Source organism: Melitaea cinxia, chromosome 22, assembly GCF_905220565.1.
Source record: "Melitaea cinxia chromosome 22, ilMelCinx1.1, whole genome shotgun sequence".
NCBI classification, from domain to species: Eukaryota; Metazoa; Arthropoda; class Insecta; order Lepidoptera; family Nymphalidae; genus Melitaea; species Melitaea cinxia.
Genome location: NC_059415.1, coordinates 12,556,846 through 12,621,476, shown reverse-complemented (window position 1 = coordinate 12,621,476; position 64,631 = coordinate 12,556,846). Strand labels below are relative to the sequence as shown.

Sequence of the window (64,631 nt, the reverse complement as noted above, 5' to 3'; positions counted from 1 at the left end):
ACTATGGGGAATTTAAAAACTAAAGCTATCTCATTACCTACATAAAATGATCCTACCTATTTATGTCATAGTATTCTCTTATGTCTAAATTAATTATATGTTCGCTGCCGTATAATAATGACAGCGTATGTATAATAGAGCGCAAGGTGGTTTGATCTAAAGCCGAATGATGTAAAGTGGGAGTTTTAACAAACGCTAGAATATTCTGTAATTTAATTATCTCCTGTGAAATATAATCTACATCGTCACTCAATATCAGAAGTGTTTGAGCAAGATAAGCATATTTCATTTTGAATTTAACCTTATATTACTTAACCTACTATTCCTAATTTTTCGCGGATGAAAAATTTTTGAATTTGAAAATTAACACATAGCTATATAAATTAGAATTATAAATATGTATAATAAGCCTAAAATTCACACATAAAAATTATGCGATATAATTTTTATGGATTACCTAAATATATTTGAATTTAATTTAACACACAGATATATAATTTTTGAAAATATTATGTATAATACGACTAAAATCCAGACATAAAAATTATGCGATATAATTTTTATGGATTATTTAACTATAATAAGTCAATTCAAATTAACACACAGACATATAATTATATAAAATATGTATAATACGACTAAAATCCAGACATAAAAATTATGCGATATAATTTTTATGGATTATTTAACTATAATAAGTCAATTCAAATTAACACACAGACATATAATTATATAAAATATGTATAATACGACTAAAATCCAGACATAAAAATTATGCGATATAATTTTTATGGATTATTTAACTATAATAAGTCAATTCAAATTAACACACAGACATATAATTATATAAAATATGTATAATACGACTAAAATTCAGACATAAAAATTATGCGATATAATTTTTATGGATTATTTAATTATAATAAAAGACTTATAGGATAGGTTTGGGTAAGGAACTTGAAAGATTCAAGGTACCTACCATTGCATTTTTCTTAGCCGAATCGATTTCTTGATTCTCTTTGGCTGCAACTTCTGTAGATTCTTCGTATAGTACTCGATCGTAGTTCGAAAACCACACGGGTGGCACGCGTCGTGATGATTTTTGATCCCGAATCTCGCGAACCGGCCCGCGAGTACTATCCTACCGACTGCGCCAGTTACGATTGTTGCAGCCGCAGATGCCAAAAAAAAGCAATTTACTTATAATAATTTATTAAATTAAATTACAATTAAACTTATAACTAAAGAGAGGTGATTCCCTACTGATGTTAAGTAAAAGAATGATTTAATAAAACGAAGTTGAAGAAAGGTTTCCACGGTGTGGCCGTCGCTGCGGTGGTCTCTGCGGTGGTCGCTTTCCGTTGCTTGCCATCTTCGTCCGAAATGATGTTGAAATCTTGCACGTGTGCCGTACAGAGAAAATAAGGCTGTGGGCACACCTGGGTTTCTTATATTCAAATATATTGTTTAATTATCTTCGTATGAAGTTAAGTCGGAGGCACACTGATACCGTGAGGTTAGGCTAGTGTAACAAAAAAATAAACGGAAATAAATATCATAATAATTATGTAAAGTAACATATTTATAACATCAATTCGCTTTTTTTTGTTAAACAATTTTTTCAAGAATATACATTCGTGGTTTTTAAAAGGACCGGACTGAACCGGCTGATCAGGATGAGATGAGATTTCCTGATCTGGATCAGGATATCTCATCTCATCCTGATCAGGTCCAGACAAATCATCTGCGTTACATGCCTTATCTAGTCCTGATCAGGTATGCCTGGTCCGGTTCTTCTAAGGAAGACGAAAAAATTTCTATGTAATTAATAAAATTTAATAATTAAATAATTTAGAAAATTAAAAGTAATAATAATTTCTTTAAATAATGATAGCGATAAAGCAAGTAATTATCCATAATATAATTGTGTTTGCAAGCAAACGAAGAAAAACCAACTTCAATTATATCGACAAGTAATAGGTACAACGTAGGTAGGCAAAAAAATAGTCAAGTAAATACGCATTATCAAAGATTACTCAGAAAGTTGTAATCAGATCTCGATGAAATTTAAATATGACCACGTGATAAACATCGGCTTTCGATTAAATTAAAAATCATCAAAATCGATACTGGGTGTGTAAAAAGTTATGCGATATAATACAGCGTAGGTCGACGAAAAAATAGTCAAGTAAAAACGCATTATTAGATATAGCTCGAAAAGTAGTTGTTAGATCTCAAATAAATTTTAATGGAACCAAATGACACGCACCACCTTTCGATTAAAATTTTTTTTTGATAAAATCGGTCCTTCCACTCAAAAGTTCTGAAGTAACATACAAAAAGAAATACTGTCGAATTGAGAACCTCGTCCTTTTTGGAAGTCGGTTAAAAATTCAATGAGTACGTAGTAGAAAACTTAAAACGCTATTTTATTTACCTTCACTATCTAAACTACTACAACAATATCTTGAGAACGTTTTAGGTAATCTATAATTTAAATTATAAATCTAAAAATTCTGTTATTAACCTTGAGTTAGGGGCAAATGAATCTTGTTGTACTGTGTGGCTACGGTACTAAAGAATACAGCCACCCCCTCTCTTGCCGTGGGTGTCGTAAGAGGCGACTAAGGGATAACACAGCTCCGCTACCACCTTGGAATTTAAAAAGCCGACCGATGGCGGGATAACCATCCAACTGCTGGCTTTGAAATACACAGGCCGAAGACGGGCAGTAGCGTCTTCGGTGCGACAAAGCCAGCCCTGCGGTCACCAACCCGCCTGCCCAGCGTAGTGACTATAGGCAAAGCACATGAGTTCACGTTATTTTTGGCGTAAACTTGTGGAGGCCTATGTCCAGCAGTGGACTGTATAGGCTGTAATGATGAATCTTGTTCCACCGTGAGTAATATCGGAATTTTCAAAATATCAATCGCGGTAGCCTCGTAGAATAAAGTGTGCAAATTTTTGAAGTTAAACTTCAATACGTACGCTTGACTTCGGAAGTAAGCTGGTGACGTGACGAGAGCGTTACGAAAAGTGATCGGGTGAGGCGAAAGGAAGTTGGAACGGAGATATAAGTTAATGAAGATAAAAAAGGAGAGAGTTATGTTTCGTAAGTTTTACTTCAGTCGTGTGGTCTAAGGCATACTCATATTTTTAAAGTACTTCTACTACAGACTTGTACAAATTAACCGGCCAGACAAAATGTTATAAGTATGTTTGTATTTCATAAAAAGGAAGCGTTTATTGAACTTAATTCGATCATCTCGAGACAGTGCATCTCTACTGTCCTAACAATGACATAGAAGCATTAGGATAAGGATTTCACATTACGGGGTTATTCTTGAACAAGTTTTGTATCATTATTTTCAGCAATAGTACTTTTGATAATTCTGATAAATAAATACGAGTATGTACTTTACATAAAAAGTGTCATCTATATAACGAGGAAAAAAATTAAATTCTATGAAATTTTTAATCCATAAAATAGTGGATTTGCAACATTCAACACCTCCCAGCCCCATAAGTAGGGTACTCTTATGTTGGAGATTCAAAATACACAATACGCAGTCACAAACACCCAGACTACGGCCAATAATACTTCTTTTACCAATATTCAATTATTTAAAATTATTACCAATACTCACTACTGTTTTCTTCAGTCTTCATTTTTTAAGTCTATCGTATCAGTTCATCAGTTCTATATGAAGCTGTTGATTGGTTCTAGTTTAAGATTTTGTTTAGCTATAGTTACAGCTAAGTAAGACGCAGTAGTCAATAAAATAAAATTCCTTTATCTTATTATGGTCGAATACAGATTGTCTCAAACATGAAGAAGTTGTGTGTATAAAAAGTGTAAAAGAAGATAATTTATAATACACATAATATGAAAACAAAAGAACTTGATAATATACATCAAGAAATAAAAAAAAGTTAATAATATTATTTTAATTGATACTTATAGGATGCATACATAGGCATTATCTATCAATTTTTATCACAAAAGTTACACCATACGCGTATGGTCCATACGTCTTGCTATTGAAATTATTATAAAACGTCTGACGCAGATTAACCCACAGCATCCGTTCAAGGTCGCTCCGGACCAGTCCGCCGAGCACTCCACTCGCAATTACCACTGATAACAATGATAACGCTATCACTCGACATCACATTACGCTCTTAGCTAATCATATCGGTCAATTTTGAAAAAGTAATGATAGCAATAATATAAACGATGTTATTATTAAATATATTGAAAAACAAAATAATTTAAAAATTCAATAATTAAATCTGTGAAGTGCGTGAAGTAAATAAAGAAATAATAAGTGTTAAAATGGAAGATGTAACTAAGAATGATACGGAATACGAAAAAATCAACCAATTGTACGATGAGTGTCTTAATTATTTAAAAACTGTCAAAAATCATGAAGATCCATTAACGAATGAAGAGAATCCTGAATACGCAACTATACAAGAAGTTAATAAAGAAACAGATAATCAAATATACAGTGTACCAAATAAAGTTAAAACATCCGTCGAGTTGAAGATCGAAAATGAATTGGTATCAAATGAAAGTCTGAGTTCTAGTTATAAGTCTGAGAGATTGAGGCGTCTATCACAACAGCTACCGAAAATTATAATTACTCAAAGTAATACAAGCTTGAATGTTCAGAATGATAAACCACTAGATGTAAATAAATCAATAAATCAGAATCATGTTGCTTACCCTCAGAAGAGTACTGTTAAGAGAGTTGATGTTAAAAGGTAAGTTAAACTAAGAATAGCGCTTAAAAGTCACTTTTCGATAAAAAAAGAAAAAATTACTTCACCAATAAAACTTGATGTGCAAAAACAAATTACATTATTTGTAGAAAAATAAAAAGTCAATTACAAACAAGTATGTGTGTGTGTCTTAAATTAATTTTTTAATGCAAAAACAAAAAAAAAAAGCGTGTAAAAATTTGCTAGAAATAATTTTTTCTTAGTCTGTTACAATAACTATATATTAACTTATTTTTTGTGTACAGTAAGACGTATAAGTATTTTGTGTGCATATCGGGTAGTCTGAGAATCGGCCAACATCTATTTTTCATAGCCCTAAGTAAATATAACAAATATAGCAAAACAACGTTTGCGGGCTCAGCTAGTTAAATTATAAAAGTAATAAAACTACAAATAATCATTTATACGTGTGAATATAATTAAAAAAAATGAACATATAGTATTAAAGAATAAATAGTTTGTATTTCAATTTTTTTAAGGTTATTTATGATGAAAAGTTTAAATCGTGGATCAACAATATTTATAGTCACGACTTATACTTTTCCACGGTTCAAGAACGCGCATAAATATAATATTAACATAAGCTATTCACAATCCATATTCATATTTTGTTTATATCTGCGACGCTAATTGAACCGCTAACTTATCGTTGAATAATTTTATTACCAGTTTTATTCAATTTTAACCGGATTATTTTTTAAAAATTAGCCTTTCATAATTTTGTATTTACTTACTTCATTTATAAGAATTAAATCTATCAGAGGCAATTATATTAAGAATTATTAATTTTTAATTTACTTCATGACTAGATCATAATCAAATACTTATTTGTTCATTTATTTATTACTAGCTGACCCGGCGAACTTCGTATCGCCTAACACAAACTTTATCATATGGTATTAAAGTTCAAATTGACTTTTAAGTATTATCACAAATCTTTTGTATGGGAGTATAGAAAAGTGTTGTTTTTAGACTTTTTCAGGAAATTTAAATTTTTTTTTTAGCATTTTTCTCTCTCCGTAAGAACCATCCTCGTACTTCAAGGAATATTTTAAAAAAAGAATTAGCGAAATCGGTCCAACCGTTTTCGAGTTTTGCGCTTAGCAACACATTCAGCGACTCATTTTTATATTATATAATATTCGTGTTATGGTATTCTTTTGCCTTTTAATTCGTTGTATCATAGTCAGTCTATTTTATATATGGTCGTATTTCTCATTTACCATAACTGTATGGCTATGTGGAAGCTTTACTGGTATGTGTAATATTTTATTGTTACTACTTATATACAAATCCTTCATACTATTGCTATCACTACATAGTATGGAAAATACAATTTTGATAGAAATAATTATCACTACATAATATAAAACAAAGTCGCTTCCCGCTGCCGCTCTCTGTATGCTTAGATTTTTAAAACTACGCAACGGATTTTGATGTGGTTTTCTTTAGTAGATAGAAAGATTCCAAAGGAAGGTTTATTTGTATAATACATGCATAATATAGTAGAGGAAGACTGATAGTTTTAGAGGTTTCTAATGTGATATCGTAAATAAACACATTTTTTGCTACTAAATTGCAAATATTTATTTTATATTTAGTATCAAAATTACACCTCTACGAAGCCGGGGTGGGTAGATTAATTAGAGAAAAGTCCGTTTTGTGACGAAACCGTCAATAAAACGATTTTTCGAGAGCTTACGTGGCGAACTCTGGTTATGCCGTATAAGATACATCAAAACAATGTACCTACTATAGAATTGTTTATCACAAAAAGGCTTACAAAAACGTCCGCGATGCGATATATCTATCTCCTAAGGTTGACTCACAGTAAACATTTTATTTGTAAATAATTCGTTTTAATATATTACTTAATTTACTAAGCTCTCCTGATCAGTATTAATCCTTATTTGAATAAGCATAAAGTTGCCTTCATTTAATATAGATTAAAATTGTTTTTTAACTTATTTAATTTAAATGAAAAGTTACTAAAGGCGTATCGCGGGCCTTGGTCTATTCTATAGCAAAGCAGAGTGCCCAGTGCGAGTTTTGTTTAATCCGCCTCGCAATAACGGGTGTAAATTTTAACTTCATTTTGTATGGGGAATTTAAAAATTGCAACCTAGTTCTCGGGTTTGCCGCTAGATGGCTCTGTATCGATTGTATCGTATTCTATTCTTTATCGTCTCGGCTGCATTGCTTAAATTCCCATACCAAATAATCTTCACGTACAAACGCGTTTCTGTAAATAAAACTCGCACTAGGCATTCTGTATTAGAAGTGTTAGAACGTACTTCAGAGAAGATAAAACTTTTGTTTGGAATGTAATTTTTATGCACATCTGGCATATCCTGCTCAAAATCTTAGTCGGGCTGCTAAAGTACCTCGATCTTACAGAAGATCATAGCTATATAACATTTCTATCATGCAGTGTTGTGTTCCCGTAAGGTGACCAGAGCTCCAATCGGCAAGGCGCTTGCGATGCTTCTGGTGTTGCAGGTGTCTATAAGCTACGGTAACCATCAGGTGAACCGTACGCTTGTTTGCCGACTTTGCATGAAAAAATGTATATATAATAAATTAAATTATGGGTTAAAGGACTTTTTGTAACGACGTTTTTGTACTGTCGAAGCACAAACAAATTGTTCAAAGGACCCGTGCGAAGCCGGGCTGGAAAGCTGGTATCTAATAAACAAAATAAGACATAGCACGCTGCTATAGTAACTTAACACAGTTTTTATTAAAGACTAACTATGGAGTTTCTAGTCGGTTCGTCTCTGCAGAATCTTCATTCCGAATCGGTGGTAGCTTTACCTTTCAACTATAACTTACATGATATGAAATTCAAAAATGTTTATAACTTACAATTAAAATAAATATAATTTTTAATTGCAAAAACACGGTTTAAAGGTGCTTTCGAAGTCTATTTGAACAAAGTTATCTTTGATTTTGAACTGAAAAACGCGAGCAAAACCGCATAAAATGCCTAGTAATAATACGTAATGCATTTTGCCACGTTGTTTTATATTGTATATGTATATTTATGTAAATAAAGAAGAGAACGCGGTAGTCGACCGTCGAGTCAATATTTGTTCTCTGATAAAACAATGCGTCACGGTATGATAATTTTAATTGGTATAAATGAAAAGGTAAATTATGTTAACGCAATGTACGGCTTAAAAGACTTTTTATTATTTGTATTTGGGAAACTTCTTAAAGCATACTTAATTTATTATTACCTAGCTAGCTGTGCCCAAAAAAATATTGTTTATTTCGCAGATACAAAATAAATTTCTAAAATAAAAGTAGCCTATGTTACTCCTTATTACATCGGCTAGACAGCTGGAACAAACAGACATACAGACAATAATTGGAAAAAAAAATTTTTGGTATATGTACCGTGTATACATCCATGTGCATTTAGTAAAAAGCGGTTATTTTAATATTACAAACAGACACTCCAATTTTATTTATTTGTATAGATTGAGAAAACACATGAAAAGCATTAAAAAATTGTGACATTTAAAAATATGGAAACCTCTAACCTTTTGTGACACATATAAAACAATAATAAGCCTCAAGAATTGAGACAAAAAGTTTTTGCGATATCCCTAATAATGTATATTTGACTGACTACTTTTTCGACTACCTACATTGTACATGTCGATCTAAATTGAAATTATGTTTTTGTTTACCCGCCAACAGTTATTTTGAAGTCAGTTAAACGTCACTGTATTCCAGAATGGAGCCCGCGCTGCGGTACCGAGCGCACAGCGACTTACCCAAGCGTCTGATAACGAAGGGTGGCGTCGAGAACGTTGCCCTGATATCGAATGTGCCTTTTGAGAATATTCGCTTGTTGAACGACACTTTCCATACTTTGGTAAGGGTAGACTTTTATAATATTTATATTTTTTTGACTTCAAAAAAGGTTACTCAATTCGACCGTATATTTTTTTATGGATGTTCGGGGGATAACTTCGTCGTTTATGAACTGATTTTGATAATTATTTTTTTGTTGGAAATTGTTGGTGTAGTACTATGATAAGGAAACCGAGATCTGATGTGGGATCCTAGAAAAATCGAGGGAAACTCCAAAATCCGCATAACTTTTTACTGGGTGTACTAATTTTGATAATTTTTAATTTAATCGAAATCCGATGTTTATCATGTGGTCACATTTAAATTTCATCGAGATCTGATTACAACTTTTGGAGTAATCTTTGATAATGCGTATTTACTTGACTAATTTTTCGTCTACATATTGAAGGCGGTTTTTTTTTTCGTTTGCGTGCAAACACAATTATTATTAATAAGTATGACTATTATGTACAACCCTGGACACTAATTTATGGGGTTGGGGGGAAAGAGGGGGGTTGGGTGGGGGGGGAGGAGGGTGGGTTTTCACCCCTCCGGCAGCCTATTTTCGTGTAAACCCCGTTGTTACAGAGATAAGGTTAAGGTTAAATTTTTGTTATTTTTGACTCCACCTTAATTCTGGTGCTGCGGTAAGTTTACTCATGCTCCGTTCTGCGACTATCACGCGTTATTTTCCAAGAAATTTACGTAAAAACGATTTTTACTGTAAGATGAAAATACGATACGAACTGACCTTTAACGACTGACGAATAGACACTTTTAAACAAAATAACGCCACTTTTAAACAAAATAACGCGTAGTTGTGCTGCGGGACGTCCACTCATGCTCCGTTTTGGGACTTTCACACGTTATTTTTCGAACTAATGGTGAAATAAAATGATAATTTAAAACACAATAACAATTATTAAAAATACGATACGAACTGACGTTTAACGACATAGACAACATAAACTGAGTTCTGGGACAGATTATTAAATGCATAATATAAATTATATAAAAATCATTTTTAAGATTTAATAATCTAAGCTATTTTTATTTATTATTAATATCTCAAATAATTGTAATTTTCTTTTCTTAAAGTACTTTTAAATTTGTATCCATAAATAAGTCAGAGATAGAAATAGATTAAAAATACTTTGAGATAGTTTAACATTGCGTGCTAGAATATAGGTTTAGAAATTCGAAAAATACCCAAAACCGAATCGGAGCACCCCACTGTCCACGTGGTCTTGGTCTGTCCTACCCCTAGAGTGTTTTTTTTGTGCCGCGGAGGCGCGGAGGGAGGGCAGCCCTCGCCCGCCGTGCGAAAGCGCGCGAACGAATGCGTAGAGGAGCGGCTGAGGCTGGTCGCCGCAGGCGACCAGCCTCCGCTGCGGAACGGAGCATGAGTGAGCGTGCTTTCGCACGCAAGGGCGGAAGGGCTGCACTTCCCGCAGCGCCGGAGCCAAGCGTTCCTCTAACTTTCGAAATTCTTCTTCTAGCCTGAAAACTTTAACCATGGATATCTCCATAACTATGGGGTTCTGAGGTGTGACAGTGGTACCAGGGGTAGCGTTCCCCATCCTCTCCCCCCTTCCCCCCACGTCGTTAAACGTTGTACTTCTTAAGTTAGATAGGTTAGGGTTATTTTTTTTTTTTTTTTGTTAAACGAAACTGTCGTTAAACGTACTTCTTAAGTTAGATAGGTTAGGGTTATTTTTTTTTTTTTTTTTTTAAACGAAACTGTCGTTAAACGTACTTTTTAAGTTAGATAGGTTAGGGTTATTTTTTTTTTTTTTTGTTAAACGAAACTGTCGTTAAACGTACTTCTTAAGTTAGATAGGTTAGGGTTATTTTTTTTTTTTTTTTTTGTTAAACGAAACTGTCGTTAAACGTACTTCTTAAGTTAGATAGGTTAGGGTTATTTTTTTTTTTTTTTTTGTTAAACGAAACTGTCGTTAAACGTACTTCTTAAGTTAGATAGGTTAGGGTTATTATTTTTTTTTTGTTAAACGAAACTGTCGTTAAACGTACTTCTTAAGTTAGATAGGTTAGGGTTATTTTTTTTTTTTTTGTTAAACGAAACTGTCGTTAAACGTACTTCTTAAGTTAGATAGGTTAGGGTTATTTTTTTTTTTTTTTTGTTAAACGAAACTGTCGTTAAACGTACTTCTTAAGTTAAATAGGTTAGGGTTATTTTTTTTTTTTTTTTTTGTTAAACGAAACTGTCGATAAATGTTTAATTAATTTTATATATAATATATAAAGTATAGCAATTAATTTTATATACAATATTAATTATATGTATATGATAATTTTAAATTAGATACGTTATGGTTGTTTTTTTTTGCAATGACAAAAATTAAAATAAAAATAAAAATATATTTCAGTAAAAAGTATGACATGAAATTAAAATAAAATACACTACAATCATTTTGTTTAATAGTCTGTTTTAGAACTGTTTATGTTGTCTATGTCGTTAAACGTCAGTTCGTATCGTATTTTTAATAATTGTTACTGTTTTTATTTTATGTACAGTTATTTAGATAAGAATAATGATTTTGTGTTTAAATTTTTTCTAAAAGTAATGCTAAGTGACGCGTTATTTTGTTTAAAAGTTTCTATTTGTCAGTCGTTAAAGATCAGTTCGTATCGTATTTTGATTTTGCAATAGAGATCGTTTTTACGTACATTTTTTTTGAAAATAACGTGTGAAAGTCGTGGAATGGAGCATGAGTGCATTTCCCGCAGCACTGGAATTAAGCTAGAGTCAGACACGGAGCTCTAAGGTATTGTAATAATCAAATCTAAGGTATTGTAACCTCAAAACTTTAACCACAATATTTTCGTAACTATGGGGTTTACACGATAATAGTTGCCAGGGAGGGTTAGGGGGGGTAGAAACCCACCCTTCCTACCCCTCCCAACCCCCCTTTTCTCCCTTAACCCCATAATTTAACCTTAAAACATTAACCACGATGTCTTTGTAACAACGGGGTTTACACGAAAATAGTCTGCCGGAGGGGTGAAAACCCACCCTCCTCCCCCCCAACCCACCCTCCCCCCCCACCCAACCCCCCTCTTTCCCCCCAACCCCATAAATTAGTGTCCAGGGTTGTACATAATTACCATAAGTATATTTTCTAATGAATAAAACCCTTCTCATACGTGTAGAAAGTGGCTTATGCCCAGCTGTGGGATCTTACGAGTTAGTCAACCAACCGATATATACATATTTTTTTTAATGAATATGGTAGTTTTTAAGATTAGCGTGTTCTAATATTGTGCATATGTTCAAAATACATTAGCCCTTCTTCGTAGATAGACGGTTAAAATGTATCATAAATAAATAAATAAACGACTCTAGATTAATTAAACACTAGGTATGTATTCATTATCTTTATATCTTAAGTACTGTAACAACTTAGTCGTAAATGTTCCGACTGTAAATGAAAGTGTTTTAAATTTTTTATGAACTTGGATTATGTAGAAGTTACTCTGTTACATCAAGATTAAAAAAAAATTGTTTACTCATGTCTTCATCAATTAATTTTCTAGAGACGCAACTCCACTTATGTTGCAAATTTGCGGCAATAATAAAAAAATTACATCATGTGAAGCTGTTTAGTTGTTTGACCTCATTTTAACATATAAACAGTTATAGCGATAGCTATATAATCAATCCATACAATTAAGCAGCCTTACCTGTTGTTCTGTATGAATGAGCATCATGGGCCCCTTGACTAACTGAAGGACACGTACAATACTTATAAACTGGACTAGCTCGTTGGCACAGTTTGTAGTGGGCCTGCTTTCTGTTCCGCGGGTTGCGGGTTCGATTCCCGTCTAAGTCTGAGTGTAATATTTGTATTTATATATCTTTATATGTATTATTTGGATGTATATTAAAAAAAATATTTCTAACAGTTGGTTGTTACCTGTAACACAAGCATTAAGTTGCTTTTCATAGGAACAGACGATCGACACGAACATACACATGTTATAAGATATTTATTTATAAATACAGGTCAGATGTAAAAAAAATAATAATAGCACAAAATTAAAAAAAAAAAACGTTTATTCGTAAACAAAAATAGGCACAAATTTCGCTATATCTATACCAATATTATAAAGCTGAAGAGTTTGTTTGTTTGTTTGAAAGCGCTAATCTCAGGAACTATTTAGTGTCCAATTTGAAAAATTCTTTCAGGGTTAGATGGCCATTTATCGAGGAAGGCTATAGGATATATTTTTTTTCAAATTAACACGTGTGAAACCGCAGGGTATAGCTAGTGTATTAAAAAATAAGAAATCGTCAACATCGGTCAATGTCATTTACATACTTACGTACTGCTAGGATCATACTCCACCAATACAAAATACTAAAAAAAAAATAAAAAAAAAAATAAAAAAAGCCTTTATTCGGACATTAAATTTACAATTATGTTAAAATTATTCACACATATGACGTTTTTTAATTTTCTGTAAGTCCGTTTGCCAATCGACAAAGGCCTCCTCCAACCTATTCCATTCTAATCTCTCTCTGACCACCCTACTCCATGTTGTACCTACAATCTGTCTGATATCATCATCCCACCTTTTTTGTTGTCTACCTCTTTTTCTTTTACCTTTCCTTGGGTACCATTGTGTAACTATTTTGCTCCACTTGTCCTTTCCTCTAATCGTGTGTCCCGACCACTTCCATTTTAGTCTTTTTATTTTTATGGCGACGTCCTGTATCCTGGTTTTTTTCCTAATCTCGATATTTCGCTTTCTTTCCCCCTTTTTTACTCCTATCATATTTCTCTCCATTGCTCGTTGGCAAATGGCAATTCTGTCCATTGTGTTTTTTGTTATGGGCCATGTTTGGCTCCCATACATTAAAATTGGTAAGATACAGGCATTAAAAAGTTTACTGTTTATTGTTATATCTACATTTTTGTCTTTCATGACTTCTTTTAGATCCCAATACCTTTTCCAACTGTTTGCTATCCTTCTTTCGATTTCTTTGTTTATATTATCATTAGGTGATATTAGCTGACCGAGGTATATATATTCGTCTACATAACTGATTTGTGACTCACCCACATTTATACCGCTTTTATATCCATTACTCATAACTTTTGTTTTCTCGGGATTCAATTTTAGTCCTACTTTATCACTCTCATATGCTAACTCGTTTAACATTATTTGTAGGTCGCCTGGCGTTTTTGCGAATAACACAATATCATCAGCAAATCTTAAGTGTGTTAACGTGCGGCCGTCGATGTTTAAGCCCAGATTTTCCCAGTCGAACTTTCTGAAAATCATTTCTAAAACAGCGGAGAAAAGTTTTGGAGAGAGAGGATCTCCTTGTCTTACTCCTTTTTTAATCTTAAATGAATCTCCTTTCTTTTCTAGCTGAATGCACGCTGAGCTATTTTGGTATACGTTTCTGATCAGTCTTATATATTTCTGTTCTATCCCTTGTTCTCTTAATGCCTCCCAGATGTTTGCATTATCAACGAGTCAAATGCTTTACTGTAGTCGACAAATGCCAAATAGTATATAAGTTGATGTTCCGTGTATTTCTCAATGATTTGTCTAGTAACATGGATATGATCAAGTACTGAGTAGTCTTTCCTAAAACCTGCCTGTTCTATTGGCTGTTGTTCGTCAAGTTTTCTTTCCATTCGTTTGAGTATGATCTTTGCAAATATTTTATATAGATTGGACATCAAACTTATGGGCCGATAATTTCCGATATCATACTCATCGCCTTTTTTGTACAGAAGGATTATATTAGATTTAGTCCATTGCTGTGGAATCATTTCCATGTTGATGATCTCATTGAAAAATTCTCTGAGAATAGGTGTTATTGTATGTTTTACTTGTTTTAATATTTCGTTGCTTATTCCGTCAGGTCCAGGAGCTTTATCATTTTTTTGGGTTTCCAAAGCAAATTCTATTTCTTCTTGCATGATGCTGGGTACAGGTGAGATGTCAAACAGTTCTATTTCTTTTTCCTCTGCAGTACTTTGATATAGTTCCTTGTAGTATGATGTAGCGATTCCTAATATTCCTTGCCTTCGCTTCTCCTTTAATCCATTGTTATGTTTCATCTGTACGATCCAGTCCTTTTTGTTTGTTAACTCTTTATATGCCTTTTTTATTCCTCTTGTCTGTAAAATATGCCTTTCAATTGTTTCCATTCTACTCTGTATTCTGTCTTTTCTTATACTTGTTTTTATTTCTTTGCTCAATTTTGCTATTTGCTTTCGACTATCGTTAGTATTCTTTCCCTTGATTAAGTCAGCTCTTTGATTCAGAAGGTTCATAGTGTTTGTAGTCATCCACTTGTTAGATAGGTCTTTGCTACAAGTCCCTTGCTGAATAGATGTTTTGATTGTTCTTTCTAACCAGTTATATTTTTCTTGCAACTTCATATTTGTTGTGTCTTGTTCATAATTTGTAGGTTTTGATATTATATAATTGCCTATTTGGGCTGTTTGGTATTTATTAGGTTTTCTATTTATTGTATTATTTCTAGGTCTTGGGTTCTTTGGCGGGATTGTCATTAGCTCTGCTCGAATCATCCGATGGTTGGTATTGAAGTTAAAATTACTTATTACTGTAATATTTAAAAAGTATCTGCTTTTATTTGTCATTATGAAATCTATTTCATTTTTTGTTTTTCCGTCTGGCGATATCCAGGTCCACATTTTCTTTTTTTTCTTTTTGAACATTGTGTTTAAAACTTTCAAACAATTTTCCTGAGCAAAATATATAAGCTTTTCTCCGTTTTTACTTCTGGTCTTTTTTCGATATACAAAAGGTCCTAGAACTGTGTTTTCTTCTGGTTGTTGAACTCCAATTTGGCCGTTGAAGTCTCCCATTACAATAAGGTTCTTGTAAGTATGGTCTTGGATTGTTTTATTTAGTTCTAGGTAGAATGAATCTATTGATCCTGAATCGTATTGTTCTGTAGGCGAGTATACTTGTATAATGGACCATGGATCTTCGTATCCCGGTAGCTTAAGATTAATCAAAGCTATGCGTTCTGATATTCCAATGAAGCTCTCCACATAATTTAGTAGGTGTCTTTTGATGATAAATCCAACACCATGGTGACCTGGAGTCGTTCCTATATAATATAAGAGGAAGTCTGGGTCTGATAATTCTTTCTCCCGTTCGCCTTACTTCACTCAGGCCGATGATGTCCCATTTGATCTCTTTTAAAGCATATATGAGTTCTGCAAGATTTTCCTCGTTTTTCAATGTGAGTACATTAAGGGCTGCTATATAAATTTTTGGAACTTTTAGTTTCCGACGCCTGTTTTTGCTATTTTTATCTTGTGTTGTTGGAGGGTTGTGGTTTTTTTCCCCCACGAGGACCAGTCGTCTTGGGGGAGAGATATTTGTTTCTTTATTGTCAATTACTTTGTTTATTATTGTTTATTATTTGTTTGCTGTTTCTGGTGACCAGTGTTTAGTTGTTATTGTTCTTCAGCGTCTAGGTTTCCAGTAAAGGATGACGATCGACCTTTCATTTTATCAAATGCGTTAATTCTTTTGTTGGATAAAGTGTTTAATGTCTTTTGTTTCCTCGGATGTGCATCAGTTTCAGGAGGGGTAGGTATCTGTCTTTTCCTCTTCTCCTTTATAGTGTTTCTTTTAACAATTAATTTATCATATTTAATGATGGCAAAATTTCCTTTTTCCTTTCCTCTATAAGCTGAGGTTGTAGCGCCTTTCTTTTTTCTAGTGTTTCCTTGGAGTAGTCTTCTGCAATATATATATATATTATTTAGTTTCTTTTTGTTTTCCATAATTTCCCTCTTTTTCCATCCGCTTACAAAAGAAAAGAGTACAGGCCTCTGTTTTCCACTTTTTTGTATGTTTCCAATACGGTGTATTTTGTTTATTTCCCATTCTTCTACATTTATTTCCAATTCTTGTAAAAAGCATTCCCTTACTTTTGTAAATAGTTCTAACGTAGACTCTTTTTCTTCTTTCATCCCATAAATTATGATATTGTTAAATTTTTTATCTCTTTCCATATATTCCACCTTTTTCTCTAATTTAACTAGTTCATTTCGCAGCTTTTTGTTTTCTTCAAGGACAGGTTTAATTTTTTCGTCTATTTTCTCCATAATAGTATTGGTTAATTCTAGTATTTGTTTTTGCATTTCTATTTTCAATTTGCTGTATAAAAGTTCGAATTGATTTTCCATATTTAATGGGGAGTTTTAATTTTCGTTGCTGGCAACACTACGGTGACTTTGACGTTGACAGTCTTCTACGATATTGAGAATTGTCTATAAATGAATATTCGTAACCTACCCACCACTTGCGTCTTCTTCAATTTTGGTCTTCGTAATTGTCGCAAAATTATACAATATGCACTGTTTGATATGCGTAACACGCAAATAGCACTTTGTTTTCTTCATATCGTTAAGTAACTTGGAAAACTACTGTGTGTTTCTATTTATTTGCAAATAATTTTTCGGAACGTTGACACTGTGTTGTTTACGATATGACAGCCGGAAACCTCACAAAATACTAACTTTCGAATAAAATTGAATCATTGAATTCGATTTACTGAGGTCACAGCAGGAAATTTCCTACTCAAAATACGGAGCAGCCTTACTGGTGTAGTACCCCGGACCTTACAGAAGATCACAGCTAAATAATACTGTTTTCAAGCAGTTTTGTGTTCCTGTGGTGAGTAAGGTGACCAGAGTTCCTGGGGGGGGGGGATTAGGGATTGGGTCGGCAACGCGCTTGCGATGCTTCTGGTGTTGCAGACGTCTTTAAGCTACGGTAATCGCTTACCACCAGGTGAGCCCTACGCTTGTTTGCCGACCAAGGTATATACATATATATAAACCAGTTAAATCTTGATATGTTCTGTGTTTGTAATGAGAACAACTCTTTTTTGAAGGCAGTCAAAAAGACAACCTTCCTTTCAGTTCCACAAACTTTCCTTGAGCTTGTCTTTTTAAGTCTCGAAGTACTAAAGTAAATAACCTTACATTTTCAACAATTTTAATTGCATTACTTATCAACTTTATAAAGAGCAACCCCATATATTGACTTATTCGTTAGCATTGGTTACATAATTACAAGTCTAAGCAATACAGATCTTTCGATTTCGATTTTGCTTATTATATACATTTTTGTAGAAAGCTTTAGGGGAGGCCTATGCTCAGCAGTTCGTGAGCTGATGATGATGATGATGATGATACATTTTTGACAATAATTCGTATGAAGCTAAATAACACTGCTTTCAAGTTGTGTTCCTGTGGTGGGTAAAGTAGAGAGCTCGTTGGGAGGGTGGGGGATAAGGTCGGCAACATGTTTTCAATGCTTCTGGTATTACAGCCGTGTAGGCTACAGTAACCGCTTACCACCAGATAAGTCGTACGCAAGTTAACTGACCTAATCGTATCATCATCATCATATCATTTCAGCCTATCGCAATCCTTTGCTAGACATAGGCCTCTACAAGTTCGCGCCAAAAATTGCGAGAATCGTATAAAAAGGTTTATATGAAAAATCCAATCTTTATGGAGTAAATTTATTGAGAGACTTTTGAGGCCTGCCAATAGTCTAGGTACTCTAGGTCATATTGTAACAAACATCCTTGCTATGACTTGTTATTTACTTGAAATATTTTAACATGATAATAATATAAACAAGGTTGCAACGTGAATATAACTCGTGATTCGATACTAGGTCATGCATTTGAATTTAGGCGAAACCCTATTGTTCAGTACATGAACATAAATTGTAAAATTATTGTAGAATTATAGTGAAAAATAGTGCATCATAGATAATAAAATTAGTTAATTAAATAAGTCTCAAAAAAGGTGTAATAATGGCAATAATTTATCTTTAATATTAAAGTTTTGTGTATGGCAATTTTCCTTTCTCTCTTCTCTCTTGGACGGCCATTGCGTTAACATATAAAAAATTGTGTGCATTAATTTAGAGTCAAAATAATAAAATAAAGTTATTGAGAAAATTAAAGTATGTTTCATTAACATACTTTAGTGGTCCTTCGATTGTTAATTGAATAAAATCAGTGATTCGTCGTAATATTACCCGGCGTGCTTGCTATGAAAGCACATAGTGTCGGTGGCGGATACCTATGGTGAAAACACAAGTTCGTGGAGCATTCATCCTATGCATGGTGCCCAAGAAGTTGCTGGAGGCCTACGTAAGTTCCCAAATCTATATTTGTGGACGAATTTCATACTTTCTTCGTTGGAGTTTTTTCAATTGGTGTGAAGTTGGTTGGGAGTGTGACGTCACGATCAACGCATAAATAGAGCAGCCATTTGCATTTCGTTCGCCGCATCAAAGAACAGCGAGACGCTAACTTCAGCACGAAACGTCAGTCAAGTGTGACAATAGTGTTCTGTGGTGACAATCATCTGTCACTTGCACTTGACACCTCCCGGCTGTCATCCTATAGCTTCGGACAATACATTGTCGTGTTTTAAATCTTTTATAAGTTTATTTCGCAATTGGAATATTTTTCACGTAAACATTATAAAATGGAGACGGAAATTAAACGTCTTAGGATAAAAAGGCGACAACTTAAAGCAATAATTACAAGGATCGAGTCTTTTATAAAAGACCCGGTTGCGCTAGCTGCTGCAAGCAAGGACATGTTGCAGGCAAGAAAGGAGAAGCTTGTAAGTACATTGAAACAATACGAAGAAGTATCCTTAGATATATTGTCAATTGATGAGAAAGACGGTGAAAACATATCAGATGTTGAGGAAAAGTATTTTCAAATTTTGTCAAAATTAAATGAAACCCTAGGTTTATTAAGAAACGGTGAGAGTTTAGCTAGTGTTAGCATTTCTAATTCTAAATTACCAAATATTGATATATGTAGTTTTGATGGAAAAGACTTTACAAAATTTAAATCTTTCATGGACTTATTTTTGGCAGTAATAGATAAAAATCAATCTCTTTCCAATGTTCAAAAATTATTTTATTTAAGAAAATATGTTACTGATGATGCTCTTTCTTTAATTATTAACTTACCGATTGAAAATGAATCATATCCAATTGCCTTAGAATTGTTAAACAAGCGTTATGACAACAGACCACGTTTAGTGTCTAATCATATAAACATTTTGCTAGATTTACCTCAAATGCAAAGAGGAACTGCAGCTATAATTCGGTCATTCGTATCTGATATAAGACAACAATTGTATGCACTTAAAAATTTAAATATGCCCACCGATAGTTGGGATATGTTGTTAATATCAATATTAAGTCGCAAATTAGATTCATACACCAATAGGGCTTATCATCTGGATAAGGTGGACTTTGATCAAATGCCTACTATTGATGGATTTCTGACTTTTTTGGAAAAGCGTGCTATGGCGCTTGAGGATAGCCCCACATTAAAGGGTGCACCTTGCTATGAAGGTCCTCGTTTTAAACAGAGTCCTAAGGCAATAAACACCGTTATCAAAAAAGCTTGTTTATTTTGTAACAGTATGGATCATCCTATATTTTTATGTCCTAAATTTAAAATGAGTACCATAAATGAGCGACTCAATTTTGTCAATTTAAATAAACTTTGTAAAATATGTCTACGTGAGCACAGCGACAAATGTAAGTTTAATTTTAAATGTAAAACTTGTAAACATGCACACAATTCACTCTTACATGAAGAGAAAAAAGATATTGTAACTTTGCACTCTAACAGACTGTTATTCAATAATGTAACTTCTGTTTTGTTACCTACTATACAGGTAAAGATATTTGATAAGTATGGACAAGAATTTTATGTAAAGGCCCTACTAGATAGTGGCAGTCAAGCTTCAATTATAAAAAGGTCTCTTGTTGAACAGTTATACTTAAGTCCTATTTCTCAAACATGTAATATCATAGGTGTAGGCAACAATAATAATCAGGTCAGTCAAATTGTAAATGTCACATTGAGCTCACTAATTGAAAATACTCAATTTCAGGTAAAATGTCATGTAGTGGATTCCATAACCACAAAATTGCCTCAAAATTATTTTGATTTAAGTAGCTTGGAGATACCCAAGAGTGTTACGTTAGCTGATGTCAATTTTAATGTCCCTTCTGAAATTTCTTTATTACTCGGCGCAGATTTGTACTTTAAGACCTTATTACATGGTCACATTTATTTAAATAATGGATTGGTGTTACAGAATACTCTATTCGGGTACATAGTGGGTGGCTCAATGGCATGTAATAATATAAAAAATGATACTACTTTAGTTATTAACCATGCGGTAGAAAATGAAGATAAGTTGAGTGACATAATGGAAAAGTTTTGGTTGTCTGAAAAAGTTCCTGAGGTGACTAATAAAGTAAATTGTGAATTTCAGAAAGCTGAACGTATCTTCAAAGATACTATGAGTTTAAAAAATTGCAGATTTTATGTAGATTTACCGCTAAAGACTTCGTTAAATATGTTGCATATTGGAGATACATTTACAGCTGCACTTCAGAGATTTTATTCATTAGAAAAGATGTTTCAAGCTCATCCTAGATATTTTAACCAATATAAATGTTTTATTGACGAGTACATATCTTTGGGACATGCTAAAATAGTAGATATAAATGATTATGATGTTTATAGTGACCCTGTTTATTTTCTAGCTCATCATGCAGTGCACAATGAGCATAGCAAGACAACCAAATTGCGGGTTGTGTTCAATGGGAGTCTGAAATCACAATGTAAAATATCACTTAATAATGTCATGTTAAATGGACCAATAGTTCAAAGTGAGTTATTTGATATACTAGTATTATTTAGAACTTATCGCTATACATTGATGTGTGATATTGAAAAAATGTTTAGGCAAATTTTCATTAATTCTATTCACACGCCTCTGCAAAATATTTTGTGGCGAGATAATCCACAGAAACCTATAATTTGTTTACAGTTGCAAACAGTTACCTATGGTTTGAAATCATCTACATACTTAGCTACAAGGTGTTTGTTGGAGCTTGCTTATATCTATAAAGACAGGTTTCCACTAGCTGCAGATGCTATAATTAGAAATACTTATGTAGATGATATAATATGTGGCGCTGACAACATAGATCAGCTTCGGAATCTGAAACAAGAGCTTATACAATTATTAAGCCTTGGCAGTTTTACACTACATAAATGGTGTTCAAATAATACACAAATTTTAGAAGATATACCATCAAATAGGAGGTATTTTGAGCATATTAATATTAATAAAGACAACATGATTAAAACTTTAGGATTAAAATATAATATACTTACCGATTCCTTCGTATTTTCATGTCCAGCGCAAGATTTAAAGTTACTTAAAACTAAAAGGGAAATTTTAAGTTTTATAGGTAAAATATATGATCCTTTGGGACTTATTGGCCCTATAATAGTTACAGCTAAATTGTTTATGCAAAGTTTATGGAGTTTAAAAATAAATTGGGATGAGGCTATACCCTCAAGCCTGCTAGATAAGTGGTATAAATTTGGTGAAAGTTTAGAGAAGATGAATCCCATCAATACTCAGCGTGGTATTGTTTTTGGTGATACTAATAATGTAGAGCTGCTCGGTTACTGTGATGCTTCATTTGATGCAATAGCATGCTGTCTCTATTTAAGAGTTTTTCATAGAGATGGTAGAGTTAGTGTAGCCTTACTGTGTTCTAAGTCTCGAGTAGCACCTTTAAAGAAAACACTCACAATTCCAAATTTAGAACTAAATAGTGCTCTTCTTCTCTCTCAATTAACACACAAAGTAAATAATACACTTAAGGCGCGTTTTCCTTTAAGAACGATTTTGCATTCAGATTCACAGATAGTTTTAGCTTGGTTAGGTAACAAGAACATAAAGAAAAATACTTATGTTTCAAGAAGAGTAAGAGAAATTACAGATTTAACTAAAGATTTTACCTGGACCTATGTCAAAGGTAAAGACAACCCTGCAGATTTGTTGTCGCGGGGAACTGCTCCACATAAATTGGAGGAGAGCTACATGTGGTTTCATGGACCACAGTACTTGTCTGATAAATACTATGAACATATTATGTATGATTATAAATCTTGTGTAGTGACGGATAGTATGCCGTGTGATACCCTTATAAATAGTGATAAATCAGTTAAAAAATTTTGTAATGTAGGACAGTTCGATTTAAGTGAGGATATATTCTATAGATATTCAAATTTTTATAAGTTAAGAAGAATTATTGCACTTATTTTAAGATTTAAAAACAACACACAGAATCCTAAAAATAAATTATGTGGTGCAATAACACCTAAAGAATTATGCACTTCTCAAGTTATGATTTTTCGACATATACAGGAAATACATTTTCATAATGAAATAAAATCACTTACATTAAATAAACCTGTAAAATCAAACTTAAGTAGCTTACACATTTTTCTTGATCATCAACAATTAATAAGAGTAGGAGGACGTTTAGATAATGCACCAAACATTTCGTATGATAAAAAGCATCCAATAGTTTTACCCAAGTCAGACCATGTTACACATACTCTTATAAATTCTGAACATTTAAGACTATTACATGCTGGAGCTAAGTTAGTTCTCAGTTCATTATCGCAGGCATATTGGATAGTAGGTGGTATTCGCGAAGTCAAAAAGGTACTCCATAGGTGTATTGGATGCTTCCAAATCAAGGCCGCAACTGCTAGACAGCTTATGGGTTCATTACCTGCAGAGAGAACTACTCCCGCTCGACCTTTTGAGGTAACCGGTGTTGACTTTTGTGGTCCATTTGAAATGAAAATAGCTAGAATTCGTAAACCATTAATTACAAAAGCATATATTGCCTTATTTGTTTGCTTTTCTACTAAAGCAATACACTTAGAATTAATCAGTGACCTTACCACTGAAACCTTTTTAGCATGTCTTCGAAGATTTATATCTAGACGAGGTGTACCTAATAGAATTTATTGTGATAATGCAAAGACATTTAAGGGTGCTTCCAATTATTTAACTGAACTGTATAATCTTTTAGCGTCTAAACATAATATGGACTCTGTACATCATTTTTGCTCTGATAAATTAATTAATTTTAAGTTCATACCTAGTTATGCCCCAGAGTTTGGTGGTTTATGGGAAGCTGGGGTAAAAAGCGTAAAGTATCATTTAAAAAGGGTTGTGGGTTTTGCCTGTTTAACCTTTGAAGAGCTTTATACTATTATTACTCAAATAGAAGCCATATTAAACTCTAGGCCCTTGCTCCCTATGAGTAGCGATATATCTGACTTAACATATTTGACTCCGGGACATTTCCTAATTGGGGCTCCTCTCACTAGTATACCAGAACCGAACCTTTCAGATATTAATATAAATAGACTTAAGTTTTGGCAAATTTGTACTAAAATTAAACAAGAATTTTGGAAATTGTGGAGCAATGACTATTTAACTCAACTACAAAATAGACCCAAGTGGAAATATAATTATGATAATTTAAAAGAGGGTGACTTGGTCATTGTGAAGCAGGTTAATGTGCCATCATTATATTGGCCCATGGGGCGCATTGTTAAAACATTTCCTGGCTCTGACCATAAGGTTAGAGTGGCTGAAGTAAAGATGGCAAATGGTAGAACCTATGTTCGCTCTTATCAAAAATTATGTCCGCTTCCTTTAGTTAACTAGTAGATTATTTATAGGCCAAAGTTTCTTATATCTTTAGAATGGTATAATATTGTTAAAATAATTTAGTTTTAATTTAAAGTTGCATTAGGTTTAAGATGTAAGACTATGTTTAATTTCTCATACATACACATTTTACACAATTTATATTCTCATACTAGTATAGTTTTGTTTTTTGTCAAGCTTGCCCCGCCAACTATGTTCAGTACATGAACATAAATTGTAAAATTATTGTAGAATTATAGTGAAAAATAGTGCATCATAGATAATAAAATTAGTTAATTAAATAAGTCTCAAAAAAGGTGTAATAATGGCAATAATTTATCTTTAATATTAAAGTTTTGTGTATGGCAATTTTCCTTTCTCTCTTCTCTCTTGGACGGCCATTGCGTTAACATATAAAAAATTGTGTGCATTAATTTAGAGTCAAAATAATAAAATAAAGTTATTGAGAAAATTAAAGTATGTTTCATTAACACCTATTGCTTCAAGTGCTAAGTCTTTAGAATTCATAGAATTACTTGGATTGTAATAATGCTTTACCATGTCAAACAAAAGTACATCAGTAATGATTAATGACTAATTCTTTGAACTTATTTTCAACAGTTTTATTAGTCTATTAATTTTGTTATAATTGTATTCCAATCAACTTTGTGGTATAACGCTGTAAAGAAAATTTTTACTATCTACTACTCTCTACTATTACCTACTATTCTACTAGTACTATTCCTAGACAGCTACTTTGAAAGATGACTGAGATTAACTCAAAAATAATAATCGAATTCTATCAGAAAGACAAATAGTTGGACTAGTTAAGCATCATTTTCGATAGTAAAATCGTGTCTGCATATCAGAAAGACAAATAGTTGAACTAGTTAAGCATCATTTTCGATAGTAAAATCGTGTCTGCATATCAGAAAGACAAATAGTTGAACTAGTTAAGCATCATTTTCGATAGTAAAATCGTGTCTGCATCTGTGAAGCAGTTTGACATATCAAGCATTAATCTTACTCCTCGGGAAATCCAGACCTGAATCCAATGATGTAGAAGACGTTCAACTTATTTCTAAAGAGAAATACGCTTTAATCAAACTGTGGGTAGCTTAAAATTATTGCGAAAGAATAACATCTATTTAGAGATTTCAATCCCAGAGCTCAATCAATAACCAAGGGACTAATATGCGGGATTGATCAATCCCCAAGGGATCCCGCTTTGTAAAACTGGCACTACAAGTTTTTGTTTGGAAAATCAACTTTTATTGGACTTTATCTAACAATCATAGATGATTTATTTTCTCTCTCCAGATAAATCTCCGATGGCGCTGGATCGTCATTGGTACTGTTGTGATCCACTTTGCGATCTGGCTCGTTTTTGCTGTGTTCTGGTACATCAGTGCGCTGGCTCACTACGACTTCGAACCTGAACCCCCTCAAAGAGCTTGCGTCACCGGTGGAAAGGACTTCGTCACTATATTTCTGGCTTCTGTTGAAGCACAGGTAAATACACATTTATTACATAAATCACAGATAAAACGATAATATCATTTTCTACTAGAGAAACTAAGGTCGTGCGGAGAGAACTTTTGTAAGCTGGTAAAAGAAGAAAAAAAGAAGAAGTCTAAATATAAAAGAAGTCTAAATATAAAAGCAAAAGGTAATCGTTTGCTTAATATGAGGAGAATTTTAGGTTTCTTTATTATTTATACTTTAGGTATATTAAAAGTCTAATAATGGACCTATATGGTTAAAACACTATCCACAATATCTCCATATTAAATTTCAAAATTTTGGTATGACCAAAACTATGAGAATAAAATCCTTTGATCGATACCTCAGAAATATTCTAACGGAAATATTTTTTAGTGTGCGGTGGCTTATACATCATTGCTTGACATTTCGCTTTTCAGGAATTTTTAGCTGTTTGCTTTCAGATACGGATGGCACTGTTGTTGTAAAATTATCGCGTTTATCAAGACGCTGTTAAGATTTTAATTCGCTATTTACATGTTAAATTTTGTGCAATTATGATCAGCTAATTTTTTTATAGTGTTTTGGAAATAGAATTTATGACATAATTAAATATATATTGATATTTATATAAATTGAATATAATTTTTTTGCGACGGGGTGTGAATTGAGTATGAACAGAAAAGTTTGTAATATTAGGCTTTCTTCTATATGAAGAAAAGATACTAAAGTATAAAATTTTCGGAAAATATAAAGAAAATATACATATTTAAATATAGTCTTGAAAACTTAAATTATAATAATACAACTAAGTATAGTCATGATAGCATATACAGTTTTAAAACTGTTCGATTTACTTCAAAACAAGGAGCGGTTCTCAATTCGATTTTGACAATTCTTTGTTTCGAAAACAGATGCTTGTCTTTTGTTTTTATTTCAAATTGAGCGGGATCTAACAAGTAGTCCTGGAGTTAAATTTAATAACATGTATCTACTTATCTATCGATACTTATCGATGTAAAAATATCTGTGTGATAAAATATGTGTCTAACAAAAATGTGTAAAAAAATACAGTGAAAAAAAAGTGTCTATACTTATCGATGTAAATCGAAGTTTTTTTTTTTTGTTAAAACACAGGTCGCCGTCCCCGAAGAATACAATAATAATTACAAAAATGCTACTTTAAAAAAAATTATCTCTTTTGCTCCTTAAATACTTACTTGACGTAGGCTTATAATTGATAGCATTGAAAAAAAGGTTATTTTTTTTGTATGTTAGAAATGATTAAGTTAAACATGCCTGAGAAACATTAATAATTAAAATACAGATAAGTCATCGTTTAAGCTCTATAATATCCATTATCATTTTGTTCTTCATACACTGACTCGAGTGAAATTTTACACTCGTTACTTGTCATTTTATGATTTTTAGGGTGCAAGTGATGATGATAATAGTTTAATATCGTCTTATTATCGTAAGATGATAAAATGATTACTGTATTTATCACTTCGTTGAAATATTTTTACGAGAACATGATGACTGTTTGTCAATACTTACAAGTAGAATACATTTCGACAATGTTATATTAATACTTCGTTCTCGTAATTTAAGGTCTGTTTAAATATATGAATACTATTATACCATATGTACATATATAAAATTCTCGTGTCGCGGTGTTTGTAGTTAAACTCCTCCGAAACGGCTTGACCGATTCTCATGAAATTTTGTGTGCATATTGTGTAGGTCTGAGAATCGAACAACGTCTATTTTTTATCCCTTAAATGTTAAGGGTAGTCCAACCCTACATTTTTTTAATTTTCAGATAAAATTTTTATTTTTATTTTATATTGATTTGGCGTTGAAAAATACATAAATTTTCACCCGTCTACCACTAGCCCCTATTTTAAATGGCGTTTAGCGGCAAGACAACGTTTGCCGAGTCAGCTAGTAACTCTATAAAATCCTAAAAAAATATAGAACAGATCTATTACCGCCCACAGATCCCAAAAATTGCATAAGATTAAAACTATAATATATACAATTGACATTTATCATTTTATTACGCGGACAACGAATTATAACTGATATTTAACAAATAAATGTTAGGTATAATATGTTCAATTATACTCAATATACATAAACAGTTAATGCAAATTACACGAACGCTATATGTACCCTCATTAATCATTTACGCGCCGCAGATCAAAGGACTCTATAATTAGCAATTAGTCAAAATTGGTGAATCGCTTCTGATTGACCAATTTCTGAATGACCAATTGAATAATATTTTCGGTAATTGATTGAAAACGACTTGTTCATTATTTGAATTACGAATTACTTGTTTTAATGTTTGGTAGAGCGGAGTAAACTCTATTTCTTTTTAAAGTGAAACTTTTATTCTATCGATCCAAAAAATTTTGTTCATCTATCGCATGTCGCATGTCGCATTTCGCAAATGTTCCGCGGTATTTGTGTGTTTTGATCTGTGAATTAATGTTAGTGTTTTTATTCACTAAAGTTTCACTTGTGCTGTTGCGCGAAATGTTATTTTAAAGTCTACTTGTATAAAGTAAATTTAGAATTTATGTTCCGATTAGCTGATTTAGCTAATCTACGACACAAAGGTAACTGAGGTAAAGGTTTAACTGAGGTCACAGTAGGAAATTTCCTGCTCAAAGTACGGAGCAACCCGACTGGGGTAGTACTCCGGACCTTACAGAAGATCACAGCTATTTTTTTCTATTTTTTTTTTAAATAAAAGATCCTGGGGAGATTGGGGATTGGGTCGGCAACGCGCTTGCGATGCTTCTGGTGTTGCAGGTGTCTATAGGCTGCGGTAGTCGCTTACCATCAGGTGAGCCGTACGCTTGTTTGCCGACCAAGTGACATAAAAATAATAATAATAATAATAATACTGCTTTCAGCAGTGTTGAGTTTCTGTTGATGAGTAAAGTGACCAGAGCGACGGGGGAAAATTGGGGATAGGTCCGGCAACGCGCTTGCGATGCTTCTGATGTTAAAGACGTCTATAAGCCACGGTAATCGCTTACCATCAGGTGAGCCGCACGCTTGTTTGCCAACCTAGTTATATAAAAAAGGCCTTTGTAAGTATCTTGTCAGGCGTTGAATGTTAGCGTCGTTCGTTTTAAATCTGTTTGTTAAGAAAATGGCAAGGTTTAAAAATTCATATCATGATAAACACGTCTCGTCAATCAATCTCCTCGAATAACAGATAACGCAAAAGTGGTAATTAATTTTAACGTATTTAAAGTATAACAAATAAAGGATCGGCGACGTGTTGGCGAAACGTGATCGTTGCGACAACACGTCGTCGATTCTTTCAAGAGAAACATTTGTATTGGTCATACAGATGTTTGGCGTGGTCTGGGCGTTTGTGAAGTCCTTGTGAGTCTCTCCTCCATGCCTCGGAGAGCACGTTAAGCCGTTGGTCCTGGTTGTAATCATGTATGTACACCTGATAGCGATGGTTACTCAGAGTGGGGGAAATATTCGCCAACCCACATTGGAGCGTGATTGATTAAGCTCTGATCCTTCTCATATATGGGAAAAGAGGCCTATGCCCAACAGTGGGATATTACAAGCTGATGCGTAATAAATAATTTAAATAATATATAATTTATGATTTAAGAGAAAATAAAACGCTGTAACTATACTAATTTTATTTATTTTATATTTTATTGTACACCACAAATACATTCCAAACAAAGCTTAAAGATAGTTATACAGACTTTGAAGTATAAGTGGACTTATAGCCATAATGGAAAGTTAATCATTTCTTCCTGAGAACCAATCTTGAAATAGATTGTTTTCTAATATCATTGTTGATAAGTTATAGTAATTATTTCACCTGTGAAAGCTATTTGTGTGTTAGCCAAATCATTAAGTAATCACTCGCTATTCGTTTCTCGCTGAACCCTTCGAGTCAAGGATCAATCGGGCGAGACAGATAAATTGCATAATCATAGGGTCACGTTCCGACGCACGCGATCTTATCAACTGTACTAATTTTATATTATATTAACTTAATCTGTCGAAGTAGGGATTATTCCGATATATTTCCGATTCGGAAAGTAGCTTAAATTTACAAAAGACTTCCAAAAATTGTGTCGCTTTCCTGTAGTTAGTAAGGTAGCCTTACCTTTTGTGAAGGGGGTGAGGTAGCGTCGGGAGGCACTTTTAATGCTTCTGGTATTGTAGGTTTATAAGCTATATGCTTGCAAATGGTTCATAAATTCGGGTTTCCGTTATGGTAATGTTGTTTTTAATTAATGTAAGAAAAACTTTAAAATTTTGTTTCAGACAACGATCGGGTTCGGGGACCGCGCTATTGACGAAGAATGTCCCGAATCAATATTTCTGTTCATTATGCAGGTATTCAGTAAACAGTTTTTTCAGTAATTAAGTTTATTAAATGTAAAAAAAACGTTAAAAAAAACAGTTATTGTGTAACAAAACTTTAAATTACAATGTTTATCTTAATTATTTAATTAGTCAAAAGAATTCTGCGTTATTTTCTCATTATAATATAATTCTTGCCTCATGACTTTATTCGCCACTTCTCTTGTGGATAACTTAACTATGTACAGATTCCCTTTTATGACGTTGCTATAGAAATATACATTTAAGTAACTAGTCGGTTACATGATTTTAGTGCTGGAGTAAGATTAATTAATATTTAAAATAAGGTACGGTTACGGGCCAAAAAACTTATGAAATGGAAGAAAATATAAAACAGGATAAAACTGCGAATATCATCAAGTGAAATGAAATATAAAAGAATAGTTTGAGTAAAAATATAAGAGCATGTTTATTTCGAATACATTTTTGTCGAGCCTTGTGAAATAAAATAGCAAACTCGAAAATTGCAAGCATTGCTCTCGAAAACTTTAGGGATGTTTATGAATATTCTATAATATAAAAATGAGTCGCTGAATGTGTTGCTAAGCGCAAAACTCGAGAACGGTTGGACCGATTTCGCTAATTCTTTTTTTAAAATATTCCTTGAAGTACGAGGATGGTTCTTACGGAGAGAAAAATTCTAAATAAAAAAAAATTAATAAAATTAAAGAATCGACTGTTAGGCGATACGAAGTTCGCCGGGTCAGCTAGTATTTTATAAAAATGTCATGTTAAAAGGAAAACAAACTTATATTTTATTCTTTTTTTTAACTTTTAGTTAATACTCGGCACCGGTATGTCTGGTGTTTTGACATGCGTCGTGTACGCCAAACTAACGAGACCTGAGAAATTGTCACGAGATGGCGTTGGCTTCAGTAAGAAAGCTGTGGTAAGTTTATTTCAAGCTTTAAATAATAACAAAATATTTGATTTATTAGTATATAATACTCTATTAATTCTATATACATATCTCTATAAAATGATCAACGTCCTTTTCTATCTATTTACATAAAACTTTCAATCTTAGACCTAAATAGTTTTTACGAAAGCATACTAACCCTTTTTACCCTTTTTAAGATTAACTAAACTAAATTTAGTCATAATACACATATTATACAACACAGTTCCACAACCACCTTGGAACTTAAGAAGCCGACCGATGGCGGGATAACCATCCAACTGCTGGCTTTGAAATACACAGGCCGAAGACGGGCAGCAGCGTATTCAGTGCGACAAAGCCAGTACTGCGGTCACCAACCCGCCTGCCCAGCGTGGTGACTATGGGCAAAACACATGAGTTCACGTTATTTTTGGCGTAAACTTGTGGAGGCCTATGTCCAGGAGTGGACTGTATAGGCTGTAATGATGATGATGACACATATTATACTAATATTTATAATTCCCGTTACTCTTGTGTGTCTTGTATTACTTATATAAATTCGACACTAGATGGCGACTGCAGTCTCATCTTATATATAAATTTCTCGTGTCACAATGTTAGTTAAAATACTCCTCCGAAACGACTAGACCAATTTTTACGAAATTTCGTGTGCATATCGGATTGGACTGAGAAGCGGCCAACATCTATTTTCCGTACTCCTAAGTTATAAGGGGGGGGGGGTTATTAAGGGGGTTAATAATATATATGGAAAAACAACGTTTGCGGGGTCAGCTACTATTATATAGTATTCGTTCAAGAAATTATTCGCCTATGTAGATATTTTCACTAATATTTCGTAGTATCATTAGTATTGAGGTTTTATATTTCTTCAGATATGCATGCGAGATGGGCGGCTTTGTCTCATGATACGTGCTTGGGATCTCAACTATGACCACATCATCAGTTCCGAATTTACAGCACACTTTATTAATACTCGTAGGTAAGAATAAATAATTACAATTATTATGACAATATAAAACAAGTACTATAAAAATTAATTTACTTACGAAATACTTTTTTTTTTAATTTTTTATTTATTTCATATGAATCACCCACGATATACTGTGTAGTCATAATTATTATTACACTGTTGTTTAGTCTGCGTACAGTTACTATTACAGGTGTACACAGCATTAGGTCTAGTTAAAACAATGTATAATTTAATTAGCAAGTAAATATGATTGTCATAAAAAAATATAAATATAATAAACGCACCACGCTATTTTGATATGTCTTATACCTAATGCTTAGAAAAAGATGAAAAGGTAAAATTTTCACATAACCAAAATTCTAAATAAAAGGAAAGAATTTAAAACATACAAACATCTCTACAAGACGCATTTTTCATAAATTTTTTAACCGACTTCCAAAAAAGGAGGAGATTCTCAATTCGACTGTATTTTCTTTTTTTTATGTACATATGTGACATCAATACTTTTGACTGGACCGATTTCGACAAAAAATTTTTAATCGAAAGGTGGTGTGTGTCATTTGGTCCCATTTAAATTTATTTGAGATCTAACAATTACTTTTTGAGTTATATCTAATAATGCGTTTTTACTTGACGCTTTTTTCGTCGACCTACGTTGTATTATACCACATAACTTTTTACTGGATGTACCGACTTTGATAAAAAAAATTTTGTTGGAAAGTAGGTATGCTTAGTGTGGTACCATGATAAGAAAACCACGATTTGATGATGGGATCCCAGAAAAATCGAGGGAAACTCTCGCATTACTTTTTACTGGGTGTACCGATTTTGATAATTTTTAATTTAATCGAAATCTGATGTTTATCGTATGGTCACATGGAGTAATCTTTGATAATGCGTATTTACTTGACTATTTTTTCATCTACCTACGTTGTATTACTTATCGATATGATTGAAGTCGGTTTTTTTTTCGTTTGCCTGCAAACACAATTATTATACAACTTGGTCAGCAAATAAGCGTACGGTCCACCTGATGGTAAGTGTTATGTGAGTTTACCTTAGCCTAAAGACGGCTGCAACACAAGAAGCATAGCAAGCGCGTTGCCCAATCAACCCACAACACTCTCCAAGAGCTATTGCCGCCTCACTCACCACAGGAACACAAAGTTATTTGAGAGCAGTACTATGGAGCTGTGATGTCTGTAGGTACTTATCAGTCACGCTGCTATAGATTTTCAGCAAGTTATATAGGTACTCTGTGCCCTACCTCAGTTTCTAAACTTTTATGACTAAACGTCAACAACACTTATGTAAACACGTGGACGTTAATATGTCTCTGTGCATATCATGTAAACAAACAAGTCGTAATCAAACGAAGTATTACGTATGGTACGTAATTGGCGCGACCTTGGCACTTGGCAATTGACTTTAACGGCTCTCTTTAATCGAACCGTTTCATTAATGGACGTGACGTTTCGACAAGCTCATTATACACTTAATTTATTGACTAGCTGAATCCCGTGGATGTACTTCATGACATTTTGAAATGAAAGTAATTACTTAATTTTTATTGTTTTTATTTTTTTCTAGGGTTGGTACACAACATAGTAAAATTTATAAAAGAAATACAAAATTTGATTCAATATAAAAGTCAATTGCGATCTTCTATCCTTTTAAAATGAAATTAGAGAAAACGTGCAAAAAAGAAAAAAAAAAAAACAATATAATAACCGAAAAAAGAACTTGTTTTCAAGTCAAACTAATTAATACAATTAATACCCTTGGGAAACTTAATTTACATAATGTGTGTACCAAGGTACGCTTCAATTTGTAATATCTCACTTGTGGGCATAGCGTGCGTAGTGAATTAAGCTCTGATCCTTCTCGTACATGGGAAAAGAGGCCTATGCCCAGCTGTGGGCTGAAGCGTAACCTTACTTAGCTCATCATAAAAAAGGTTGTAATTTAATTATATTTTCTTGTATTGAATCAAATTATATTTTTATGCGTACATTTTAACTTAATACATTTCCCACAGCTGGGAATAGGTCATTGTACTTTTAAAAACATGTAGGTAGTGATTTCCCAGTAGTATTGTGTACGAAGAGATGAAGGTTTTGTCTTGCCTTATCTTATCTTTCCGAACACGAGATTAATTTGTGACAAAAACACTTGAAAATAATACAGAATTTGGTACGCACAACATTCCGGTTAAGATCTACTAATATAGGTCACTATGACATCTCCTTCTATCATTTTGACACCAGCAATTTATACTAAGCTAACTCTTAAAAGTGATCTTTACAATAGAGGCTTATAAAAGGGAAAAAACGTGATACCTTTTATATTAATTAAGAAACTTATTTGAAATTTGGTATCTTTAATAGTTAATTTATTCATTGCAATTTCACAATTTTTTTATTACGTATAAAAACACATTTTATCAAGTTCGCATTAAAAAAACAAACTTATCGAAAAGCCGAATTGGCGTAGTATTAATTGTTGGTGTCGATTTTGTGTACGACATCACAGCAAGAACACAGCTGGGCTTTTTAGTAGTAACTTTATTAACGGGGGAGAAAAGTGCTTATGTTAAAGTAGACTAATATGTATAATTTACAATTTAGTAAGAAAAAACGAGTGTGCTTTAGACCACACGACTGAAGCAAAACTTCTGCACAATAGCCCTGCACCGTGTCTTAGATATACGGAACTGGTTATGAGAGGAATATAGAGAAATTGTGTGCTCGCAGCTTTCTCTCTTGTTTCGTTCGCCTTGTCCGAGCACACTTTTCGTAACGCTTTCGTCACGCTTTCACCAGCTTACTCCCTAAGTCAGGTGTGCGTAAGAAGTTTTACTTCAAAAATTATATCAGTAGTCTATCACTAAACTGCGATCTCAATCAGTCAACCGTGTTTTGGGAAAATAAATTAAGTATTATTTTTATTGTTTTGAAATATCTTCCCCAATCTATATCTTCTCAGCAATTCCACTTGAGAAGTACCTACTCTACCTTACAGAAGATCGCAAACCAATAATAACGCTTCAGCCTATAATATCCCACTACTGGGCATAGGCCTCTTTCCCCATGTAGGAGAAGGATCAGAGCTTAATCCACCACGCTGCTCCAATGCGGGTTGGCGGATATATTCCCTACTATGAATAACTATCGCTATCAGGTGTACATGATAACAACCGGGACCGACGGCTTAACGTGCTCTCCGAGGCACGGTGGGGAGACCCACAAGGACTGTACAAACACCCAGACCACGGCAAACACCTGTATGGCCAATACAAATGTTTGTCATATGCGGGGATCGAACCCGCAACCGCCAAGCGCAACAGGTACAATCCATGGCTGTAACCGTTGCGCCAACGCGGCGTCAACGCCGCTAATATTGGTTTCAAATAGCGTTGTTTTCTTGTAGTGAGTAAGGTAGGCAAAGCTATTGGAAAGGTCAAGGGTAGGGTTGGCAACGCGATGAAAATTGCTCATTAATCAATTGCTCTCATAGCTACTATTGGTCGCTGGAGCTCTAGTAATTTTTTTGCAAATAATGCAATTGTGATTCTCAGGAGAAACGTTGACAACATTGAAATCAAATTACAAATTGTTTTATTTAAGTAGACACTTTACGCACTTTTTGACAGCTAACACAGATTTGAAATGAACACTGTTGAGTAGAAACGGAAAAAAAAACTCCATTGCTACTCTTAAACCATCACTCGTACATTCATTTAACAAGGACATGACATGCCGCAATTATCTGTAAATAATTAGTTCTAAGTTATTCTTAGTGAAGGAAATAATCAAAGTATTTAAAAAAAATAATTGATATTTTAATCTTGTGACTTCAAAGCATATATTTGTAATTACATGAATGTAGAGGTCGGTAGTAGGAAATCCTAGCAAGCAAATCGTGATCTAATATAAGCAATGTACACAGGTGTTGAATAACTACTGTTATTAATTTCAAGTACTTTTTCATTACTTATCTATTATTTATTACGATATAACTAGTAAATCGCTGTGGCTTCACTCGGGTTGAATTTACGAGGGTTCAAATGAGAATCCCCGTGGGTTTTCCCACCGTGCCTCGAAGAACACGCTAATCTGTTGTTCCTTTGTGGACTGTAATTATTTTGTTTCATTATAAATTTTTACTGGTTGTACTGACATTGAGGTTTTTTTAATCACAAGCTAGTAGGTTTCATGACAATGCCTCGGCGCAACGGTCACAGCACTGGTTTGTGGCTGTTGTGCTGGTGGTTACGGGTTCGATCCTCGCACATGACAAACATTTGTATTGGCCATACATCTGCCGTGGTCTGGGTCTTTGTGCCGTCCTTGTGGGTTTCCCCACCGTGCCTCGAAAAGCACGTTAATCCGTCGGTTTCAGTTGTTATCATGTACACCTGATAGCTACCGTTACTCATAGTAGGGAATATATCCGTCAACCCGAATTGGAGCAGCGTGGAAGATTACGCTCTGATCCTTCTCCTACATGAGGAAAGAGGCTTATGGTTTTTAAGGCTGCACGTGGTTCCATTTCAATCTTATCGATATCCGACGATTACTTTGAAAGGTTTCTATAATTGTTTCAACGATTAAAATCTACGAAGTCAACCGTATGTAGTATCACAATAAATAAATTACATTTCAGAACCAAAGAAGGAGAAGTGATCCGTTACTACTCGCAGAGTTTGAATCTTCAACAACGACAGTTCCTACTGTGGCCTGTTACCCTGGTACATGAGATAGACGAGTCGAGCCCGTTCTACAGATTTACACCGAAGGATTATACTGAACATAGGTAAGAAAGAAAAATGGTTCAGCAGTATGGGAGGTTTACTCCTTAAAAAGCGGCATAAGGAAGGATGTTGTATGAAAAAAATATTGGGGGTCAAATTGTATAAAATAGTAACGCAGAGCATTAAGGCTGAGACTAGTCTCTTTGGCAAGAACGAGATAAGTATATTTTTAAATATTACGGAAATCGTTCTTAAAGAGTGAGCTCCAGTCGCAATTTGGAGCTGACATGTAAACTTTTTTATTTAACTCCTGTTGCGTTCTGCTACCATAGTATAATAAATAACGCTAGATGGGTCTGGTCAAAGTTTTAGAGCACTTTGTGGGTCAGTATAAATTGAGAAAAAACAGGTCCTAACGACCTACTCTACCTTCTGCTTTTAAAGTCTTTTTGTAACTTATTTGTAGGATAAACACAATCCAGATCCCGTGAAACTGGCCTTGAAGCAAAGGGTTCTTTTGAAACTGTTGCATTTTTGTTTTGTTAAGTTATCATAATTCTTTATTGCGATATACTCGTAGATGTGCGAATAGAACAGTTCCCTCTGTTCTAAACATAACATGTTACCCTAGTACACAAAATGAATTGAAGTTTGTTTACTTGGGTTTTATTTCACCACACGCATACATAGTGTGGGACATCCTTCGGCCCGTTGGACCGACGATCTACGTAAGTTTGCCGTTGTAGGCTGGATGACGATTGCGGAAAAGCGGGGCCTACGTCCAGCAGCGGACTGCAGTAGGCTGAACTGACTGACTGACACATAACAGAGATATTATTTAAAGAAGTAGTTTACGAGCATTTTATGTGTTTCATGTGTTTGTTTGCATGTAATTATTACGGTTATTTACAAAGTTATTTTTTAAATATCATTTATTATAAAGGTAGGTAAAATAGACTTTTAATATATTTATAAGAACCGGATAATAATTACATATATTCATATTAAAAATAATACCGACACGGTCAGTCGGAGACGCGGGTTCGAATCCCGCTGGAGCGGTCAATTTTTGATATGATATTCAAAAATGTTTAGAATTCCTAATGTGTGGGTAACACAAAAATAAAATCGTACATATTAAAAATAATAAATAAAAAAAATACATTTTAAATTTAATAACCATCTAAAACTTAGGCTGTCATTCAGATATATAAAAAATATCAGTTATTTTTATTGCAATCATAGGTAATTTTATTTATTAAATTTATTTAAATAGTGAGGTATCTTTTGTTTATCACGATTGTATGTTTATGTCGCCGCACGGGCGAATTATAAAAGCGACAGCCGAAGGTTGCAAAAAAAGCAAAGTTTAATTTAAAATTAAATTTATTTTTACTAACTTATAATTAATAAGACGTGACAATTGTTCGATGTGAGAAACAAGAGTGACTTAAAATTAAAGATCGCTCAGTCTGAGCATCGGGTTGTTTTGGGTTCTTCATGTTGGGTCGTTTCACACGGTGGCCAGGTGCGATGCTCAGGTGCGATGCCATGGTGGGAAAGTTTCGTAACAAGCTCCGGCTACCGATTCGAGACGTGTGAATGTTTCGAAGCAAACTCCAGTCAGCAAATCCTGGCGTAGAGCGTTTCGTAACAGGCGCAGTAACAATAGTTCGTCATTTGAACTTATAATTTGATCGTTTTATAATAAGTTCAGAGGCTGTTAATAGCTCATTGCAATTTAAAGGATATTACTTTTATTTTAATCGTTTTGCCTCCGTTATATTTTTAGAAATCAAGCGATATAGACGCAATTCAAAATAATAATAATAAAAAGAGTGAGTGCTTAAGACCGCCACCAATACGTTACCAATAACAACTATTATGTGTGTATGTGTGTGCGGTGCGCCAAAAAAATTTACACTTAAAAAAATGCGGGTTACTTTCTAATACGATAATTTAAAAAGTTGACAACTATACTTTATAGCACACATACATTAGCTAGCCCAACACACGTATCCTTATCATACAAACAGTCAAATACGGAAATTCGAAATAACCCTTACATTTATTACAGTAAACGTTATAACTTAGGAAATAGGGTCTCATTTATGCATACAAGATTTATATTTATATTTATACATACGTATAGAAAAAAACTGTTTTTGTTTTTCCTTTATTAAATCCAGCTACGAGATAACAGTGTGCCTCAAAGGCGCTTCTGCGTCGATGGGCACCTTCACACAGAGCCAGACGTCCTACCTGCCCAGAGAAGTGGTGTGGGGCCATCGCTTTCCCCCTGTTGTCAAGTAAATATCTTTTACGCTAAGAACCGTCCGTTTTTTATACTAATTAGTTTTTGTTAGTAAATTCTATCGCTAAATTTGTTCTATTATTGATGAATACTTTTAATCTAAATAGCTTGCTGGTAAAATAATTTCATGGGTATTAAAATTGATATCAGAAGAAAGGGAAATGGATGAGGATTGCGGAAAACCGGGATGTCTGCCGCGAACTTGGGGTGTCATATGTCCAGCAGTGGACTGCAATAGGCTGAACTGACTGACTGACTGAAATAATTATAGATTTGATCTTTTACAATTTATGTTTCAAAAAAATAAAAGGTGTAAAACATTGACCTTGTAATACGGATTAGTACTTGAAATTATTACAAAAAATGTTTTTTTTAAAAACTAGTTCTTTATTCTGATATCATTAAATTAAATATCTACAAATATGTACACAATACACACGGTCGTCTGTTCCTAAAGTAAGCAACTCAATGCTCGTGTTATAGGTAACAACCGACTGGTATAGCTACATTTCTTTTTTTTAATAAACATCCTTATAAATAATACATATATAAATATATAAATAAATATATATTGCACCCAGACTCGGGGTGGGAATCGAACCCACAACCCTCGGAGCAGAAAACAGGGTCACTACAAACTGCGCCAACAGGCTAGTCTATTCGAATAGTACAATTTTTTTCGTATTTTTCCATAGATACTTACTAAAGATATTTTTTTATATAACTTACATTTATTTACACAACCCTACCAAATATAATTAATTTCTAATTTTATTTAATTTTTAGGTACGATGTTCACAAACAGAAATACGTGATAGAACAATCAAAGCTGGACACCATCGAACAAGTACTCACTCCATATTGCAGTGCCTACCACTTGTATAGGTATGCTTATCATTATAATTACAAATGCTAGTCTAAGATATTTTTAGGATTGATTTGTTAAATGATTCAGCCTTTCTCGATATAAACTATTTATCTCCATGTATGAGAATGGTTAGTTTAATCAGCCACGCTGCTCCATTACGGGTTGGCAGCTAATTTATCTACTACGAGTAACGCTATCAAATTTAAATAGCATTTGATGGACATCCAAATCTGTACACGCAATAAAAAGTTATGAGGTAACACACATAAAAATACAGTCGAATTGAAAATATCCTTCTTTTTTGAAGTCGGTTAACAATAAAACAAACAAGTATGTTTAAAGGTGGAGCTAGCTCCTAGCCCTCTCATTCTCTTTTCGTAACTTCGCTATAATGACTACTTTCCTGCAATTTTCTATACTAGCGACCCGCCCCGGCTTCGCATGGGTGCAATGCTGATACTAAATATACCACAGAATATCTTTATTTATAGTGTGAAGCTAACTTATGACATGGTACACAACTTACAAACAACATTCAAATATGCGTCGTCAGATTACACGTTGTTACAGAATGCGTTGAAGAAATAAAGGTTCACTGCCCTTTCCCTATAGGTGATAGCGTGATAATATGTATCCTATATGTTGACCCGACATCTTAATAACATTCGTGCCAAATTTAAAGTAAATCCACGCAGTACTTTTTGAGTTTATCCCGGACACACATACAGACAAACAGACGAAAATTCTAAAAACTACATTTTTGGCTTCGGTATCGATTGTAGATCACACCCCAAGTATTCTTTTAAAAATATATTCAATGTACAGTTTTTAATTTCCTACCATCTTATTATATGTATAGATAACTATAGTGTTTTTTTTCAGCACATCCAGTCCAGCTTCAGAAAAGACAGAACCGCCCGGAAGTCCTGGAAGCTTCCAGGAGAAGGTATCGACCTTCCATCCCAAAAGAATATCGTCGTTCAGAAGAAAAGGCGCGAAGACATAAAACATTTGTGTGATTAAATCATAACTACTGTTATACTTTTCATATCATCATTAAAATTACTATGTACTGTAATGGAGACTGGTCTTTTTGTTTTATTTGCCTTTAAAATTTGTTATCTTGAACTTGTTTGTTTGCTTGAATGCGCTAATCTCAGGAACTACTGGTCCGATTTGAAAAATTCTTTCAATGTTATATAGCCCATTTATTGAGGAGTGCTATAGGCTACATATCATCACGCTAAGGCTAATAGGAGCGGAGCACCAATAAACAATGTTTCAAAATCGGGTTTTTTTTTTCCTTTTGAGAGTTTCTGCTGCGTGCGCTGAGTTAACAGTTAAAGTTCCACAAAAAGCATGTATGAATTGTTGCCCTATAAAAGTTCAAAGCGGACGTAGTCGTGGGCAGAAGCTAGTTGTGATATATAGTTGAAACTTTAAAACACATTATTGCTTTTACGGTCACTACGGTACTCGGGATAACTTTGATTGACAAGGTAACTTTGACAGTCAAATCACAGAATTATATTTATTTTTTACGTGGTCCACATTTAGTGCGTAACTTAAATTTAAAAAATTTGTTTACTTAACAAACTTCGTAAATCAACTCTGAAAAAAAGAAGCTTTTAAACGAAGTGAATGTCAAAAACTTTGCTAAAAGTTCCGCGCGCAATTTTTGCATTTTTTTTCAGTGGTAAACTTTTTAGATAACTCGAAAATTTTGCTACTATCGTAAAGTCTCATGTGTGTCAAAGTTACCCATAAAGGGGTTATAACTTTGACATACAACAAAAATGCCAGTTTTTAATATATTATGATTTTTATAGAACTTAAATAACTTGAGAGTATGAAAACCAACCTGAGAGCACATGTTTAATTAACTCTTGTGTCTCACATTGAATATTGTCAAAGTTAGCTGAAATAATTGTGTTTGCTCGCAAACGAAAAAAAAACCGACTTCAATTACATCGACAAGTAATACAACGTAGATCGACGAAAAAATAGTCAAGCAACTACGCGTTATTAAAGATTACACAAAAAGTAGTTATCAGATCTCGATAAAATTTATATGTGACCACATGATAAACATCAGCTTTCGATTAAATTAAAAATTATCAAAATCGGTACACCCAGTAAAAAGTTATTACGGATTTTCGAGAGTTTCCCTCGATTCCTCTGGGATCCCATCATCAGATCCTAGTTTCCTTATCACGGTACCAAACTAGGAATATCCCCTTTCCAACAAAAAAAGAATTATCAAAATCGGTATATCCAGTAGAAAGTTATGCGGTATAATACAACGTAGGTCGACGAAAAAAGCGTCAAGTAAAAACACATTATTAGATATAACTCGAAAAGTAGTTGTTAGATCTCAAATAAATTTAAATGGGACCAATTGGCACACACGACCTTTCGATTAAAACAAAATTTGTCGAAATCGGTCCACACGGGCAAAAGTTCTGATGTAACATACATAAAAAAAAAAAAAAAAAAAAAAAATACAGTCGAATTGAGAACCTCCTCCTTTTTTGGAAGTCGGTTAAAAAATATAGTAGTGATCTGTCAAAGTTACCCCGATTGACTGTAGGTAAAATGTTCAAACTCTAATATCTTATATATAAAATTCTCGTATCACAATGTTAGTTAAAATACTCCTCCGAAACGGGTGGACATATTTTTATGAAATTGTGTTTGCATATCGGTTAGGTCTGAGAATCGGCCAACATCTATTTTTCGTACCCCTAAGTTATAAGGGTCCCCTCTCTTCCCGTGGGTGTCGTAAGAGGCGACTAAGGGATAACACAGTTCCACTACTACCTTGGAACTTAAAAAGCCGACCGATGGCGGGATAACTATCCAACTGCTGGTTTTGGAATACACAGGCCGAAGACGGGCAGCAGCGTCTTCGGTGCGACAAAGCCAGACCTGTGGTCATCAACCCGCCTGCCCAGCGTGGTGACTATGGGCAAAACACATGAAGGCCCGCCATTTTTGGCGTGAACGTGTGGAGGCCTATGTTCAGTAGTGGAATGCTAAAGACTGATGTGATGATGTGATGTGTGATCTGATGAAGTTATAGGGGGGGGGGGGATTAAGGAGGTTAATTACATATATGGCAAAACAACGTTTGCGGGATCAGCTAGTATACATATAAAAAGAACTGCGGTGCTACAACATAAAAGAGTCATTACTGTGGATAGTAAGTGACAGTGGAAGTCATACAGAAATGATTTTCCGTCAAAAATTTAAGAATGCTATTAGAGTTTTATATTAAGCCATTAACGCCGAGTTGCACGAAACAAAATTAAAATTTAAGTGGAGATTAAACTAATTGAATCACAACAATTTCATACTACTTCAACTGAGGTAGGGCACAGCAGGAATTTCCTGCTCAAAATATGGAGCAGCCCGACTGGGGTAGTACCTCGACCTTACAGAAGATCACAGCAAAATAATACTGTTTTCAAGCAGTATTGTGTTCCTGTTGGTGAGTAAGGTGACCAGAGCTCCTGGGGGGATTGGGGATTGGGTCGGCAACGCGCTTGCGATGCTTCTGGTGTTGCAGGCGTCTATAAGCTACGGTAATCGCTTACCATCAGGTGAGCCGTACGCTTGTTTGCCGACCTAGTGACATAAAAAAAAAAAATACAACTCTTGCGATTAAATTAGTTTAATCACTACTTAAATTTTAATTTCTTTTCGTGCAACTCGGCGTATGTGTGGTTCCAAAGTAAAGCCCATCACATACTCCTCTTTCTAGTTTTAGTGTGCTTCTGACTGTTTCAGTCTGAATTCAATTCAATTCATTAAAATTTAATTTCGCTGCCATGTCTCAGATATTGATATTGCTAAGCTAATGGTTGCTGTAAAGTATCCGAAACGTCGGGCAGTTAAAAACCTTAATAAGCCGCGATAAAATCAGAAAAAGTAGTTTCATTCTCATGAGTAAAATTCGCGTGAACATTAGAAAACAATATTATAGCAGTCGTATCAGAGTTGGAATCTTAGATAAACATTACATTGACGTCTATATCGGTCGAATTAGAATCGATATCGATATTTAACTACATATTATAAATATGCTTGCTTATTTTGCGTATATTTGTATTGCGCCATATTTCGTCTTGAATCCTTCTGTCATGTTTCAGAGCAGATAGCACTTAGATTTAGTTTTTATCAAAATCTTTTAAAAATCTATCAATCTTTGAAGATAAAAAGAAAGATATATAAAGAGAACTGTTAATTCCTGATTCAATTGATATTTTTACATGTATATCATCATTACATTATAAGTGGATGATAATTGTGATTTTATAAATATATTAACGAGAGCGCTACGAAAAGTTTGATCGCGTGAGGCGAACGGAAGTTGAGAGGGAGATGTTTGTTAGTGAAGATAGAAAGAGAGAGAGTTATGTTTCGTATATTACTGTAGGAGTTAAAAAAGGTTTACTTCAGTGGTTGGTCTAAAGTACACTAGTTTTTTTCTTAGAATAATACTACCCCTTAAATATACCTGTGGAAAAATATCATCAAAATCATAAAGTAATTAAAAGTGCTCCCCAAAGAGTTAAAATATTATTATAGCCTTAAATGTTGTAATTGGATAACTGAAAACGTAATATTGTACACATTATCAAAGACACTGTGAGTTGTTTTCTAGTAAGAAGAAGCGAATTTTACTCAGCTATCATCTTTGTAAACGAACAAAGCTGTGATATGATACGTTTTCAAATGTACCAAATTTCCTCGCGGATTTTATTTCACTTCCAAAGAAACTACGACTTAAAAACTTGTACATAAGGTTTCAGCAATGCTGTCAATATTTAGGTATGCTCTGATTCGAATAGAAAAACAAATTAAATGTCAGATATTTAAAATTTAAATTAAAGACATAAAATGTGCAGCGAGCTCTTTCAGAAATTCTCGAACTTGAATATTTTTGTGATAGTGGAACCTAGATATTTATTTGCGATAAATAAATCATTAGAATTGACAAGTACGTCCAATTAAAACTAATTAACGAACATTAAACAAAACACAAATCAAATTAAACATGTAAATTATGTCATCATTAACATCACAATTCATGAAACTAAACACACGCAAGATGCGGGTATGTGTATTATATGTCTGTGTAAACTAATTCTAGGCCATGAGTATTGATCGAATGGAAACAATAAACAAATATCGTTATCTCGCCTCGGATAAAGCTGTGTTATCTTGAAGGTAGATAACACGGAGTTAGTTGTAACGTTACCTTTAGAAAATTCACATTTGTATTCTGTTACAAGTAAAAAAATTAAAACGTGATTGAAAATAACGTTAAAGTAAATAAACTCGATGTTATCGCTGTTAGTACTGTGATACATAATAGTGATAATTGTCATAAGTGCGACCGGCATATTTCCTTTGATATAACTCTCAACGTAAGCCGATATGATTTATAAATAGTCTATTAAGTTGTATTTATACTGAGAACAGAAAATATATAGTGTCTAAAGAGAGTTCTACATTTAGTATTTCAAGAAAGTACAGGATGAATATAAACTATGAAGTCGAACGTCGAGGAAGCAGAAGCCGAGCTCTAGAGAGATCGCTGAGTTATTCCGAAGCTATCGGAAACGGATCCGGATCAACAATTGAAATACCAAGAATAGTAGACTCCGATGTGTATACTAATGAAGAAATTAAGGAACATTACAGAATTTCGCAAACATACTTCGAAGGTAGAGAAATCGCCTTCCCTTTTATAAATGTCGATGATAAATCGAATGAAATAAAAGATTTGGGATATAAATATTATTCGAGTGAAGATGAAAACACAGATGATGCAGGTCTGGTGATGACGATAGATGTTGAGACTGAGAGTCCAAAAAGTTTAGATAAAAGAAACATTTCGGACGCATCAACTCAACCTTTAGTCGGTTCAGTAGTTTCGACAGACATATACGAAACCATTGAAAGTGCAGATACTATTTACAACGAAACTGAAACAAGAATCCCTTCAGCAGCGCATACCTATTCTTCTATATACACTAAGAGACGCAAGAAAACCAAACATTGCAGGTAAGAAATGCAATACTCAAACACACAAACGAATCACACTAACTAATTAACCCCATTGGGATTTAGAACGATACATAAACACCCAGGCAACGATAAATATTGAACTAACTTTAAACCAATTATATGAAATGGATCCCATTAAGACGAAATTCTTTGTCGAGGGCCCAACACCACACAGAACTCAAACACAAACGCCCAAACAACTACAGACATTTGAATACCCACAAAAAATTGTCATTGCTTAAGTGCTCTAGCTAAACACCTAATTCTTTTACCATTACGCCAACCCTGCTGTGTGGTTACGGCATTAAGAATATAGCCACCCCCTCTCTTCCCGTGGGTGTCGTAGGAGACGACTAAGGGATAACACAGTTCCACTGCCACCTTGGAACTAAAAAGACAGATTGATGGCGGGATAACCATCCAGCTGCTGTCTTTGAAATACACAGGCCGAAGATGGACAGTAACGTCTTCGATGCGACAAAGCCAGCTCTGCGGTCACCAACTCACCTGCCCAGCGCGGTGACTATAGGCAAAATACATGAGTTCACTCCATTTTGTGCGACCTTGTGGAGGCCTATGTCCAGCAGTGGACAGTATTAGGCTGACGATGATGATGATGATACGCCAACCCATTGTCAAAATCACATATCTAAAACCTTATCCTATTTTTCTTTTTTTGAACATGCTAATCTTGGACGTTATCAATATGATTTTACACATTCTTTTGAAGTTAGATAGTCTATTTATAAAGAAATGCGAAAAATATACGATTCGTGTACGTGATACGATTTGACGACGCGTTGGCGCAGCGGTTACAGCACTGGCTGTTGCGCTAGCGGTCGCCGGTTCGATCCACGCTCACGACAGACATTGGCATATTGGCCATATAGGTATTTGTCTTGGTCTGGGGGTTTGTACTTCTGTATTGTGTGTATTTCCAGACCCCCGACATAGGAGTAATTTCAACTGGGGGTTTGAGTGTAATGCGTTTATTTATTGTTTATTTTTTTTTAATTTTTTTTTATGTCACTACGTCGGCAAACAAGCGTACGGCTCACCTGATGGTAAGCGATTACCGTAGCTTATAGACACCTGCAACACCAGAAGCATCGCAAGCGCGTTGCCGACCCAATCCCCAATCCCCCCAGGAGCTCTGGTCACCTTACTCACCAACAGGAACACAATACTGCTTGAAAACAGTATTATTTTGCTGTGATCTTCTGTAAGGTCGAGGTACTACCCCAGTCGGGCTGCTCCATATTTTGAGCAGGAAATTCCTGCTGTGCTAAAGGTCGAGGTACTACTCCAGAAAATGTTTATTTATTTATTCATGGAAGAGGAGTGGTTATTACAAATGTCGATTAGGTGCGGGAAAACGTGCGCAAAGTCTGACATAAAAATAAACTTTTTCAGTATATTTACACCACCATTACCTCTTTAAGAGCACCCTATTGCAATTACATGGTGTAAACGTTACGCCTTATGAGACGTTTTGCATTTAATTAGTAATTCAAACACATTTCTGCTATCAGGGATATCCGTAATTGCATCGTCTTTAAGCTTTTATATGTTCTCAATTATTTTCCTGTTGATAAATTTAACGATATCTGGACGTTTTTAAGTGTTCGTTTTATTTATTTCTCATTAAAAAACAACGGAAACTATATCGAGCCTTGACACCATTCCAAATATGACCTCAATTGTCAACAGCTTATCGTAAAATTTAAGTTAAAATTTTATCCTCAAATTCTGATAAATCATGTCATCAGCGTATTAGGCAGGATTTAATAGGATAATACAAGAAGGCTTCATAAGTATTTCAATTCATTTTCATATTTAAATTGAAGTTGCAAGAATCCTCTCCTTCAATCCTCCTTAGCAAAACCAAAATCACCCATTAATAATAAATGATAAATGAGCATGATAATGAATGAGCAAAACGGCCCATAACAAATATTTGGTTCTAATTTACAGAGAAAAGCATTCTTTACAATCTAAATCCGAAATTTTCAATATTATTTTTAATCTATATAAATAAAAATGAACGTTGCTAAGCGCATAATTGGAGAATGGCTCGACCAATTCGGCTAATTTATTTTTTTGTATGTTCCCTTAAGGGTCACGGAAGGTTTTAATACTAACAATAAAATTAAAAAATTAAAAAAAAATATTTAAAAAAATTGCTATTAACTTTTGACAGAACGAAGTCTGTCCGGGCAACTAATCTAGTATATAAAATTCTCGTGTCGCGGTGTTTGTAGTTAAACTCCTCCAAAACGGCTTGACCGATTCTCATGAAATTTAGTGTGCATGTTGGGTAGGTCTGAGAATCGAACAACATCTATTTTTCATACCCCTAAGTTATAAGGGGTGGGGGGGGGGGGATTAAGTGGGCTTTATAACACATATGGCAAAACAACGTTTGCGGGGTCAGCTAGTATTAAATAAAATTAAAAACCTTATATTTTTACTTAATGACGTTTATACTAGAAACATTTTAATTTGAGCAAAATTATACGCACTGTTTGAAATTATTGCTAATAATTTCAATATATTTTTTGTCATTTACTAAGTTCACTTACCGCGCAATTGACAAAACAGTCCCACATTTCGATAAATCGTTTTTATCATTAAAGGAGATAAGATAAAACTTACCACATATGACATATTTTCGTAAAATAATTCGCCAACTCGTTATCAAGACAAATATTTAGTTCTAAGCGTTATTGTGTATTTACAACTATTGCTTTCTTAAACTTTAAAACGGTTTTTTGATTTACTTATCTAATTACATGTAAATAATATAGTTATTTCGAAATGATCTTTCAAATTTAGTTTAAAAAATTAGTTTTATTTCAGGAAAACGCAAGCGAAGATAGCTCTTTTGTAATAATAAAATATACAGTTTTGAATATTTTTTATCTGTCTCTCTTTTGTCTCTCTCTGTCTATATGTCTATCTTGATTCAGAACCACGAAGAAACTATTGAATTGATTTAAATGTTACTTTTTTTTGAATATCATATCAAAAATTGACCGCTCCAGATATTCAAAAATGTTTAGAATTCCTAATGTGTGGGTAACACAAAAATAAAAATCGTACATATTAAATGTTACTTACTTGACTTAACTTGACATGTTTTCAATTTATGCCACGAACTTAAACCCTCGGAATTAAGTGCTGTCAAAACTTAGTACTTGGCAGAGAGAATGAAAGTCAAAATATGTAGGCTGAAGTCGCGTGTACAGCTAGTCTTATTTAGAATACTAAATTCTGCTCGCCGCTTTGCTCGCGTAGCTTAACTAAATACACTGCTTTAAATGATCCATTTTTTCCCGTTAATGTAGCCTATGTCCTTAGTTATAACGTAGCATTTTCCCGGCAAAAGTTTTATGAAAATCGTTCCAATTGTGTTCAAACGCTGTAGTGTGTTGTAGCCATAGCTGTCTTTCTTCTATATAATATACTTATATTATACATACATATAATATATATATACATAATAATTAATTGTAATGTGAAACTTTGAATAGTTACGAGTGCTGTAAAGGACTCACTATAGACAGCGCCACGGTCGCTTAGACCGAATATGAAATCATCGTATCAAAATTTTCGATCTAGCGGGTACATCGTTCCATAGCTTAATTGGCTAAAGCAAGCCACACATTCGAATTTCCTAATGTGTGGCTAACAAAAATAAATCGTACGAAATAAGTACATAAGTTTTAAGCTGTTCCTATAAACGCTTTTCATTCTACGGAATTATAAAAGTTTAAGTATAGATAACACATTTCTTCAGCCAAGAGTTGATCAGTGGTATCTTACGTCAGTATTTATATATCTGCGTAAATATTTTAAAACTGTTTAACGTATATTCAACGGTTGAAGTAACGACAAGATCTTCGCTATCTCCACCGAATATTTATTAAAGAATAATAAATAAATATACAATATAATTCCAAAACAACGTGCACATAGTAAAATATAAATTAGAATTAATGCTAAATTGAATTGTAAAACATAAATTATAAAGAAGAATTTAAAATACAAATTCTTGACATCTATCAAAAAATATTTTTATAAACATAATAAAAACAAGAAATGAGGTTTCATCATTATTTCCATATAAAAAGTCTATATATGTGGATACGCCACACTGTCATACGAATTCCTACTGATAATGACTATTATAAATGCAACTGAGCACTAGGTATTATATCAAGTGCTCTTGGGCTTAAAAATCATATCATACTTCGTGATAAAGTAAATCCGTCAAATAAATCTGCATAACTCGACTTATCATCTGGTTTAAAAAAAAAATCATTCAGTACTAAATTCAAACGTCCATTATATCATCTGTCGTCATCGTAGATTTTACTCAAGTTTCTGATAATTTATCTCCCACATAAGTTACTGATAAGTTTAGTCACTATGACATAATAGAAAACAACCTCTCAGGGTCGGACCTTCATCATGTCAAGTAATAAACTACAACTTTGGTATTAAGAGGTTGCGAAAAAAAAATTTGACACATAAAATGAAGTTTTATAGTGAGCAAAAATTATATCATAACGTTTTATCAGCAAGATACTGTTATACATCAGATATCAGCAGTAGGCGATACGTGAATTTAGTCTCGAAATTAATAGTTGAAAATAAGTAAAATGAATGAATACATCACTATTTAATACAAAGCTATTAAACAGCTATCATACAAACTTAAAAAAGATGATGCTACAACTTTTAATGTACTTTAGTGTATTTTAATAGTATATTTTTAAATGGCAAACACGCGTACGGCTCACCTGATGGTAAGCGATTACCGTAGCTTATAGACGCCAGCAACACCGACCTTGCCCTCAATCTCCCCCAGGCGCTCTGGTCACCTTATTCACCACAGGAACACATCACTGTTTGAAAGCAGTATTATTTAGCTGTGATCTTCTGTAAGGTCGAAGTACTTCCCCAGTCGGGCTGCTCCAGATTTCGAGATACAGAAACTAAAAGGGTTACTAAGTCTTACACACATATGAGTGTATAACCTCATAACATGGTTACATTAGATAAGCTAACCGAGTTTTTATCATCACAGACGTCAACACGGCAGACCAATTAGATCTAGACGTGTGGTGTACAAGTCTGGCGAAGAAAATGTACCAGTCAGGAGTAACGTGCCCGCTAAATATATAAAATACATGAGGGATATCGTCAACACTGTGGTAGGTTAAGATATATACACAACTTTTAGTTGGATGGTCGCTTAATAATACTTAAATAATTGTGTTTGCTTGCAAACAAAAAAACCGACTTCAATTACATTGACAAGTAATACAACGTAAGTAGACGAAAAAAATTAACAAACGCACTAGTCGTCACTACGATTTTCGAAGGTTCCTCCCGTGGGATATCTCTTTTCCAACAAAAAAATAATTTTGAAAGTCGGATCATAAACGACGAAATTATCCCCGAACGTAGATAGAAAAAAAAAAAAATATATATATATATATATATACAGTCGAATTGAGTAACCTCCTCCTTTTTTGAAGTCGGTTAAAAATATAAGGCTTTTATAAAACCTTCTTTGGCCTTCTATTAAAGCGAGTATTGGAACAATGCGTAAAATTAATTTTAACTACCGCTCTGGTTTAATGGTGCGTGTACCGTGTCGGCACCTATACACCGGTGATATGAGGGTTCGAGTCCTGCCTGAGATGGATATTTGTATTTTTACAAATACTTCTTTTCGTTTTGCATGTCTGTCCTTATGGGTCTCCCCACCGTACCTTGGAGAGCACGTTAAGCTATCGGGCCCGGTTGTTATCCTATATACGTTATACACCTGTGTAAAGCATGATGGCCTCGTAACGACGTTATCGGTTCTATCAAAGATTCTGTTCAACTAATGACAAAAACATTACACTTTTAGATCAACAGCAAATGGCGTTACATCCTCTTCTTGATGGTCTGTTCCTATTTCTTCTTCTGGTTCGCCTTCGCCGGGATATGGTATTCAGTGGCGATGGCATATCGAGATGAAATCGGTGATGGGAAGGAGCACTGCGTTACAGGAACCTCCTCCTTTGCCGGGTTCCTTATGATGTCCGTTGAGACTCAGGTATGTCAGTCAGTCAGTTCAACCCAGTGTAGGTATAATCATTAATAATTGGGTTTGCTCGCAGTAAAAACACCGATTACATCGACAAGTAATACGATGTACGGAAAAAAATAGTCAAGTAAACACGCTTCGCTTCAGCCTGTAATATCCCACTACTGGGCATAGGCCTCTTTCCCCATGTAGGAGAAGGATCAGACCTTAATTCACCATGCTGCTCCAATGCTGGTTGGCGGATATATTCCCTACTATTAGTAACGATCGCTATCAGGTGTACATGATAACAACCGGGACCGACAGCTTAACAAGCTCTCCGAGGCACGGTGGGGAGACCCACAAGGACTGCACAAACACCCAGGCCACGGCAAACACCTGTATGGCCAATACAAATGTTTGTCATGTGCGGGGATCGAACCCGCAACCGCCAGCACAACAGGTACAATCCATGGCTGTAACCGTTGCGCCAACGTGGCGTCAGTAATACGCGCTATAATATAAATATTGATCAAAAAGTAATCATCAGAACTCGATGAAATTTATGTGGGACCACATGACAAGGACCACCTTCCGATTAAGAATAGAAACACCGAAATCGGTAAAAAATTCGTTAAAGTAATAAATATTCATCATCATCATCATTTTAGCCTATCACAGTCCACTGCTGGACATAGGCCTCCCAAAAGTTCTCGCCGAAAATAGCGTGAACTCATGTGTTGTGCCCATAGTCACCACGCTGGGCAGGCAGGTTGGTAACTGAAGGGCTGGCTTTAACGCACCGAAGACAGGTAGAGACAGACAGTAGAGGACTGGTATTTCAATACCAGCAGTTGAATGGTTATCTGTGAAATGGTGTGTGGTAATGGTGAACTGTGTTATCACTTAGTCGCCTCTTATGATACCCACAGGAAGAGAGGGGGTGGCTATATTCTTTGATGCCGTAGTCACATAGCAATTTATAATTATATTACATTTTATTCATTCTATTATATATTTTGCTACGTGAACATTGTTTTTGATTGCATTATTCTTTAACAAAAAAATACAGAAGAGAACACAGATTGTATCGTTACTTCATTATCTAAATGCAACATAGTTGAATATTAAAAATTGACATTTTTTTTTTCTACCAAAATAGGCTTGCGTTTAAGAACTATTTCACCAGATGATAAGTGAAAATGCTGTCTAAGATGGACCACGCTTACCTAGAAGTAGCCTATTCACTCGTGACTTAAAAATCCCCAGGTTATAGTTTAGTAGGTTGTAGTTAGAAACACAGACGGATTATAAAATTAATTTGTAAAATGACGATTTTGAAAGTGTTTAAAGCCTAATACGATTTTGATTTTGTTTCCAGATGACCATCGGATACGGCTCGAGATATCCGAACGAGGAGTGTCCTGAAGCAATTTTGGTTATGGTACTAGAGGTACGTATGAGAACATTTGAATTAAGATTTAAATATTCCACATTACTTAAGGTAGCTTTGTTGCAACAATAGTTATTTGCTTAGTAAATAACAAAACAAACAAAATGAAATAAATATATGAAGGAAATGAAGAACAAAATAATAATTATTTTAATAATACGGAGAATTATTTCATGTGCTCCTCTAAGACGGTATACTTTCACAAAGAAATCATCATCATCATCATCATCATCGTCATCTTTCATAATATTTAATAATATATATTTTTTAGTTCAATTAGACTTTGTAAAGAGTAAAAAATCGTACAAAAGGATTGATCTTTTTGTTACTACTATGACTGTTATGAGTAATTATTTTGTTTCTTTACTTCACAGATTAAAATTTAGATAACCTTATCGTTATTTATTCGACAGAGATTGTATATTGATTAATTGATTCAGCCAGTATCGTCCCACTGCCGGATATAGACCTCTTTTTCCGGGTTGCTATTATATGGCACGTTTTCTTTTTAAGATTATTTGACATCTATGGTCCATTCGATAATCCACAGTGGAACAACGTGATGGATTAGGCTATCCTTCTCCTATATTAAGAACTCCAGTGATACAACATTTTAGCTTAAATTATTTTTAATGGTATCTTTTCGTCTTCTGTATTTATTCAGATAGTAGTAGGCACGGCGCTGTCCGGGGGTCTGTCCAGTTTACTGTTCACGAAGCTAGTGAGGCCGAGCAGACATATAACGGCTGTTGGTTTCAGTAAGAAAGCTACTGTAAGTAATTCTTATTGGTTACTTTTTTAATGTATTTTGTAACTAAAATATAGCCATTTAGTTATCTCTATCTTATATGTAAACAGCAATGTGCCTTTGTTAAACAAGAAGTGATAATATTGATTCCCTAGTACACTCATATATAACTCGTTCCAGATGTTCTAGTTACGTAGGTACTATCGCTCGCAATGTTAGATTAAAATCAAAATTTATTGAAATTAGGCTTCTAAAACACCGTCAAAGCGTCATTTTATAAATTAAATTATAATTATTTTTAAAAGTTAAGCTATCACCGTTTCGCAATGTAAATTCTGCAGAGAAGAACCAGCAAGAAACTTCCAGACTTACTCTTTAAAGAAATATATAAACTTTGTTTTTATACGAAATTGAAAATATCTTGCATGAAATAGAGCGTCACTAAGTCCAAACATCTTTATCATTTATCCTGCTGCGAATAATAAGATTTAGCAGTTAACTATTAATTGCTTTTTAATACAAAATTTTAATTTATTCTTAGACTATTTCAATATCGTTTGTGGGATTTTATTACACATTCGAATACCATAATCCAAAAAGGAGACGTTTATTTTGCGCAGTCGGAAACTTGGAGTTATAATTTTGATATTATTCTCGTGTTTACATTGCGATTATAACTATTTATATAAACACAATTTATATTCTTGTGAATATACATAATCTTATGTATAAAATTCTCGTGTCACAATGTTAGTTATCACACTTCTCCGAAATGGCTGGACCGATTTTTATGAAATTTTGTGTGCATATCGGGTAGGTCTTAGAATCGGCTAACATCTACTTTTCATAGCCCTAAGTTATAAGCCCCCCCCCCCCTCCTCTACGGTATAAAAATATCCCGTAGGGAGACTCAGAATACAGATTGTAACAACTTTATACATAGTTAATACAAAAGACATCAACTAAATGAAACTCTATACATATCAGGTAGCTTACATACCAATTTGTAGCTATACATATATACAAAATATCACTTATATAGAAGCAGTAGGTACCTTAGCATAAGATTGATTGACAATTGAACTAAGAATAAATGAATGAAGAATATTTATAAATGATTTAAAATTTAAGTTCTAATGTTTATATTTTAATATGTAAATCACTTTAAAAAGTTACAAATTAATTGTTTTTAAAGTATCTATTACATTAATAAAAATTGATTATTTATTTTCATGGCACGCCAGGTGTGTCTACGTGATGGTCAACTGTGTCTTCAGTTCAGGGTCTGGGATCTTTTGAACCTGCATTTGATTACCAGTACTATAACCGCCTACATGCTCAAACCCATCAGGTATGCTGTAACGATTGGTATACATCTTATTTCTTTTTAATGATAAAATGATTTAGATAGAGTAAAGATTGTAGTGACAATTCGAAAGTACTTTTGGAGCCTGTTTGAATAAAGCTGTTTTTGATTTTGATTTTGATTGCTATATCCTTTATTTGACATTATAACTATATTAAAAATGTATGGTTTCAAAACTATTTTAATAGTAATAAACTGCTTAACAACAACGAACCCTTAATCGAAATTACTTTAATTACTTACTTTACGTTAATCATGAAAGCTTCATAGTAATTTTTTATCAAAATATAATTTGTAGCAACCAGGGTTAAAAATCGAATTTTGCGGAATAGTATTTGCACAAATCTCAACAGTTATTTTCTCGAAGATATATCACAATGAGGACATGTACCTAGAACTAGGTTTAGTTGTAAAAGCAATTTACTTGCCATTAAACAATTCACGTGTGTGACTAGATTTCACGAAAGAATATTACCTTTTCAGAACATTAGAAGGTGAATCTGTACAGAACTATATCCACCAGTTGAAGCTGAAGGAATCAAGGTCTTTTCTCTTGTGGCCCATTACAGTGGTCCACGTGATTGATTCAGAGAGTCCTTTATACGACTTCTCAGCGCAGGATATGATGGACTATAGGTGGGATTTTATTCTGAATGTAAATAATACGTAAAAATACACACATACCACTAATATACACATAAATCAATCAAGATATCAATTCAAATATAATATACTAATTTAAATGAAAGCAATAAATAACAAGTATAATTGTGTTTGCTCGCAAACGAAAAAAACCGACTTCAATTACATCGACGAGTAATACAACGTAGATCGACGAAATAATAGTCAAGTAACTACGCGTTATCAAAGATTACTCAAAAAGTAGTTATCAGATCTCAATAAAATATATATGTGACCACATGATAAACATCAGCTTTCGAATAAATTAAAAATTATCAAAATCGGTACATCCAGTAGAAAGTTATGCGGTATAATACAACATAGGTCGACAAAAAAAGCGTCAAGTAAAAACGCATTATTAGATATAACTCGAAAAGTAGTTGTTAGATCTCAAATAAATTTAAATGGGGGACCAATTGACACACACCACCTTTCGATTAAAAAAAAATTGTCGAAATCGGTCCACACGGTCAACAGTTCTGATGTAACATACATAAAAAAAAATACAGTCGAATTGAGAACCTCCTCTTTTTTTGGAAGTCGGTTAAAGAGACAGGAAAACAGAATTTTAATTATTCTATATGAAACTTTACAATATACGTAACTACTAAATCGAATAATAGTTTTAAAAGATGTTATGAAAATAAAAACAAATTGATTACTCAGATTGAACACTAGTATCTCCTCATTTTTTTATAAATATATACATATATAACTACGTCGGCAAACAAGCATACGGCTCACCTGATGGTAAGCGATTACCGTAGCTTATAGACGTCTGCGACACCAGAAGCATCGCAAGCGTATTGCCGACCCTACCTAAATCCCCTCAGGAACTCTGGTCACCGTACTCACCACAGGAACACAACACTGCTTGAAAGCAGTATTATTTAGCTGTGATCGTTTGTAAGGTCGAGATACTACCCCAGTCGGACTGCTCCATATTCTAAGCAGGAAATTTCCTGCTGTGCCCTACCTCAGCTAATTACGACTATGTCTGAGTTATCATAATCGACACTGCATAATTTGACACTTTACTTTAAAAAATAATCACTTGAATATATAACAGTGTTACCTGAATTTTAATTTCTGACGATATGCATGCATAGAATTGAATCGATAAACCAACGATACCAACGGCATCATTCATATTACATTTCATAAGCCGATGTTCATTTTCTGTTTTTAAATTAATGAATAATCTTTTATTTTTAATTTTAGATTTGAAATAGTGGTGTGTCTAACGGGATCATCTAAGAACATGGGAACAATGACGCAGAGTAGAACATCGTATCTCTCGAAGGAAATTATTTGGGGATATCGGTTTAAGAATGTTTTGAAGTAAGTGGCGTGGTCTCTACGTAATATAATTATTAAGTGAATTAATGCAAAGCTTACGTTTTTACGCTAAAAAACAAAATAATAAAAACATACATCTGCGTATTGAAGGATGTATATGTATTTTCAAATTTATTTATTTATTTTATTTTTTTTTTTTTTTGAAAAGAGTTGCCTCTAATCTTTTTTTTTTTCATTATAATACATTTTATCTAAAATAACGTACCATGAGCATAATTATAAAACGCGAAAAATCAACAAACCGGGATCAAAATGAACAAAAAACTTACTTTATAAGTACTATTTTTTCAAGGTATTCCAATAAAAAGGAAGCCTACATCATCGACGTGGAAAATTTAAACACAGTTGAGGAAGTCGAAACGCCTCTATGCAGCGCGAGTTATTTGAAAGAGTTCGAGGCAGGTATCAACAGCCATTCATCTCACCAGCTCCTATCTACACCTACCAACATATCTGCATCTCCGACCAACATATCTCTAAGTCCTGAAGACTCATCTCTATCTCCAACTGCTGACTCTTTGCCTTCATCCCCTTCGCTCAATAGAACTGCTACCCAGAGAAGTCACGGATGGCATTTCAGGAGGTTTAGACCAATCGATAAAATGCAGGATCATGGTGTTCATGTAATAGGTTCGGCAAAAGCTGTTGAACTTTGAACAGATATTAATGATAAATGTGTGTTTGGAAATAAATTTGTTTTATTTAGAGATACGCTTGATTTTTTTATTACAAATACGGTACAATATAATGACTCAGACTTGATACAGTAAAATAATGATTTATTGAAACAACTAGCGACCTGCCCCGGCTTCGCGCGGGTGCAATGCTGATACTAAATATACTACAGAATGTCTTTTTTTACAGTGTGAAGCTAGCTTATGACATGGTTATTAACATAATAACAACAACATTCAAATATGCGTCGTTAGATTACACGTTGTTACAGAATGCGTTGAGGAAATAAAGGTTCACTGGTCGTTCCCGGTAGGCGATAGTATGATAATATGTAGTCTATGTGTTGACTCGACTTCTTAATAATATTCGTGCCAAATTTGAAGTAAATTCATGCGGTACTTTTTGAATTTAGCCCGGACATACATACAGACAAACAGACAAACAGACAAAAATTCTAAAAAATATTATTTAAAAAAAAATAGTCAATGTACAATTTTGACTTTCCTACCATTTTATTATACGTATAGATTAGTACTTATTTTGTACCAGGGATGAAAATTTTACCCCTGTAAGCATTATTAACAACGAGGTAGTTTGGGGTCAAAGTAACTAAGCACCTATAGCTCTGGACTGAAACTCTAACACAGGTTGTTGCACATTCTGTTCCGAGTTGTATTCTCGGTCATGGTAAAGATTTGTATTGGCCATACCGAGGTTTGTCGCGGCCTGGGCGTTCGTACTTGTGTATGGTGTGTGTTTCTGGACCTCAGATGCAAGAGTAAATACTAGTTGAGACCGTGGAGTGTGAGGCGTTTAATAATTTATTTATAAACAGTTTTTAATATCATATCAAAAATCGACCGTTCCAGCGGGGATCGAACCTGCATCTCCGACTGACCGTATCGGTGCTCTAGCCAATTAAGCTATGGAACGAGGTATGCGCTAGATCGAAATTTTTAATATGGTGATTTTATATTCCGTCTAAGCGACCGTGGCGCCGTCTATAGTGAGTTCTTTACAGAAACCCGTAATTATACGATTTTTTGTTTTTGTGTTACTCACACATTAGGAAATTTATTTATTATAATTTCTCAAAATTTACATTATAATCATTGGGAAGGTACATAAATGATTGTGTTGGCTCGAAAACGAAAGAAAAACTGACTTCAATTAAATCGACAAGTAATATAACGTAGGTAGACGAAAACATTGTTAAGTTATATTTATACTGCATAGTTTTTTTACTGGCTGTACCGATTTTGATAATTCTTCTTTTAATGGAATGCTGGTACTTGTCACGTGGTCCCATTACATTTTGATCGGGATCTGATCACAACTTTTTCAACTTTTTTCAAGATATTGTCTGAGATCTGACTCGGACTTTTTTGGGAAGAGAATTAAATAGTTTCCATTATAATATTTCATCTATACAAATAATTAAAATTGGAGTGTCTGTTTGTAATATTAAAATAACCGCTTTTTACTAAATGCATAATTATGGATGTATCCACGGTACATATGCCAAAATAACAATTTTTACAATTTTTGTCTGTCTGTCTATCTGTTTGTTCCGGCTAATCTTTGAAACGGCTGGACCGATTTTGACTGGACTTTTACTGGCAGATAGCTGACGTACTAAGGAGTACTATTAGGCTACTTGTATTTTAGATTTTTTTTGTTACTGCGAACTGAACAATATTTTTTTTTAATTCCACGCGGACAAAGTCGCGGGTACAGCTAGTTAAGAAATAAATTTAGTTCAGAAACATTTCCACTAAATTAATAATCATTCTTAAATATTTATGACGAACAATACTTATGTCAAATAAATTATCAAATACTTGTATGCATCTAAACGTATGAATGGGACGCGGCTACGGACAAAATGGTATGGATGAACAAAATTTTCCATTGTTCTTGTTTCCGCAGATTAAAAATATACAGATTAACTATATCAATCAATTAATAACTATTTCTGTTTAACGGTACCAAATATATTACTGAAATTAGTACTAATATTACTTCTTTGCGTAAATATGAATACGAAACACACACAACACATACACAAGAAATACATTGCAAGTTCAACAAACCGACAACGACACAAATAGAACTTTATATAATGGGACGAGTCAAAAATAATATAAACATTAGGAAACGCTTAGCGTTCGTCACAATTTGGCAATGTTATTTAGTGATGACTAACTGGCGCGTTTTTTACCTCAAAGGAAGATTTTTGGAACGAAGTTCCTTATGGAGCATTGTGAAGGGGTACCCTAGCCGTTCCCTAACGTTAAAAAAAGCGTAAGATTTTTATGTATAGTCTATGTATGATAGCAATACAGTGTCTAATGTATAGTCTAGTGATGTGTATGATATATTTTTATAAATCATTGTAAATGATGTCAGTGATGTCGCTCCAAGCGAGTGACAATGAGGAGTCTCTAAAAATCAGCGTCTCACCATTATTGCAATGCTGTGGCAAATGCTGAGTGGCTGCCTGTATTGTTCGTAATATCTGTGAAACCATATTTGTATTGTTTTGATTTTTATTATTGTGAACAATAAAATATTTTTCTTTCTTTCTTTCTTTCTAAATACGGTGCTGTATGGTTACGGTAGTAAAAAATATAGCTAGACCCTCTCATCCCGTGGGTGTTGCCTCTTGCGATTTAGTTCCACTACCCCCTTGGAACTTAAAAAGCCGATCGGTGGCGGGATAACCATCCAACTGCTGGCTTTGGAATACACAGACCGAAGACGGGCAGCAGCGTATTCGGTGCGACAAAGCCAGCCCTGCGGTCACCAAACCGCCTGCCCAGCGTGGTGACTATGGGCCACACGCGAGTTCATGCCATTTTTGATGCGAACTTTTGGAGCCCTATGTCCAGCAGTGGACTGCGATAGGCTAAAGTGATGAAATAAAATTAAGGTGTTAAGATAATTTTGTCCAGTAATTTTACTGATTTTTATCTATCTATATTTTATAATAAGGAACTTCGTTCCTATCTGCTGTCCCACGACACCGCACGGTTTTTTTTAATTATGTGTATTTGTTATAATCTGGAATACAATATGAGTTTAAGCGTTGTTGTCTTGCTCCAACTCGATGAAAATATTGTCTGTTTGCAAATAAAACTAAAAGAAAAAACAAAAACTTAGTCACTGACTAACATTCTCGAAACTTTTATGAAAGTACATCTAATTATATCAATATTTGGTACAAATAAAAAATGCGAAATTTCACAAAGAATACACAACACACGACTATTCCACGACAGTTGAATGACAATTGCATTAAGCAATCTTTGTGTTTTGTTTAACAAAAGATATTTTATCTTTATGAGATAGAGCACAGTGGGAAGTATCTTAACCTTACAGAAGATCATTAGTTCATTTCAGAAGATCACAGCTAAATATAATTGCTCTCGAAAAGTGTTGTGTTCCTGTATATAAAAATCTTACGCTTTTTTTAACGTTACGGATGCTTTACCGGTGTAGGCTGGATGAGGATTGCGGAAAACCGGGATGTTTGGCGCGAACTTGGGGAGGCCTATGTCCAGCAGTGGACTGCAGTAGGCTGAGCTGACTGACTGACTGACGGATGCTTTTAACCCAACTCCAGTTTAACTGAGTAAAGAAACTACTAATACAACAAACTTTTTCGTAAATTTGAACAGAACACCTGGCTCTTATAGTCACATAGTCGTTTATCAGTCACGACTTTATTAACTAATGCTTGTCAATTTCTTCCGGATAACTCACCGGACGTACAAATTGGATCGCTGGACATGTTAACAAGATAAATGTCACGAGCATAAACATGACCTTTAGCTAAATATGCACGTTTGAGTGCGCGAGATTGCTTGCTATTCAACGAGAATTTGAAATACATTTCTTGACGACGATTTAATATTTTATTAAGTTGATATAAACAAATAAATATCTGAAGACGCGCGGCAGCGGTGGTGTGACAAACCAGCCCTGCGGTCACCAACCCGCCTGCCCGGCGTGGTGTTTGTAGGCAAAACACAGGAATTCACGGTATTTTTGGCGCGAACTTGTGGAGGCCTATGTCCAGCAGTGGACCGCGATAGACTGAATTGATGAAATAAATATAACATATACACACGGTCGTCTGTTCCTAAGGTATCTTAATGGTGTTATAGGTAACAGCCGAATGTTATAGCTGAATATTTTTTGATAAATAAACAGAAATAATACATATATAAATACGAATATTACACCCATACTCGGGTGGAAATCGTACCCACTACCCCCGGAGCAGAAAGCAGTGCCACTACAAACTGCCCAATGGCTTTTAAAATATACAATGTAAGAATGTCTATCTATGTTAAAAGTTCGTCCATTTTTTACTTATAATATTGTTGTCAAGCTAAACCGACGATCTGTAAAACAATAACAGTTACTCTCTTTTAAGACAATTGTGTAAAATGTTTTAATGACAGATAAGCGCAGTAGTCATGACAGTCTGCTATTGCGCTGACGACCACAGGTTTAACTCCGTTTATGACGAATATTTTATAGTTAGTTAAAATTTTCATCTGTTTATCGTAAACATTTTTGAATATCGTATCAAAAATTGACCGCTCCAGCGGGATTCGAACCCGCGTCTCCGACTGACCGTGTCGGCGCTCTAGCCAATTAAGCTATGGAACGATGTACCCGCTAGAGCGAAATTTTTGATGTGATGATTTTTATTTTCGGTTTAAGCGAACCGTGGCGCCGTCTATAGTGAGTTCTTTACAGAGATCCGTAACTATTCAAAGTTTCATTTTACAATGAAAATCTTTGACAGGAGACGACACCATGCTATTTTTAATAAGTACGATTTTATTTTTGTGTTACCCTCACATTAGGAATTCTAAACATTTTTGAATATCATATCAAAAATTGACTGTTTATCGTAGTTTAGATGTTAGTGTTATAAGCAACTAGCGACCCAGCCCGGCTTCGCACGGGTGCAAAAACTATCAGTATTCCTCTACTATAATATGCATGTATTATACATATAAACCTTCCTCTGGAATCACTCTATTTACTAAAGAAAACTGCATCAAAATCTATTGTATTATCTCTATCTATTGTTTTATACTATGTAGTGATGGGTCATTAGTATACCTTCGATGTAGAATTTTCCATTTTACTCGGCTGGGCTTAATAACAACCGTACGTTAATTCACAACCTTATGTTCTTAACAACATTGAAAACGATTCGAGTATTTTATTTGTTGTTATTTACGAAAGGTTCATCATACACTGATTTCTTCGTTACCGAAAATAATTTAAAAAGCGATCCAATCTGGCTTTGAAGGTGAACAAATGAAGTACAGATATTATGTATACATTGGTTAAAAAAATACTACATCAATCGGCTGTTAACGAGAGCAAGTATTAAGTTGTCCCCCTTAAACTGACGTACATTTATATTTTGACGTATATTAAATAGTAAACTAATCGCAATATAAACACGAGAAGGAATAACAAAATTGTAGCTCCAAGTTTCCGACTGCGCAAAGCAAACGTCTGCTTTCTAGGTTAGTAGTATTCGATAACAAAATTTCACAAAAGAGTTTACAATCGTTATAAATTATAAGTTTAATTTAGAAAATATTATTCCATTTAAGATTATATGATATTATCTATAATAGTATACTAGTCTCCGACTGACCTTGATATAATGATTTTTATATTCGGTTTAAGCGAACCGTATGTGTAAATAACACAAAAATAAAATCGTAGATTTTTTTTTTTTTTTTTATATCACTAGGTCGGCAAACAAGCGTACGGCTCACCTGATGGTAAGCGATTACCGTAGCCTATAGACGTCTGCAACACCAGAAGCATCGTAAGCGCGTTGCCGACCCTATTCCCCCCAGGAGCTCTGGTCACCTTACTCATCAACAGGAACACAACACTGCTTGAAAGCAGTATTATTTAGCTGTAATCTTCTGTAAGGCCGAAGTATTTCTCAATCGGGCTGCTCCAGATTTTGAGCAGGAAATTTCCTGTTCTGCCCTACCCCAGTTAGAGACTTCGCATCTAACATATCACATTATCAATTAAAATTCTGGATACGAAAGAAATAAATAAATGCACGTGTAAGTTATTCCTTATTCCATCAGCTATCTGCCAGTGAAAGTCGAAATCGGTCCAGCCGTTTCAGATATTAGCCGGAACAAACAGGCAGAC

The 64,631-nt window shown here is 34.1% G+C and overlaps 3 protein-coding genes across 3 annotated transcripts; all 3 read left to right on the top strand.

Moving 5' to 3' along the window:
* Positions 1–4,113: 4,113 nt before the first annotated feature.
* Positions 4,114–41,058, top strand: LOC123664785 (inward rectifier potassium channel 2-like). The gene is made up of 10 exons (XM_045599263.1): positions 4,114–4,767; positions 8,527–8,668; positions 25,590–25,781; positions 30,072–30,143; positions 30,949–31,059; positions 31,944–32,050; positions 36,707–36,856; positions 38,984–39,103; positions 39,895–39,993; positions 40,859–41,058. The coding sequence occupies exons 1-10, from the start codon at positions 4,337–4,339 to the stop codon at positions 40,980–40,982; spliced, it is 1,548 nt and encodes a 515-aa protein (XP_045455219.1). The 5' UTR covers positions 4,114–4,336; the 3' UTR covers positions 40,983–41,058.
* Positions 18,398–21,421, top strand: LOC123664784. Its single transcript, XM_045599262.1, has 2 exons — positions 18,398–20,978; positions 21,283–21,421. The coding sequence occupies exons 1-2, from the start codon at positions 19,185–19,187 to the stop codon at positions 21,349–21,351; spliced, it is 1,863 nt and encodes a 620-aa protein (XP_045455218.1). The 5' UTR covers positions 18,398–19,184; the 3' UTR covers positions 21,352–21,421.
* A 4,460-nt stretch (positions 41,059–45,518) lies between the features above and the next one.
* On the top strand, positions 45,519–58,431 carry LOC123664637 (G protein-activated inward rectifier potassium channel 3-like). Its single transcript, XM_045599154.1, has 9 exons — positions 45,519–46,048; positions 51,144–51,270; positions 51,978–52,166; positions 53,518–53,589; positions 54,254–54,361; positions 55,582–55,688; positions 56,187–56,339; positions 57,606–57,725; positions 58,036–58,431. The coding sequence occupies exons 1-9, from the start codon at positions 45,519–45,521 to the stop codon at positions 58,397–58,399; spliced, it is 1,770 nt and encodes a 589-aa protein (XP_045455110.1). The 3' UTR covers positions 58,400–58,431.
* The last annotated feature ends 6,200 nt before the right edge of the window (positions 58,432–64,631 follow it).

Excerpts from the sequence above, each read along its gene's own strand:
- LOC123664785 (XM_045599263.1), top strand. The coding sequence starts at position 4,337 with ATGGAAGATGTAACTAAGAATGATACGGAATACGAAAAAATCAACCAA. Across the intron at positions 8,669-25,589 it reads ACGACACTTTCCATACTTTG|ATAAATCTCCGATGGCGCTG; the intron begins GTAAGGGTAGAC and ends TTCTCTCTCCAG. Across the intron at positions 32,051-36,706 it reads CACTTTATTAATACTCGTAG|AACCAAAGAAGGAGAAGTGA; the intron begins GTAAGAATAAAT and ends ATTACATTTCAG.
- LOC123664784 (XM_045599262.1), top strand. The coding sequence starts at position 19,185 with ATGGAGACGGAAATTAAACGTCTTAGGATAAAAAGGCGACAACTTAAA. Across the intron at positions 20,979-21,282 it reads TGTCTGAAAAAGTTCCTGAG|CTCATCATGCAGTGCACAAT; the intron begins GTGACTAATAAA and ends TTTATTTTCTAG.
- LOC123664637 (XM_045599154.1), top strand. The coding sequence starts at position 45,519 with ATGAATATAAACTATGAAGTCGAACGTCGAGGAAGCAGAAGCCGAGCT. Across the intron at positions 51,271-51,977 it reads GGGATATCGTCAACACTGTG|ATCAACAGCAAATGGCGTTA; the intron begins GTAGGTTAAGAT and ends TTACACTTTTAG. Across the intron at positions 55,689-56,186 it reads TACATGCTCAAACCCATCAG|AACATTAGAAGGTGAATCTG; the intron begins GTATGCTGTAAC and ends TTACCTTTTCAG.